The sequence below is a fragment of the Saccopteryx bilineata genome, chromosome 11 (genome assembly GCF_036850765.1).
Source record: "Saccopteryx bilineata isolate mSacBil1 chromosome 11, mSacBil1_pri_phased_curated, whole genome shotgun sequence".
Lineage (NCBI taxonomy): Eukaryota > Metazoa > Chordata > Mammalia > Chiroptera > Emballonuridae > Saccopteryx > Saccopteryx bilineata.
Genome location: NC_089500.1, coordinates 9590448 through 9661704, shown reverse-complemented (window position 1 = coordinate 9661704; position 71257 = coordinate 9590448). Strand labels below are relative to the sequence as shown.

The 71257-nt window shown below is 41.8% G+C and overlaps 3 protein-coding genes across 4 annotated transcripts; all 3 read left to right on the top strand.

Annotated features, from left to right (window-relative positions):
* The first annotated feature begins 11617 nt into the window (after positions 1–11617).
* Positions 11618–25521, top strand: SERPINB2 (serpin family B member 2). Its single transcript, XM_066247110.1, has 8 exons — positions 11618–11799; positions 15744–15920; positions 17807–17926; positions 19239–19367; positions 19883–20000; positions 22591–22733; positions 24069–24233; positions 24570–25521. The coding sequence occupies exons 2-8, from the start codon at positions 15753–15755 to the stop codon at positions 24972–24974; spliced, it is 1248 nt and encodes a 415-aa protein (XP_066103207.1). The 5' UTR covers positions 11618–11799; positions 15744–15752; the 3' UTR covers positions 24975–25521.
* Positions 25522–29224: 3703 nt separating this feature from the next.
* SERPINB10 (serpin family B member 10) lies at positions 29225–42595 on the top strand. Its single transcript, XM_066247111.1, has 8 exons — positions 29225–29303; positions 32657–32833; positions 34482–34547; positions 35006–35143; positions 36174–36291; positions 38392–38534; positions 39741–39896; positions 41596–42595. Exons 2-8 carry the CDS (start codon positions 32666–32668, stop codon positions 41998–42000), a joined length of 1194 nt encoding a protein of 397 aa, XP_066103208.1. The 5' UTR covers positions 29225–29303; positions 32657–32665; the 3' UTR covers positions 42001–42595.
* Positions 42596–44243: 1648 nt separating this feature from the next.
* Positions 44244–57545, top strand: SERPINB8 (serpin family B member 8). 2 transcript variants are annotated; one of them, XM_066246783.1, is made up of 7 exons: positions 44244–44507; positions 46512–46689; positions 47952–48089; positions 49568–49685; positions 51632–51774; positions 53501–53653; positions 56166–57545. In XM_066246783.1, the coding sequence occupies exons 2-7, from the start codon at positions 46522–46524 to the stop codon at positions 56568–56570; spliced, it is 1125 nt and encodes a 374-aa protein (XP_066102880.1). In that variant the 5' UTR covers positions 44244–44507; positions 46512–46521; the 3' UTR covers positions 56571–57545. The 2 variants fall into 2 exon arrangements, with proteins under 2 accessions (XP_066102880.1, XP_066102882.1); XM_066246785.1 differs by lacking the exon at positions 44244–44507 and adding an exon at positions 44905–45002.
* The last annotated feature ends 13712 nt before the right edge of the window (positions 57546–71257 follow it).

Below are 71257 nucleotides of genomic sequence, written 5' to 3'. Positions count from 1 at the left end.
ACACAAATGGCAACAGTTTGACATTCAGCTTCTCCCCCACACTCCATGCATTCAGCTACTGTCCCTCCCACACCCGGAAGGCAGGCAGGTGACCGGAGATTGGTTCTGTAGAGAGAGGAAAACAGAGGGTTACCTTTAGATAACATCCGCCCAGAGTTAGATTATGATCAAGTTTGCCATGATGAAAAAGGATGATAAGTGACATTTGAATTCTAAACTGTACCCGCCTCCCTGGGTTCCAGGGATCTGGCTGCCACTATCTTGCAGGAAGAAGGTGGGAACTGTCTTCTCTGGGCACCTGAGGATAACACGGAGGGGTGTCCTACAGAGACAGCTCACCTAGAGCATTCTCCACTCAACACTTTTCTCCCCTCCCCCCAGACTCTCTTCTGAGCAGTTAGCTTCTTGGTGCCCCATGCTAAAGCAGGAGCAATAGGCTGGCAAGTATTTTGGAACATTTCAGGAAAACAGGTGAAACGAAAGAATGACATCAAGGCGTTCTCCATGTTAGATGCTTCTCCCAGCAGCTGTGCAGAGCGGCTGGGAAATACAGCCCAGACACTGGGACAGTTAAGATTCTATAGAACAGGCTTGAATCAGGGAGACGGGAGCCTAGAATCAGCCTATGGATACATGCCTCTCGTTTTCATTTTGAAGAACTGTTCCAAGCTGTGCAATTTCCTACAGCTCCTCTGAGATGCCCTGTGCAAATGAGCATCTGGCTGGGTTTTTAAGCTGTGGCCCCTTAGGTAATAGTTTCCCTTCCTTCTGTTTCACTTCCCTTCTCTCCCTTCCCTCTCCATGCCCTGGAATTACATCCTATAATAACCATGAGCTGATGGAAGGTTGGCCCAAGGCTCTTTTGTAAAATAACAAGGAATCTTAATCTGGGTCTGGGAATGGGCCTAACGCAGACCATTCATACTCCACCCACTGCTCCACATGGGACCATGGAGTAATTGACCAAAGTCTTTTGTTGTATCAGGGGATTGAATCTTATTCTATTTTTTAATATGGAAATACATATGAAAGTAGAGACAAGTTTTTTTTTTTTTTTTTTTTTTTTTTTGCATTTTTCTGAAGCTGGAAACAGGGAGAGACAGTCAGACAGAATCCCGCATGCGCCCGACCGGGATCCACCCGGCACGCCCACCAGGGGCGACGCTCTGCCCACCAGGGGGCGATGCTCTGCCCATCCTGGGCGTCGCCATGTTGCGACCCTCCTGGGTGTCGCCATGTTGCGACCAGAGCCACTCTAGGGCCTGGGGCAGAGGCCACAGAGCCATCCCCAGCGCCCGGGCCATCTTTGCTCCAATGGAGCCTTGGCTGCGGGAGGGGAAGAGAGAGACAGAGAGGAAGGCGCGGCGGAGGGGTGGAGAAGCAAATGGGCGCTTCTCCCATGTGCCCTGGCCGGGAATCGAACCCGGGTCCTCCGCACGCTAGGCCGACGCTCTACCGCTGAGCCAACCGGCCAGGGCGAAAGTAGAGACAAGTTTAATGACTCTCAATATGCTCATCAACCAGGTTCGACTCTCATCTCCCCACGACCTCTCTTGTTTCACCTCTAGCTCCACCCTCTTTCCTCCTCAGTGGTGATGACTTTGAAGCAAATTCCGGGTGTCATTTCATTTTATCCACAAATATTTCAGTACATCTCAGGAAAGGCAAGGACTCTTTAGAAATGATAACACAGTATCTTTGATCATAACGAGAGAAATATTTTCTGCACAGCATCCAGTGGTGCTGAGGAACCTGACCAGGCAGCGTGGCCAGGGGAGGCTCCACCCTGCGCAGGGAGTGGGGACTTACCATGTGCTAATTACAGTGCCGGGGACTGGGAAGTCAGGAGTGAGCACGGCATTGGCTCTGGCCTTGAGGCCCTAACAGCTCCTTAAGCATTCACAGAAACGTAGAACCACACATTTCAAAACTGGAAAGAGCCATGAATAGTAGTGTCAGTGGAAAGAGCATTGACCTAAAACATTTGGGTTTAATTTAATTCTTACCGTTTATGAATGGTGAGGCTACTGTTATTGATGACTCTACTGTTCTGTTTCCTCAGCTGTAAAACAAGGTTATCCTCCTTAAACAGTCATTGAACACATTGAATAGATAACATGCATTGAAATGGTCTATAAACTGTATGAGACTATTACAATGTAAGGAAAGGGAAATCCAAAGAAGTTAAGGGACCTACCCAAGATCACACAGCTATCATCAGATACTGGTATAACACTCAAGTGGAGATAATTACTGATAATACTTAATAATAATAATGAGTGCTTACTATGATTAGTCATTCTGCCTAAAGCTTCACCTAAATTATTTCATTTGTAACAATAGTTTTGTATAGAGAATGTGTGACTCTTTTAAAGTCTCTTATAAAAAATGGAGTTAGAACTCTTCAAACCTTTTAAAATTTACTTTATAATTTTATTCTGAGTTGTTGGAACACCTGAGCATTATTATATTTTAAATGACTCTATGAGAAAGTTTGAATATGCAGGATATGGGCTTAATTTTCCACATTAGTACAATAAAAAAAGAGGATCTTATTGCAAGATTATGAAAATTATGCAACATTTTTTTTTCCATGTGAGTCACAGATACAGGCTAAGGGGTCATGGTTTTTTTAATTAGAAAAAATGTGATGACAAAAAGTTCTCTCTTGATGAAGTTTTCCAAAATATCTTTTTTTGAAACAGGCTTCCGGTCTTCAGGTCCAGGCAAACAGGAATTTGTGATGGAGTAAGAGTTGTTAGTATTTGAAACTTTAAAAGATGGACACGAAAGTATGCCTCCTTAAGTGCCAGGGGAAGTCTAGAACTTTCCTTGAGTAAATGGTGTGGATGTATTCTCTACCCCTTCACGTATTTGGATTTCTAGCAGCACTTGATGAGACTGGAGATTGATACAATACAGAGCTGATGCTGAGAGCCATTGATCACTGAGAAATTGTGACTGTAGAGAAGTTAAATTATTGTGCTCAATATTGTGCTCTGCCAGCATGTGGAAAGAGGAGCCACACTTTCATATAAAGGCGACAAGTATACCGGTACAAATACTGAAACCACCAAAAAGCATGGTTAAAATAGTGTTGGAAGGGTGATAAGAATGGAAAACACTGAGAAATAACCTACTTTGGGGGAATTTTCTTCCCTTAGTAGAAAAGATCTCAGGTAAGCGAGAGTTTCAAATGGATAGATTAAGTATCCAGAACTGAAAAACAAGCCATCTCAAGTCCAGACCTGATGAAAATCTGAGATGTTCTAATCTGTGTGTTCACATTAGCCTGTTCACTTCAATGTCTAATACATAAATTATTCAAAGTGTTTCTTTCCCTGAAGCCAATATTCTTGCCAATTTTATGTAATTTATTACCTGGTACAGGGTGTTTAAGCACAGCATCTTCAAAGTTTCTGCATGTTCCCCCAATTAAAAGTTGTATTCATTTCTGTTTGTAGTCAAGTATCCAAAACAAAACTTGGAAAATCGAGGACAACGAAATAACTTTCTTCCCTCGTGAACCCTGGTCCTGTGGCCCCAACCCTTACCATCTTCTCTTAGCTGTCTGCTTCCTTCCTTCGTGCTTGATACATGCTCACTTCTCAGAAATCCTGGGCTGTCAGTTCTGTGATGCTGTCACCCACGTCCTGGCGGAGAGGAGATGTTTCCCCTCCCCCGGGCCAGATCCCCTGTCTGCCTGTTGCAGCTAGCCAAGACCACAGTTTCTGTTCCTTTGCCTGTGGAGTCCTCTCCTGGCACTGCCCTGCAGCTCCCTCAGCTCCAAGACCGAGAAACCCAATGTCCACTGCAGAGCTAGTTCATGGGATGCAACCTTGACTTCTCCCTGTCCTGGAAGATAGTCTCCTATCCTCATGGAGAAGGGGAAGGGGGAGAGAAGGCAGGCCTGGATTTCATGTTATCTCAGGAGGGTTAGGGAGCATCAGAATCGGGATAGAAGAGTTGGTGTTCAGTTTAGTTTAAAAAACACCAAGTAGGCATTCCCAATGAGCACATATGATACTAAGTATAAAAAACGAGATACCCACTTTCTACTCATCAGAGCCTTAATAGGGAAAAATAAGTAAAAATAGAAATTCAATACAATTTTTGAAGTACCGTCATAGAGATAAAAGTTACAGTGATCATTACTGCCAACAATTTTGAGTACCTGCTATGTGCCGGATATTATGATAAAGGCTTATCTAGAGTCTTGAGTTTGACATAAGTGGAGGGAAAGGCTGGGGTCAGATTACAGAGGGTCTTGGTCTCACGTGAACCCAATTAGCTCTCCATCTTGTATTTAATGGGGACTCACTGAAGAATTTTAAGAAGAGTCATGACTCGATTAGATTCACATTGTAAATAGACCAAGCTTATGGCTTAAGGGGCAAGACATTAGAGACAGGGAGATCAGACCAGGGACGAGGAAGACCAGAGCCAAGCAGTCATTTCAGAGAGAAAGAACGCAAAACTAAAATCAGTGGAACTTGTCAAATGAGATGTAAACGTGGATAAAAGGAAGGATCCGGGAGGTTGTTCCAATTTTCGGCTTGGATGACCAGTAGACAGATTGGAAGTGGATGAGGGGAAACAGGTCTGGGAGAATGATGGGAGATGATTTGTCCAGTAGTGGACATGTTGCAACTGGAGTGACCATGGGCAATCAAGAGGGATGTCCACTAGGAGGCTAGACTTGGCAGTCTCAAGGTCAGGGGAGAGGTCAAGGTGGGAGATAGATTGGTAGGAGCCTATTGACTCCTTTTCTGTCCCCTCCACAGTCACCTTCACACCACATTCCATTCCATATTCCTGTCTATGTACTTCACAGATTATGACTAATCAATAGGGAAGAACTGAGCAATAATTGTCCCTCCTTCCTCCTCATTTCTACACAAGTCTAACGAAGATTATCATGACTCGAAGACAATGCAAATTCTCTGGTCCAATCCTGTGATAAAACGCATCCCTGTACTTTTTCTTTGACATTTGCTTCCTAGAAATCAAGAGTTTCCTCCCAGTTATTGTATATGAGACCACTTCTGAAGTCTGTGTTCTGTGTGTGAATCGTGTGTATTTTAGTAGTAAGTGTGGGTTGGTCTCTGGTCTCTTATCTACTCTTAATGACCAAAACAAACAAACCACAAAACAAGACAAAACAAAAAAACAAACCCAGAAATCTTTAAAAGGGTGAAAGAAGTAACTGACACCTGGATTTGTAATGTATGTGGTTTTATGTTTGCCTTTTAAGTATGTTTTATGAAAGTTAACATTGAAATGTGTTACTTTTATTAGGCATACAGCTTTGGCTGAGATAAGCCAAAGAAGAGAGGCTAAATTAAGGTTTGGTAAGTATTACAATAATCCATTTATCCACTCATAATCCAGATAACAGAGAGTTGAGTGATGCATCCGTTGTGGTTACAAGCCCAATGTTATGTCATCAGGTCCACGACGGAAACGCATCACTGTAAGCAGTCTCACTGGGTGCGTATGATGAGTGAATCCGTGATTCACCATGCATTCCGGAGCCGTTCTGAAAGTGTCATTTCTCTTGGCGTGCTTCTGCCATGCCAAGTGTTGGGAAGGTGATTGGCTCTTTCAAGTGCTGACTCACAGACCACTGGCTATTTGTTCCCACAGTCTATCGACTATGGCATCTATGTTGGAGCTATCACTTGGCAACAAGATAAATAACTCTGACTGAGGCATTCCACTCCCTAGCAAGGCTTGTTTCATGTGCAAACTTTCTCACACTTGGGGCTGGCCCAGGGCTTTATCTTAGGATAGGCGAGGTTTGCTCTCTGTTGCTCTGGATTCTGGGGCTGTCCCTCTCTGGGGCCCAGGCCTGCTCTCATTCAAAGACTTCTCATTCTTTTGCTTGTATCCTCTTCACACACCCCGAAACTGCTTCCTGGACCACTCTCCCTCCACCCCATCTGAACCCTCTCTGCAGGAACTTAGAGACATGTACTATTTCTCCCAGAGCCATTAATTAACATAGTACTAAGTTTTATTGCTAATCATCAAAGGAGATGTTTGTACTCCGACAAAGATATTTCGAGAAACATATATTGGAGGCTGTTTTAGTCAAGGGGACCCCAGATTCACACGCTGAGGCAACCACCTTCACATACATTGGGTCATGCTCACAGCAACAGCTCCTTAAATTTTGAGAGCAAACCATACTATCTAAATACTGAGGCTAATGAGTGTTAGTGATCTTTGTTATAAAAACAAAGTTTTAATATACTTAACTGGAAATCAGCAATAAAAATTATTATATGGCATTTTATGCCAAAACAAGACTTCTTTTTCTTTGACCTACAATGATCACATGTGGGATAATTTCAGCAGTGACGTTACTGCTGACGTAGAGATGATACATTTTTCTAATTTGTATATTTCCCATCTGCCAGTAAATCACAGGTAAAGGGTAATCATGGAAGTGCCTGTGATTGCTCATTCGAAGTGAAGAGAACAGAAATACATTGCAATGTGCTGAGCATAAGTAAGTCATTCAGCATACATTTAGTGAGCACCCGATAGGAGCCAAGGCCTGTCTCTGTCGTCGGGAAGACTGTTGTGGTGTGGAAGTCATGGGCTCACTACCCAGCAACGAGGTAGACACCGTCTACCTAACTGTCCAAGACATTCAGTCCCCGTGGGACAGGCACTTCCGAGAAATGGCACAGCATATGCCATCTCTAAATTAGACTATTAGAACTTTGTTCATAAAGTTCCCTTTTTAATTTGGGGCATTCTGTCTCCTTTGTACATGATTCGTTGTACTGCTTCTGGGAAGAAAAGGAATACCTTCATATCCTGGCATAACGTGTTTCTAATTCTACAAGGAATGCACATCTATTGTGGAAAATGTGGGAAATTTTTTGAAGTACAGAGAAAAAAATTGGCAAAAATGTATAGTTATCACCCAGAGATAACTCCCGTTTACATTTTGATACATATATTTCCTTCAAGTCGTATTTCTGTATATATTTTATTTATATAGTTGAGTCATATTGCATATACAGTTTTCTATCCTTTTCCCCACTTATGATGACCTCATATATATTTTTCTAGAAGATGAAATGAGAAGGTGAAAGGCCTTCTGTTTCACTGGTCTCAGCTTCCACAGAGGTGGTCTGCCCTTCGACTGGAGCATGTGCTACATCAGGTCATTCAAGAGACCTTAATCTTACTTTATAATGGTAAGGGACACTTTGCAGTGGCTGGGCTCCTTCTTCTAGTTGACTGAACACTGATGGGGTTACTGCAGCGATCTCCCAAGAGGTGTCTTATCCTTTGGTTTCTTCCAGACTTTCCAGATTTTTCTTCTCAAAACACCACTTTTTTACAAGTCACTTCCCTTCTCCAGAGTTTGCAGGAGGCGGCCTTAGACTAGATCTCAGCTCAGCCTGGAGTCAGAGGCCCCTGTCTCTGGAAGGCACTGTCTGTCCCCTTGTCTCTCTCTCCCTCCCTGATAGCATTGACTCTGTGCCGGACCGACCCCAGACAGCCACTCAATGACCTTTCCTTCCCACTTCTATCATTTCAGCACCTTTCTCTTTCAACATTCAATTTTTATTCACTTACCTTGACCCCCCCCTTTTTTTGGAAGGCCTAACACACATTTCTTAATATGTTCTTCTTCTTATGGCTTACATCATTGGTGCCCCTCAATTTAGCTCTTAATCATATATTGTCTTTTACAACCTTCTTTAATTGTTTGATGTGCAAACATCTTTTCCTCTTGTGCTGAGCTCATAAAATTGCTCTGATCTAAGCAAGAAGGCAACTCCTACATCTGATCACCAACCATCATTCTGCTATACCAGCTAACACAATGGAATATTTACTATATGAAAAATAATATGCTTCTCTGACTGGTGGCTAGTGGATAGAGTGTTGGCCTGGTGTATGGACATTCGGGTTTGATTCGCAGTCAGATCATATAGGAGAAGTGACCATTTGCTTCTTCCCCCTTTCCTCTTTTCCTTCTCTTTCTTTTTTCCTCGGGCAGCCAGTGGCTCAATCATGGCCCCGGGCATTGAGAATAGCTCAGCCTGTCCAAGTGCATCAGCCTCAGGTGCTAAAAATAGCTTAGTACTGGAGCATCAGCCCCAGACAAGGTTGCTGGGTCGATCCCATTTAGGGCATGTGGGAGTCTGCCTCACTATCTCCCTTCCTCTTACCTAAAAAAAAAAGTAGAAGAAAGAAAGAAAGAAAAATAATATGCTAAGCACTTAACAGACAGTATCTCATCTATTCTTCACAAAAGTCTGCATCATTTAGGGATACTTTTGGCTAGAATGACATAGGACCCAAGGTGTCTAACATTGCCTAAACAATACAGGCTGATCATTTCTTATCTCATGTATGGAGAAACAAAACATGGGGGTGGGTGGTTTCCACTTTGGCTTAGGAGTTCTCTGATGTCAGGGCTCTGGTTTGGCCTCTCTTCAAACCTCCTGGCCTTCTGCTATTGTTGCAATATGGCAGTAGCATCTCCCGGGATCACGGTCCCAGGCAGCTAGTTCAAAGTCAGGTAGGAAGAGATGATGTGGGATAGGGAGGTTCTCTTGGCATGTCTTTCTTATTGGGAAGGAAAAATTTCCAGCAGACTTTTCCCACATCTCCTTAACCAGATGTGGTTAGACAGCTGCTCCCTAGGCCAGGCCCTCCTTTCTCAGGACCAAGCAATCTCTGAATACCTATACAAAATCAGGAAGAAGGACAGCAAAAGTGGATCACTTTCGTGTAGGCAGTGAGTGGTACCTGCCATATAATATTATTAGAAAATTAAAGCTCAGAGTGGTTGAGAAATTTGTACAGTATTCTACAACTAAAAAATAGCAAAAAAAAAAAAAAATGACCTTATTGGTCACAGTAGACACAGCTTCAGCCTAGGATACTGAAGACCAGATTCGAAACCCCAAGGTCACCAGCTTGAGTATGGGATCATAGACATGACCCCATGGTCGCTGGCTTGAACCCAAAGGTCACTGGCTTGAAGCCCAAGGTTGCTGGCTTGAGCAAGAGGTCACTGGCTCGGCTGCAGCCCCCGGTCAAAGCACATATGAGAAAACACTCTGGTCAAGGGCACATATGAGAAAACAATCAATGAACAACTAAGGTGCTGCAACTATGAGTTCATACTTCTCATATGTCTCTCATCCTGTCTGTCTGTCCCTCTATCTCTCTAAAAAACAATTAAATCAAACTTTCTGAGTCTTTCAGAGTCCACATCTTTGCTCTTTGCTTGCCACACTTTAGGGCCTTCCTAAAGAGTTTTAATGTCTTAATTCATCAAAAAGTATTTAGTTGGGACCCACTGATGCTCATCACAGTTCTTGCTGCTGAGGGGAAAATCAGAACAGAAAATAGTTAGAGATAGAGGCCACACTCAGATCAAACAACTAGAATCTACAAGATTAATTAATTAATTACTTGACAATACATTGTTATACGGCAAGCTCAGCCCTAAGGGGTGCAGACAGTCACAAGGCATGGGATTCAGATGGGTGGGGAGAAGGAAGGATGACGTTCCCTTTGAGAAGAGGAGTGTGAGTGAAAAGCAAGGAGGTGGGGAAAGCAGAGCCTGAAGAATGAGCGGCACAAAGTTCTAGGCACATTCGCTGTGGGCTCCGCAGACTGTTGCTGCCAAGGTGTGGGCAAGGAACCACTGAACAGATGGGTCACACAGACTTGGCCAGCGGGGGCCCTCCAGGGGACTGAGGTTGGCAGGAGAGATGAACCTAGACCACCGACCAATAGCATCTACTGAGCACTCACTGAAGCAGAGACCCGGCCAAGGACCGAGGGATACTGAAGCTTGTAAAATGGTAACGGCTGCGTACATGGTTTTTTTGGTCCAATGAAGGAACTTTGTTGAAAGATCATTGTTGGAAGTGAAATCTCAGCTTTTTTTCTTTGTGTGGCCTGAGACCTTCCAGCAATGAAACACTCAAATACAGTCATGCACCTCGTCACGACGTTTAGGTCAATGATGGGCGGCATATACAACCGTGGTCCCGTAAGATTATAAATGGAGCTGACAGACTCCTATTGCCTAGTGACATTGTAGTCATTATAAAGTCATGGTGGTGTGGTACATCTCTTGCACATTTGTATTGATGTTGATGTAAACAAACCTACTGTGTTCCCAGTCATTTTAAAGTATAGCACACACAATTATGTACAGTACAGGATACTTGATAGTGATAATAAATGACTGTATTACTGGCTCATATGCTTATTATACTATACTTTTTATTGTTATTTTAAAGTGTATGGTTTATATTTAAAAGAATAAGTTTGTTGTAAAACAGTATGTTGTGTTATATCACAACAGCCCAGACACCCGGGTTTCTTGGTTTCATCTCTAATCCCATGTTGTTTTATATGGGTTGGTAGGGTAGGAGCAGTGGGTTATCCCATACAGCCGAGGTACGTAGTGGGCTATGCTATCTAGGTTTGCGTAGGGCGCTCTATGATGTTTACACAATGATGAAGCCACCTAGTGATGCATTTCTCTGAACTTCTTCCCATCATTAAGAAGCACATGACTGTCATTTGGCTTTTGACTGCCTGACAAAGTGTCTGAAGAACACACCTATGCCGTTGTCCTTCTAATAATAAGAAGGGGTATTGGTTCAGTAACCCTACTCATTTTTGACCAGAAATTCACACCAGGAATATGAGGTAAGGGAAAATCGGGCTCTGTGGACCATGGCCCAGCTGAGAAGAAGCTCACACAGGACTCAAGGGCACAGCCTTGGACTCCCTGACACCTCCCATTGTCATCCCAGCTCTCCATGCACAGACATGGAGCTTCCGTCATCCTAACCCTTAGGGATTTCCTCAACATAAATATAAAGGGAGGAGAAGTGAAGCCATTTTTACAATATGTTGCAAACACTTTTCAATGAGCTCTAACCATAGGAACATTTTCAGACCCATGTTATATTTTCATGCATATCTTTCATTTATTTCTGTTCCTCAGTCTCCTCTGGTTGGAACTAAAAATCAAACGATTTTCTCAATCAAGTCTTCAACATCACAATTCCTACTCCACCCCTGTGATTTACCCAGAGTTAAAAATTCAACTTCAAGTACACCGTGGATTGTCACTGTTCAGTATGTTGAGATCAATGTTCTAAACAAGGTCCAGTGAAGAAGAGTGCTTTGGGAGTAGCTGGTGATGAGAGATTAGGGTGGAACCCAGAAATATTTAGAAAATCACAGCTTGAGAAAAATGTAAGATTTAAAAACAGAGAACTTCTAAGAAAGAAAAAATAATGTTTGTTTCCTCCTCATGACCAAAAGGTCTCTTAGGGGCTCCTAGAATCAAAAGAGAGAAAGGAGTCCATTGCTTTTACACGTTGCAAAAAGTGCACAGGCCACGCCTTGTCAAAGGACAGAGGAAAATGGTGTGATTTAGAATACCCTTGAGTGCAGGTACAGAGGAGGACCTTTGAAACTGGGGCTGACAGGCTTCAGCTAATTTTAACAGGCATGTGTAGATCTTGCCAAATCTATAAGTTTCTGAGTGATGTCATCCTCCCAACACATTTCTGAAATGGTGCCTTAGCAAACAGGCATTGCTATTTGAGTAAAGCCTTTCTGAGTAAAATGTTGAATCACTCAAAGGTTTCCGATTAGAAAGAGGGAGACCAAAAAAAAAAAGCTTTGTGGGAGGAGTTGAGCTTTATAAAACCAGTCATCACCATGTCTGAACTCTAGCAACTCTCGGAGGACCGGTTCCTGCCAGACAGCACCTCAGAGAACAGCAAGGTATTTCAGTGATTTCAGTGGCCACCTCTGTGAAACATGGTTTCATTGTATCTCTCCCTTCATCCTGGTATCATTAATATAATGAAATTGAGAATGTGCGGTGTTTCTAGAGGATAAGTGAAAATTTAATGGTGTTTTCTTTTTTCGTTGTTTAACTGAAAATATTTTAGTTCAAGGTTTGAATTAAATTTATAGTAAGGCTTAATCTTGAATCTCAGAAGCCAGCAAATATCTATGTAACATTAACCAAACCAAAATGTACATTAAAGTTGCGATGCCAATATTCTTGACCAGGTTAGAATATGTATATTCTACTAGCTGGTGTTTTGACACTGAATGTAAGGGAAATAGTCAAGTTAATGAAACTGTATTAATTTAAAGTCGTTGAAAAGTAATCTATCAGTTGTACGTAAACGCGAAAAAAATTAAGAGTTGACTAAGTGTTCATCTATAATAATCAGAAGTTAAGCAGCTTCCTGGGTTGGTTCAATTCAATACCAGAAAATATATAGAGAATTTAGTTAAATAATTGGAAGGGGGATTCGGTTGTTTGGGACCAAAAGTTTCCTTGAAATTATTGTTTTCTCTTTGTTCTCATTGATTTTTGTGGTCAGTTTCAAACTATTGGCACTGTGTAGTCACAAAAAAGTTTTATTTTACATACCACAGTAAGTTAAGATCTGACATCCAGCGCCCTTGAGGAAGGAAGGGGACTGTGGTGGTGTACCTGGTGGCACCGCCCCAGTTTTTTGTTACCTGAGCCAAGTTTCAGGGTCACGTTTGTGACCTTCTGCTGCAGACACCACGGAGCCTGGCTCCACACGTGCCTCTCATCCACCTTCTCAAGGGCAGCAGTAAATATGAATTACCAGCACATGACTTAGGAGTTAATCAAGTTGTACAACTCACCCTTGTTAAGAAATTCACAACAGGCATTCCCTGTTCTGGGAGATCATGCCATTTAATGTCACTCTGTGATGATAATTTTACATTATCTTCTGTGGATCTCCCACTCGAATGTAAGCCATAGACCTGTCTGAAGGACAGGAGACATGGTAGATATATATATATATCTATATCTATATATATATATATATCTATATCTATATATATATAGATATATATATATATATAGGCCTTCAGAGATTTCTGAAACTATAAACTTCTCAATCCCATTTGGAGGGTGTGTAGGGAAAGCCGTAGAGTTACAGTCAGAAGGCTGAGATTCAGTGGAGGCTTCGAAACTGACTATCTGCAATCTATAGCTTCATATTTTCATCTGACGAGATTGGGTGCGTTCAGGGTGGTATGGCCGTAGACCATATTTTCATCTGTATAACAGGAATTACTAGGCTTTTGTGGGTAAGTAATTATGCAAATTGAACAAAACAACTCAGCTGAAGATATTTGGTAACTGCAATATAGACATAAGATATTATTTTTATGTTCAATGCAGTTATTATTATTTTTATAAATTCCACCTTATTTTAAAAATAAAATTGAGCCTATTTTTAAAAGAAGTAAATGCATTTGGGACAATGTATTTTTGTCCTTATCTTTTTTTCCTGTGTAAAGTCTCCTGAAATTCTAACTTGACATTAAAAGCCCTCTCTAATAGTTTGTCTTGACAATTAAATTTTACTAGTGTCTAGGTGACTGACTATACAGGTTATTATAAAGAATTAGCTACAAAAGCCTGACCAGGCAGTGGCACAGTGGATAGAGCGTCGAACTAGGATGCAGATGACCCAGGTTCAACACCTCGAGGTCGCTGGCTTGGGCATGGGCTCATCTGCCTTGTGCTCAGGCTCACCAGCTTGGGTGCAGGGTTGCTGGCTTGAGCGTGGGATAATAGACATGACCCCATGGTCGCTGACTTGAGCCCAAGGTTGCTGGCTTGAGCAAGGGGTCACTTGGTCTGCTATGGCCCCCTGGTCAAGACCCATATGAGAAAGCAATCAATGAACAACTAAGGTGCCGCAATGGAGAATTGATGCTTCTCATCTCTCATCCTTCCTGTCTCTCTCTCTTTGTCTCTGTCACAAAAACAAATATTAGCTGCAAGATAAATGTACATTTACTTGTTTGGTTCTTATCTCTCGTTCATTTTTCCCCCCATGGAAATAAAGAAATATTTTATTTATTAATTCCCAGTTTGTTTCTAAAACATTGAGATAATTTACAAAAACACATCTACCCAATAAGACTAATTAATTATAAAGACATTAAAAAAATCCATAGAAGGAAGAGGAAACAAACTGAGTTACTCAAGTTCATCTTATCTCAGTAATGAACCAAAAGAAAAAACCTGGTAATTTTTTTTTTAACTTAAAAAGCCTTCTAGGAGCATTATAGACTTGTGACCTTCCCCTTTTTTCATTTCCTCTTGTTAGCCATTCTTAAACTAGAAACCTGCCTAAATTCTTATACATCAGAGTAAAGTTGAACACCAACAGGTGAGACAATGTGGGACATTGGACAGAGTAGGTTTCCGAAGCTGGCCTAGGCTTGACTCCCTGAACCCTTATGGAGAAACTGTGTGACCTTCTACGAGTTCCTTCACCTCTCTGAGGTCAGGATGGAACCTAGACTTTTAATGAAGATAACAGTATGGATCTCATAGATATCCTGAAGATTCAATAAGAAGATGTGGGAGAGTTTCAGGGATAAGTATTACTTAGTTTACTGTTTTGTCTCTATAAAATAAAAGTGGGGGTATTTCAAATGAGAAACTTTGATACAAATTGCAGTCACTTTCTTAAAAAGAAAGGTCCATGAGCAGAGTGTTCACACCAGACACCCACAGCCCAGGTAGAGAAGGGGCTGCTGGCACTGGCTGGGAGCCCCACCGAGGGACCTGGACAAGGGCTGTGTGCATGCCTCAGCCCCCCGCCTTCCCGACTCCCTCCCGGCTCTGGGAAACCACTTTCCCAAGGTTTCTTGCGGAATGGCGGGTGTCAGCATCTTTTGGTATATTTATGTATGTTGGTAATTGTAAGGTGTGTTATAAGCCATTACAAAAGCCTAACGTACAGCCAAAAAGACGACCATTGGCCAGAACCAACAGGTACTCCCGTCCACACACACTTGGGCGTGTACAAATATTTGGCTTCATGGAAAGCCTTTGGCTCTGGAAGGGTATGCCTATCATTTCTTCAGAGGGTTGATCTGGTGTGTGTGTGTGTGTGTGTGTGTGTGTGTGTAGGGGGGCAGATATGGAAGTAGGACTATGAAAATCCCAACTGTCACACACTTCCAGAAGCAGAAATTTGAAATATTTACCATCTCAGAAGGGGCCAACACAACACGAATATGTATGCACGTGGCACATATGAGTATGTGCAGGTTGTGTGTGTGTCATGTGTGGCATAAGGTTGAGACATGACCCTAAAGGCCACCCACCTAGCTTCATTTCCTAGCCCTGCCCCTAGTCGAGTGACCCGGGTCACTTTTCTTATCGTCTCTGTGAAGCAGCTTCTTCCTTGTAAAAGAGGGTTTGGGTTAAGAACAGAATGGTGAATACAGGTAAAGTGTTTAAAACAGCTTCTCGTAGAGTAGGAATTAAATAAATGCTTTTTTATTGTTATTTTAGTTATTGTTATTATGATATAGTGTCACTGCTCATCCTACAACTGTTCACTGTACCTCAGAGTCGGCTACATAATTTGCAGAATCCGATGCAACAGGGAAATGTAGAACCCTTAGTTTAAAATTATTGAGATTTTCAAGATGGTGGCAGTTTACACCGAGTGGGGGGCCCTTTTGGCCTCACAGGTCACGTGGCTCTCATGCTGTCCCTGCTCTACTTTGTGTTGTTCTGGGAAGGAAGGACAGAGAGGGAATCCCTGCTCTCTGCAAGGCATGGCCTGTCCCCACTGCTGACATCACTCACCCAACACACCTCATATTCCAGAGCTATGTTTTCTTCCTCACTTTCCTTCTAGCCTGAAACAATGGAAGACCTTTATGTGGCAAACACAATTTTTGCCCTCAATTTCTTCAAGCATCTGGCGAATACAAACACCACCCAGAATCTCTTCTTCTCCCCGTGGGGCATCTCATCCACCATGGTCATGGTCTACCTGGGTGCCAAAGGCAACACCGCAGAACAGATGGCCAAGGTAAGTTTCTACTGAGACGCCAGATTAGGACACACTGGTGCCTGAACCGGATTGTAGGATGGCTCTGTTTGTTTTCTAGAGATGGTCTATCAAAAGGTCGGCAATCGCCACCTGCCATTACAACATGGTTTCTTGAGATTCAAATCTATAAAACAGCCCAAACCATGAACCACCCACTGTAGATATCAGAAGGCACATCAAAGTTTCTTATACTGTAAGGCTAGAAATGATGAATAGTGATGTCCTTCCTTTTAATAATATACTGTTTATATTTTAAAGTGTTTTGCATGCTTTATGGCTCTTGTTTTTAAAACAAGTGCCATTCTGCAGGCGGGAAGACTAGCCTTGTGAAGGAAACTCCTTCCCCAGGTCTCCTAAACTTTCCTCACTTCTAGCTCAGGCTCCTTCCCTTGCTCAGCCACTCTGCTGGCTTTGTTTCCCATTCTCGGAAATAATTCCCCCTAATAGCTTTAAGAGAGTGGCACAAAGAGAAAAGAATGTCCCAGAGCTGTGGCCGTCACGCTCTTGGAGATGCACGGTGGTCAATATAGACTCAGGCATGTAACCAAACCGTGAGATAATGCCGACAAGATGAGACCTGGCCTGGTGGTTGGTCTTCAAAGTAAAAATGGACAGAGTATGGGGCAGCTGGCTTCCTTCCTAGGTGGGCAGTCACAGGCTGAGCCAGGGGACCCTTCCTCTGAATTCAGGGCCTTGAAAATACATTGGACTACTTAAACTGCAAAGTTCCTAGGGATGAGTTCAACACATTGAAAAGTCACATGACCCTGTTATGTCCTAGGTCAGCGACTCAGACGAGGTCAGCCTATAATTAAAATTCTTCCATATACACAGGTACACAAACATGACAATTGAATGTTCTGGTTTCTCACAGGCACGTATTGTGCTTTCGGTCACACCAAAGTGCCGCTGGTTATGTTCAGGTTTCTCATGAGAATTGCACCTGAATGTGTCTACATCCTTCCCAGGTACATGGTGACCCATTTAGGATGAACCTTGTTTGAAGAACGAGAGAGTTGGTCAATGTCCTTGCGGGAGGAAAGGGAGAGCTGCATTACTCCTTGTGATTTTGGCAGTTTAAATATCAAGACTTACAACAAAACCTAGTTGCTCAATTCTGATACCAGCAACATTTTGCAACCCTCCTTCCCCTTTATTTCCTTTGCCTTGAAAAAAAACAAAGACGGGAAATGCCCTGAAGACTTTGGAGAGCACCAGCGTCTTAACCTTCCAAATGTAAGGACATCACTAGCAGAAGCAATATGTGCTGAGGGCAAATGCTAAAGGAAGTACTCTAGCTTGTTAAAACGCAATGGATTTTGATATCAAAAGAAAACTAGCTTATGGGTCTCTCTGGGCACAGTACAGCTATTCTGCATCTGGAACGTGTTTGAGCACGTGGGACTATGCAAAGATTTTTGTATTGTTTACTTATAACTCTGCTGTATGCACAGATTTTAAAACTCAAAGGCAAATTTGGTTAATTCCCTACTAAGAAGCAAGAGAAGAAGCCCTTCGGCTTGGAGAAAGAAGCACAGACTTTGGTGGCAAGACCTGTATTTGTCTGAATGGTGGCTCTGCCACTTTTTACGAGGTGTGTGAGTGAAGGCATTGATGCTCTTGGAGTCTAGAGGCTAATGACTAGCTTATAGATTAACATAAAATGCCCCCTACTGATTCCAGTGAGGGAAATTTCAGTTGGCTGACATTTACACATCATGTGTAAAAACGATCTATGCTTGTACCCCATGCACATTGACAGGGAAATAGACATAAGACCATTAAAAGGTACCTGTTGGCAATGGTTTAAAAAGGTAAGTAATTTAGCAGGAAAATGTAGCCATTCCTTCTAATTCCAATTGCAGGTGCTTCAGTTTAACAACATTGGAGTCCGAGAAGTCGCCCTAGCGACCCCAGAGAATGTCTCCGGTTGTGAACTCAGGCAGCAGATCCAGCAGGCCACTTATCCTGATGCTATTTTGAAGGTATCTGACCCATTCATTCATATTTCTTTTGTATTTTATTTTAGAATCTTCTTGTCTTAAAGTCACAACATTAGACTAAAAAGGGGCCTGTTACCACTTCCCCCATTCCCAGAAAAAAAAACACCCCAGAAAACAAAGACTTAAATCCTTAAGTAAATATTCTCTGGTCCCACCACTAAGAAAGGACAAAGGTAGAGCAGAAGACGACTTGCGGACTGGTTGGCCAAGACTCTTTCTAAATTGTTACACCACCCTACTGCTAGTTAGGAATGGACAAAGTCAGGTTCGATAACTTCATAAGAGGCCAATGATCTTTACATATCCCTCCCATATTTCTCTTTCTATCTATATATTATCTATCTATCTATCTATCTATCTATCTATCTATTTATCATCTATCTCTTATCTATCTATCTATCAATCATCTATCTATTATCTATCTATCATCTATCTATCTATCTATCTATCTATCTATCTATCTATCTATCTATCTATCTATCATCTATCTATCCATCTATCTATCTCAGGTAGTATTATTTTTTTCTCAATACTCCTTTCCTTAAATACCAGCTATCCAGCTAAATTATATGAACTGGACATAGATGTGTGCCATCTGGTAACCAACTTCCATGGTTACACTCCTGAGTAAGTTCATGGGGAGACATCTCCCCTAGCTTCCTACTCGAGGACACTAATGCTCCATCTGGCTGTTCCCCAGGGAATTATGGGCTAGCGGAGGTGGAGAGGGCCTGGTGTGGAGAGTCAGCCAGGTGTCCTGAGACAGCGGGCAGTCATCTGCACGAATTTGCCTTCTGCTGTGACAGAGGCCCATGACCTTCTTCATGTTGACAAACTTTAGGTTGTAGACTGGAGTTCTCTCTCACTTTTCCAGTTTCCTAAAGCTCGTATTTCCATGGTATCGATGATCTCTTCTTTGGTAGGGACTTTGAGAAGTTATATGAACTTTGAAAGAATGGTTGTGAAGTAACATTTTAATGCCAGAAAAATTCCTTAGAGACCTCAGAGTTTAGGAAATGATAGAAGGAACCTCGCTTTCACCTAGGATGTTGGTTACTTCACAGTTCAGTCCAAACCATAGGCAAATATGAAACAAGCGACACCTTATTTTGTTAGTTTTGCACTGCATTCATTTCAAAAGTATTTCCTTGGAGATTCCTTTAAAGCACCAGAAAAAGAATATATTAATACAGCATTTTATTGTTGTACAGGAAAAAGAAAAACCCATTGCTTAAGAACTATCTTGCTGAGTAGTCCAGCGATATTGAAAGGGGATCCTGGCTTTCTGTTCCAGGTACAAGCTGAAGACACAATCAATTCAGGCTTCCGCGCCCTCATCTCTGCCATCAACGCACCCACAGAGGATTACGTATTGGAAAGTGCCAATAAGCTGTTTGGGGAGAAGTCTGCAAGATTCAGGAAAGTAAGTAAAACCGGTCACTGAAATGGCAGGACCGTAAACCTGCAGTGAGGTCACTTTAAGAGCTGTTCTCTACGATTCATGCACTGAGAGAGAGAGTCAGAAATGCACACAGCTCTTGAAGGCTCCCGAAGACTGTTGGTCATGGCAGCTATCCTTGTGCACCCCCTGTTGGTGCTTCCTCTCCCTGCTGTAAAAGTCCCACTTGCAAGGTAGTAAGTGAGGAGGAGGAGCACAGCTATCTTCCAGAGCCTCTATCTGCAAGCCTTGCCTTCCTCTTATTCAGTGGCTGCAATGTGAAGAATGTGGGAGGGCAGATAGAGTTGGGGCTGGAGTGTGGAGTCAGTTCACTGACTGCTTGTCATCTGCACCATTTTCTTTCAGCACCCCCATAGCCAGCCTTCGCTACCCCAACCTCAGACCCCCTAGTCTTGACAGGAAACCCATAATTCACAATTATACCAAGGCTTGTTCAGTTTATATCCTATGTAACCTCCTGCATTTTTCTTGCTTTAAAGGAATACATACAACTCTCTAAGAAATATTACTCTACAGAACCCCAGGAAGTTGACTTCCTACAATGTGCAGAAGGAGCCAGAAAAAAGATTAATTTCTGGGTTGAAACTCAAACCAAAGGTAAAACCAAGGAAATGTTTTCTGTTCTTTCTACTTAGAAAATTTATCTATTTTTAAAAACCATCCTTGAATAAAAAAAAAAATTATTGATTGATTTTAGCAAGAGAGGAAGGGAGAGAAAGACAGGAACATCAATCTATTCCTATATGTGCCCTGATCGGGGATTGAACCGGTAACCTTTGAGCTTTGGGACAACGCTCTAATTAACCGAGCTATCCAGCCAGAGCACCATCCTTGAACTTAGTCCTTAATCCCTTCAAGTTCATTCAACCTTAGTCATTTCAGTTAATGCAAATATATTCTTGTTTAGTGCAGTGGTGTTTTAATTGAGGTCTATTAATAGAAAACATCTGTCCAGTATTCAAATAATTGGATGTTGTACATTATTACATTTAGAATAGAATATGAACAATGGCAGATGTTTTCAAACATAGGAAATATCAGTATTGAAATAATTGTGACACTCCATCCACTGTGGACAAAGGAAAAAAAGGATTTTCTTAATTTCTGGATTTAAGACGTCATTTTAAGGAATATTTTTGTGTCTTGGTTTCTCAGCTAACATCATGGACAAAAAGCACATGAGCTAAATCCTGTAGAATTTTAGATCTTTGCTTCTCTGAAAGCAGTTGATCTATTTATATGACTTCCTCATTTTCACAGTAGATTTCTAAACCACCAACAAATAACTGCCACCAAGGAGGCAGGAAAAGTGAGATGAACAGAAGTGAAAGTAAAAATGAAGTGCAAAGTTAGACACAGGAGTGTTTTGCTTTTTTGGGAGCAGCACAGATGTTCTCTCTAAGCATTGTATCACACGGCTGGGCGTAAGTGTATTGACAAAATGTCAAGGAGTCAAAAGAGCTGATTGGTTTGCCAGATTTTATGATAATTTGAGAGAACTTTCTATTTTATTTGTTATGATCATATACTAGTTCTGTCACATGCATCACAAAATTAAATAAAACAGTAGTAGATTTCAATAGTAACCAAGAATTGTGATTGCCTATGGGATACATCGAGTAGGGATATGGAATAGTTGTGTTGGAGCTGGTCAGACTACAGTGACCTTTTTCTTGGTCCTTCTTCTGTCAGTAGGACTGGAGGGTGGAGGATGGTGGAGACAGAATCCTGATTACCTTACTAAGATTGTAGCCTTGAGAATATTGCTAAGCTCTGTCACCATGGTGACCTTTCGTGTCAAATGGCACTAATACTCATGTAATAGAGTAGTCATGAGGATTAAATAAAATAATGTACCTAGTGACTAAATATTATAGTGCAAGTATTCACTACAAATGGGCTGTGTCTTAAACCAAGTTAAAAAAAATGGCCTTGGCCAGTTGGCTCAGTGGTAGAACATCAGGCTGGTGTGTGGACGTCCCGGGGTCAACTCCTGGTTAGGACACACAGGAGAAGCAGCCATCTGCTTCTTCATCCCCCCTCTTTCTATCTCTCACCCCCACCCCTCTCTCTTCCCTTCCTGCAGCCATGGCTCGATTGGTTTGAGCACATTGGTCCTGGGCACTGGGAGGGCTCCATAGAGCCTCCACTTCAGGCACTAAAAATAGCTCAGTTGGGAACATGGCCCAAGAAGGGCAGAGCATTCATCCCAGACGGGGGTTGCTGGGTGGATCCCAGTTGAGGTGCATGCGGGAGTCTCTCTCTCTGTTTCCCCTCTTCTCACTTGGAAAAGGGGGGAAAAAAAGAAGAAAAAACCCAAACTATCACACTCAGATATTTTCATTTCTGAGAACCTTCTCTGGCTTGCTCATCTACTCCCTTCTTTGTATTGTCATAGTACTTTGCATTATTTAGCTCTGTTATAGAACTTACCACACATTTCTCACAACTGATTTTGAGTGTTTATTCCAATAATATTCAGCCCCACAAGGACAATTCTTCTTTGTTGAGCTCATGAACGTGCATTATTCCTAGTATAGGTCTAGCCTAAACTTCCAAAATAATTGTTTTGAAGGATCAGTGGGTCAGACCCATCGACTCTCTACACCAGATCTATCAGGGGCACTGTGTGACATGCTGTGGAAAGGTACTGTTACCTTCCTCAAGAGACTCTCACTCCCATCTGAATTAAATAGCTTTATACAGCTATAAAACTAAGAAATATAAAAGGAAGTGAAAATCTCCACTTCAAATTTGATAGTAATTCTAAATTTTATATGCATTACTTCTTCATTTTCTTTTTTTAATTTATTGACTTTAAAGAGAGGAAGAGAGAGAGACACATTAATTTGTTGTCCCACATATGCATTTATTGGTTGATTATTATATGTGCCTTGGCCAGAATTAAAAAGGCAACCTTGGCATATCAGGATAACGCTCTAACCAATGGGCTTCCCAGCCAGGGCCTCTTCATTTTCTGTTGAATTTTTAAAATCTTCTGAGGAATTTGGTCTGATTTTTACTTATGCTTTAAATAAATCAAGAGAAAAATGTGAGCTGGAAGATCAGCATCTTCGTAGAGTTTGACAAAAGTGTCTGCTGGTTTGATGGCAACTCAAAAGATTCAAGAAAAGAAATTCCCCATTCTTGATCATGAAACCTAAACATACATAATTTATTTTTGTAGGTAAAGTTTCAAACTTGTTACCTGAAGGTTCTGTAGATTCAGAGACCAGGATGGTCCTGGTGAATGCTGTCTACTTCAAAGGAAAATGGAAAACTCCATTTGAGAAGAAATTAAGTGGACTTTATCCTTTCCGGGTGAACTTGGTATGAGACAAGACAGATTTTTAGCCTGACCAGGTGGTGGTACAGTGGACAGAGCATCGGACTGGGATGTGGAGGACCCAGGTTCAAGACCCTGAGGTCACCAGCTTGAGCGTGGGCTCATCTGCCAGTTTGAGCAAAGCCTACTAGCTTGAGCCCAAGGTCACTGGCTTGAGCAAGGGGTCACTCGGTCTGCTGTAGCCCCCCTGGTCAAGGCACGTATGAGAAATTAATAAATGAACAACTAAGGAAGCACAACAAAGTATTGATGTTTCTCATCTCTCTCCTTTCCTGTTTGTCTCTCTCTCTCTCTCTCTCTCTCACACACACACACACACACACAGATTTTTAAAACAATGTATTGTAGGGTCTTAGACAAGACAGAAAAAGGAAAAATAGAGACCATTCATTGGTCATTACGTGATGTGCTACTTATAAGTCATAGATATTAAACAATTGACTGACTCAAGCTACTAAATATCACTCAGTAATTTTATGAAGTCATATGAATAACGGTGAACAACCATGGGCTCTCTACTTAAATCCTGGACTCAAATGTAAGCTTTACAACTTATCAACTATAATCCTACATATGTTTCATGAATTCCATTTTTATCTGTAAAACTTGGATAATAGGCCCTGGCCGGTTGGCTCAGCGGTAGAGCGTCGGCCTGGCGTGTGGGGGACCCGGGTTCGATTCCCGGCCAGGGCACACAGGAGAAGCGCCCATTTGCTTCTCCACCCCCCCCTCCTTCCTCTCTGTCTCTCTCTTCCCCTCCTGCAGCCAAGGCTCCATTGGAGCAAAGATGGCCCGGGCGCTGGGGTTGGCTCCTTGGCCTCTGCCCCAGGCGCTAGAGTGGCTCTGGTCGCGGCAGAGCGATGCCCCGGAGGGGCAGAGCATCGCCCCCTGGTGGGCAGAGCGTCGCCCCTGATGGGCGGGCCGGGTGGATCCCGGTCAGGCGCATGCGGGAGTCTGTCTGACTGTCTCACCCGTTTCCAGCTTCAGAAACAAAACAAAACAAAACAAAACAAACTTGGATAATAATAATATCCAACTCAAAAGGTTACTGTAAGGATTCAATGAGATTTAGCACAGTTCTTGGCCCATGGTAGGTACTTAACAAATGTTTTGGTATTATTATTATTGTCCATATGGGTATAATCTTCAAAAGAGTTAGTAAGATCAGAGTACAGTATACAAATAATTTATTTTGTTGATATTTAAAAACATACTTCTTAAACATGAAAGCAGAACCCATTCTCTTTTATGTCAAATTGTAAATCTCTTGACAACATAGTATATATTAACTTCTATATTTTACTCTTGAATCACTTTAGACTCAGCGTAAATCTGTACAGATGATGTACTTGCGTGAGAAGCTGAACATTGGATACCTAGAAAACCTAAAGGCTCAGATTCTAGAACTTCCATATGCCGGGGATGCCAGCATGTTCCTGTTGCTTCCAGATGAAATCTCTAATGTGTCTACTGGCTTGGAGTTGGTAAGCCATTCCAACTTGAATTGTTTTAAACTTCTGAGACTGAACTTATCTTTCATGACGAATATGTCTACACCTTAGGAAATGGAGTGTAGTTTCTTTATATAGAAATATGTGAATTGGTTGATAGGAAGTATGGCATGTCTCAAACTTTCATTCAGAGCCTTAAACTTATGTCGCCCATGTTTTCTTGCAAAAACTTTACCAATCTTAAATTTTTGCATCACTCACAATGTAGTGGCGTTCAAGTCATTGATTTTTAACATGACACTTAGAAGTTGCTTTCTTCTTTTCTAAGCACTCACTGATAAATTTTTTTTTTAATTTTTGGATCTGCAGCTGGAACGTGAAATAACGTATGATAGTCTCAATAAGTGGATCAGCAAAGACACGCTGGCTGAAGATGACGTTGAGGCGTACATCCCCCGGTTCAAACTGGAGGAGCACTATGAACTCAAACCCATTCTGAGAAGCATGGGCATGAACGACGCCTTCGTCAAGGGCCAGGCCAACTTCTTAGGAATGTCAGAAGAGGATGACCTGTTTCTGTCCGAAGTGTTTCATCAAGCCACTGTGGATGTCAACGAGGAGGGGACCGAAGCGACGGCTGGCACTGGGGCTGTCATGACAGGGAGAACGGGCCACGGAGGGCCACAGTTTGTGGCGGATCACCCTTTCCTCTTCTTTATAATGCACAAAACTGCCAAGACCGTCCTCTTTTTTGGCAGATTCGTCTCACCCTAAAATGGCAAGTTTCTCTTTCTCTACGGCATCCTGAGCTATAAGCCTCAGAATTGCTATGCGTATCAAAAACCTAGGGGCTTTCTCTCTGTATTTCTGTTTTCTTGAACAACTTCTGCTACACAACTAAATATAAATACAGAAATACCAGACAACCATCCATTATAACATTACAGCCCGATTAATTGTCTGGTCTCCTGAAATGTGATGGTGTCACATTTAGTTCTTCCTTACTCTTAGTGTATTTTATAGCCTTAACTTTTATTGTATTATTTATTATTTTATATAATTTTTTATTATGGTTAATGATTTCACATGCTGATACAGTTACAAAAAACAGGTGATCAGTTATGTTTCTTTGCAAAGAAGTGCGTTTATTTGTTTTTATGAGGAAGGATGAATAGGTGCCCTTCCGTCGCTTTCTATGATAAAATTCTTGATGAAAGCATTGAGCAGCAGGCAAATATATATGTGTACATTAATAACACTATGTGTCACATAGAGGTGTCTGCCACTGATGTAACATTGCAAATGTATATAAATAAACATGTTTCCATACAACCGTCTGTTTGTTGCTACTCTATTTGGTCTTTGGATCACGAGGCCCATTATAGTTTCATTCCCAGGAATCAGGCATCAGGCTCCTTTGTGGGAACCAAGAAAAAAACAACCAGATTAAGGAGCCACGGGGATGGCCGTCCCTCTCAGAAGGATCCCCACTGTTGGGGTGGAATGGGGTTGTGTGATAAGTGGGTTAGAGCTACCTCTTACAGAGGCAAAAGGTGTGGGAATTCAGAAGAACAGCCTGAGTTAGAGCCCTTTGGACACTGGTGTTTAAGCCTCAAGAACATCAGGAATAAATGCTAAATCCAGTGATTTGGACATAGACTCAAGGTCACTGAGAGTTCGGAGGAGTGAAGGTGGGCTGGTGACAGAGTGGGAGGGGGACACAAGATGGCTTCTTTGAAGGGCGTATGCTCCGAATAGCATTCCATGCATTGGAGTGGATCGGGGGTAGACTAGAACATAATGTAAGATCTAAGAGCTAAAACATCTAAAGTTTGGAGGGTCTGAACTGGCTTGAGAGTCTGGTTGAAGAAATGTGGCTGGGTCCTGGAAATGTACCCCAGTGACCACCCTCCCTACGATGGAGGGGAGGCAGGGATGGATGACCCATGGAGCCTGGTGGTGGCTGAACAAGTGACCTCAGGACAGTCCCAGTTATGAGTCCTCTAACCGTGAGCGAGGAATTGTGCTTCTTTCTGCTTCTTTTCTTTCAGTGTAAATTAGAGAAAATAACGCTTTTCCCATAATGTTAAATGAATTCATGCATAACAAGCATAAAATACAGGCATATATAGTATTTAAAAATAGTGATTATAATTCTTATCTTTGTAAGTAATAAACTGTCTCTGGTTTTATTTATTTATTGTCAGCTGGTCACACATAAAATCCTAGAAAATTATTCATTTAAATTTTTTTAAGGCTTGAATTGTGGTTTATGTCCTCTAAGACATTCTTGAAGATGAGAGGTTCTTGCTTGGTGCATTTTCCTGCTTACTTTTAGATTCATTTGTCCATGTACGTTCATAATTTACTCAGCAAGGCAATAACAAGGAGCTTTCTGAACTTTTGTGAGTCTTAAGCTATCCATATTTTACCTTCATTATTAAGTTAGAGTATGAATGTAGAATTCTAGGTTCACAGTACTTTTCAGCACTTTAAGGGTTTGATTTTATTATCTTCTGGCACCAGGGTTGATGATGGGAATGTTGATGTCAAGCTCAGTCTTGTTCCTTGTAGTTAGCATAGTTTTAATTTCGTTCTTGATAGTGTTCTTGAAATTTCTTGCATTGAGTACTTTTAAAAATGGTTTTTAAAAACTGATCTTGTTCATCAGCAGCTCCCCCTCCCCCCACAGTCTTGTGTATCTTGTTTTGATTGTGGGAAATTTTCAACCATTGCTATGGACCAAATGTTTGTGTCCCTCTCCCACTCCAGAACATGTGTTGAATCTCGAATCCTCAGTGTAGCGGTACTGGGAAGTGGGACAATTGCGAGTTAGAGTTGGGGTTAGGTCATGAGCATAGTCCCTACGATGCAACTAGTGCCCTTATAAGGAGATGAAGGGGTCATAGAGACATAGAAAGGAGGCAGCCATCTGTGAACCGAGTAGAGAGCCCTCACCAAGTACCCAAACCGCCCAGCACCCTGATCTCAGCCGTCTAGGCTCCAGAGCTGTCAGCAATACATGGTTGTTGTTTAAGCCTCCCTGTCAATGGCTTCTGTCACAGGAAATGAAACCGAACAAGGCAGCTGTCATCTACGCAATTTTCTCTGCCCCACATCTCCTACTTTTTTTCTGGACTCCTATTAGAATGATACTCGTTCACTTGGAGTGTTTCCCATTCTACTTGTATGGCTAATAAATTCATGTTGTCTAAACATCAAATATCATAAAAGACTGGAACAAAAACTCCCACACCCACCCGTCTTCCCCATTCATTTAGTTCCTCTCCTTCAAGCCCCCTACTAATATCTGCACACATTGCTAAATACACATAGGTCATGCCATAAATAACAACAACAAACAAACAAAATTATGCTAATCATATTATAATGTTAACTTAGGATACTATTACTCTCCCCCCAACAGGCATCAAAATAATGCACAACCGTGTTTCTCTTGATGTCTATCTATTTGTAAGGTTTTTATCAAGAGCTGAGTGGTAAAGGAGTCTGGAAAAGGTTTTTGGAGGAAACAAAACAGTCTATAATATTAATGAAGACAAAACAATTTCTTGGCTGGTTCAGCAGCATCTGCATTGATGCATTTCAATGTATGATAACCAGAGGGTCTTCATGCCATGCAGAGATGCAGCCCAAGCCACTCTCTGATGGATGACTGTCACGATGAGTCCCTCCATTTAGAGCAGTGGTAGTCAACCTGGTCCCTACCAACCACTAGTGGGCGTTTCAGCTTTCATGGTGGGCGGTAGCAGAACAACCAAAGTATAAATAAAAAGATAGATTTAACTATAGTAAGTTGCTTTATAAAGATTTATTCTGCCAAACTTAGCAAAAATCTGACATAAAGTACTTGGTAAGTAATTATTATTATATGCTTTAACTTGCTGTAACTCTGCTTTATAAATTTTATAAAGTAAAGTTACTTCCCTACTTTATAAATCACCATTACTGTGGAACCGGTGGGCAGTGAGAAAATTTTACTACTAACAGAGATACAAAAGTGGGTGGTAGGTATAAAAGGTTGACTACCCCTGATTTAGAGCCTCTATGTGTTCCTTCCAGCTAATAATAGCCTGAGGCAACCATGAATAATGCTGTCTGTTCAGCACACGTCAGGCAGCATTCCAGAGTTTCCTACCACAAGTCATATTTTCTCATGACATCCAGAGGAACATTCTGATGTAAGTTCCACATCAACATTCAAATATTAAACTCTGAGCCAGTTTACCAGTACCTGTGCGTGCCCCTATGCGGAGAACAAGAACTGTATGAAGGAAAACATGCCAACTACATTAATAACAAAGGGGCTCCTCCTTATCCTTCGTCCCTTCTGGATTGTTCCCTAGTCCCTTCCCTCCCTTCTCCATTCCTCCATGCAGTGCATTCTGTGATGGAAAATGAAGCTATGACCTATGATAATAAATATGGAGGAATCAGATGAACATTTATAGAGAGAAACAAGAGAGAACCAGAAAATGATGAGAAAGCATTGGATTCAGTCACTGTGTCTAAAACATTGAGAACTAGACCCTCCATCTCTGTGGCAGGGGGATAGACATCTCCCTCATTGGAGTCTTGCTCGGGGTCCTAGACCAACACAAGTGCGAAGAGGAACTTTCACAGTAAATGCTTCACCAACAATATTTCCATTCCATTGCTCATTCTTATCCCACTATTTGAAGCTTCCTATTAATTTTTATTTTTTTGGAAGGACAAGCACTCTAGCCGCTGCCAGTTGGCAGACTATAGAAAGAAGAAATTAAGCATGCATGGAAACTGTGAGTTACAGTTTGTCAGAATTCAGGTCTCCACATGTAGACAGACGTGGAAAATGTGGGTGATCAAAGAATTCAGGCAAAATCTTAATCACCTGTCTCTTGGTCTTTTGATTTGAGCTTCTGGCCAAGATCAACCTGAAAGGAAGAGTGTATGGGCTTGTGGAAGTGAATCAAAGGGGTGGGGTAGGAAGAGGGAGGCGCTATGATTTTTTTTAAGTTTCTACAGTTAAAAGTTACTTAACTCAGCTACAGTTGCTTACTTCACTAACGAATTTCCAATTCTGCTCCAGGGGAAGAAAATAAGGTATTGTAAATATTTCTTTGCTTTAAAATGTTTACTTATGGGTTCCTTCTCTGTTGAGGTGTTTACCTAAATTACAAATGATCAAGACACCCCTTCAAAAATACCCTCAAAACCCAGAAATAATAGCTAGAGCTCTACCCCCCAAGAATTCTGTGCAAGGCAGAGAGATTTAACTTTGAGATGGTTCAAAGTTTCTACTGGAAAGAGGGCTTAAGGGGAAGAGACCATTCATTTCCAAAGAAGTTAAAGAAGTAGTTTTACCAGGATTGCAAAACCGTGAGTGGAGTGTTCTCCAATCACATATCTGAATTTGTTACTTTTGTATGAAGAGAAATAGGATGCTCTCAGAATAATTGGGCCCACACCTTTCTCTTGGCAACATAGATTTGATCCTAGTCATTAATGTGTGGAACTAATGGCTTGACTCTTTACCCCCTGTCCCCACCCAACACCCTGTCCTGGCTGCCATTCCACAAAGGCATTAACTTTCTTCTCTTTCACGGAGTAATCTAAGCCCCTACCAACCACCCTGTCCCCCACAACCTCACACTAGGTGCTCATCATAAAACACCCCAAACTATTATTTCTCTCGGAAAATGGCATTACGTGAATATAAACATGATGGGGGGGGGGTTGGGGAGAGAGGTCGCCTTCTGATCTGCACAACTCTGTGAAGGGGGTGACACCATCAATATCACCAGGAAGTTCAGGGACTTCGGATATCCTGTTACAGAAAAGGGCATAGATCCCTCCCCATGCATGCCTCCTCATCTTCCTTCCTCTTTTCTCCCTCCTCCTGTCCTTTCCTAGCCCACTTCCTGCCTTTTACCTTGAAAATCTTAGCAGCAACTGTGTATTCCGAGTCCAGAGAACAGTGCAGTGATAACTTTGTTGCTAGGGAGCTGGGCATGCTACTCGGGACATTCAACCTCCCTGGGTCTCGGGTTCCCAGCTGATAAAATGAGGCCAGGGGAGCAGAGGGACTCGGAGGTTCTTTTGGATTCAGATACGCGAAAGTACGTGTGTCTGCGATGAGATGTTCTGATGGAAGACACAATCTCTTTCCTATTTGGATAGTTGTAGCTCCTCCCCTAATCCCTCTTACAGATTGAGCAAAAGAGCTTTTCATTCTAAAAATGGAACAGTTGGCTTCTGACTTAGAGATTTATAATCTTCTCTGAAAAAATTTACTGTTCAGCCCTTATATGGACAAATTATTTCCTGTAAAATCTCACCCTAAAATTTTGTATCCTTCAGAAAACACGTTCCACTGTTGGGTTCAATTTTTACTGATGGCTGGCTTAATGTTTCTGTAAATTTATTTTTTTTAAAAAAAGAATTTTTCTGCTTGTATCTGGGCTACATTTGATATATTAATGATGATATTAATGAAAAATTCATGACAAAGAAGGTAATTGGATATTAATTTTTCACAAGAAATTAGCTCTTTTATTAGAGGGAATTATTGTTCTTAGGAATTTGCTACAAGTAACTAAATTTTAGAATAACCACAGGAAGAAAGATAAAAATCCCCAACTCTAAGATAATATTTTCTCCTCTCCTCCCTTCATGGTAGGTATGGTTTGGTCAATGAGCTGAGCATTTTCCATATGAATATAATTCATGAGTTCTAAAAAGATAAAATATACAGGTAACCAAGAAAGGACTATTTGAGTGAATATTGCCCTAAAGGAAATAGGGAAGGTATTTCCAAGATGGCATTGAATCTAATAAGAAAAAAAATGCTCACAGGTAAGTTTCAAACATTTTATAAGAGTGTAGAGATACTACAAAACTAGACTTGATTCTTTTTTTTTCCTTTAATTAAACAATGCCAGCCCAGGATTAGTGTCGGTGCTGGAATAGGCAGAGGCTGTAACCAGGGAATGATTTAGAGGATGGGAAGCTACTTTGTTACGTGCAAGCCTGTGGCCAGGAAGGGTTTCAATAGTATCACTTAATCCCTGTCATGATGAAACCAAAACTTATCGACACACGCCTCTCCCTCCATTCAACTATTTGATGAGAGAGAACTCCTGGCTTTTCTCAAGTTCTCATTCTAGTTTTTCTTGTTTTCTCAACCAGACAGGTGATATCAGTGGAAGACCCAGTTCTAGCCAACACTGGCACTGATAGGAGGTGCTCGGCCCAGGAATTTGATTTATTTTTAGTCACCTAACCAGGTGGAGGAGTTGTTTGGCTACTAAATGACAGTAAATTGAGCTCATTTTAAAAATAGAGACCTAGTCTTAAGTAAAACTTAAGTTAAAATATCAGGGTAACTAAAAATAACATTAGGAAGTTAAATATAATAGCATGAGAGAGAGAGAGAGAGAGAGAGAGAGAGAGAGAATATGAGTTCATTTGTTCAAGAAGACCAGCTTCAGAGGATCTCAAGTGGTGAGAAAAAAGGCAAAAGAATGTTGGCTTCTCTACTTCTTTACAAGCATTTCCCACTAAATTGTGCGTAATTTCAAGTTTAAGTAGATTTAAAAAAATGGTCGCAAAGAGCCCAAACAATGAACAGGATAAACAAGGATTCACAGGTATTGATTTTGTGCAAACTGCTGAGCTAGGTACTAGGGGTTGTTTGAAGTCGTGTAAGAGAATTTTGCTCTGGAGGAACTTACCCTGGAGTTGGAAAGATAGAAACTTATGAAAACAGTACTAACAGTGTGATAAATGTCAAGTATGTGGCAGAAACCATGTTGGGGGACTTGGGTGTACCCTAAGGTCAGGAAAAGCTTTCAGAGAAAGAGAGGAACCTGGGCAGAGTTGGATTTTTATAGAATAAAAAAAGATAAAGGCATTCCAGAAACCAGGAATATGGCATATAAAGGTGGAAAATAATAAATAAGATTAACAATATAAAAATATGTAAGAAAAGTGAGGGAGGAAAGGTACAAAGTTGAAAAGGTAAGCACTTAGTTCTCACTTTCCGTGTCAAGTCAGCAGGTTTGTAGTGTATTAAATAGGGAGGGGATCTGGAGAGGGGACCTGGTCTCACCGCCATGTTTATCGTGACGTTCTCCTCAAGGAGCTGCGGACTGACTGGAACCCAATTGTTCTCTGGTGTGTATTAGCTCTAACATTTGGGGCAATTCTCCAAAACTCTCTGGACTTCAGTTTTTCAATAGGTAAAAATAAAATGTTGGATTAAAAAAATGTCAAAGCCCAGCAGTCCATTCAGGTCTCAGGAATATAAGTTGAATAATACATATTTTTGTTATTTCACTGAAATATACTTTAAAAGTAATATATAAGCTAACAAATTCTTTTACAAAAGTAAAATAAATGGAAAGAATTATTGACATGTGTTTTTTTTCTCTCTCTCTCTGAATTATTTTTCTTAGGTTTTCCCAATGGATTCCTTAGCAAAATCAATCAACCAATTTGCCTTGGAATTTAGCAAAAAGATAGCTGACTCTTCTGAGGGTAAAAATATTTTCTTCTCCCCCTGGGGCATCGCGACCTCCTTGGCCATGGTGTATTTGGGCACCGGAGGGAACACTGCAGCCCAAGTAGCCCAGGTGAGTGGGATGCCTCGTCACCCTCTGTTGCCTTAAAAAAAAAAAAGCTTTCTTTACCTTTTATCTTCATTTTTCTCCTGACTTTTAAATAGCTCGCATTTTACAACCCTATCCTCCAAAATAAAAGATGCACTTAAAAAAATTTTCTAGACCATAAAAAAAGAAGTCTGAGAAAAGAAGTTAATTTGCTAAGGAAAGCATCTAAGGACCTCTGTTCTCTAGCAAAGTCAACAAAGATGATGCGGTTATAAAGTTGGGTTCGAAACCAGAAATAGCTTTATTTTGATTACCAAAACATTTCAAGAAGTAATGGCTTAAATTTGAAGTAGTAGAATTAGTATGTTTTTCATTTCAGAAGAATTTTCTTGGAAACACAAATAGAAAAATCATGTGAATTCTCTTACTTGTACTTTGATTGTTTCTTTTTTCAATTCCTATTTAGATGGATCTAAAAAGCCCACTAAGAGCATGAAAATGCAAAACAATATTATCGTATAGGCATTATTGATTTGCTATAAGCATCCTCAGAACATAGTGTGTACGCGCGTGTGTGTGTAGCCATAAATAAAGTACATAGTAAAATGGCCACACATGTATGTGTATGTATGCATGTGTAAACATATACATATATATTTTTGCATTTATATCAAAATAAATACACACAAAAAGAGTAAATCCAGCCTTAAGTTATACAACAACAAAAAATCCAAATGACAGAATTTCCATCCAAGAAGATGTCTTTTGTGCCAAGTATGGAAATGGATACAGCCAGTATTCTGAGTGAGACAAGCAGAATATATACTTTGTGAGTTTAAGTTTAAGGTATCACCCTTATTCTTATAGCTCATAAGGTACTATATGGTTTAAAACTGCAACAACAGACTCTTGGTCAATAATTATTAAAAGTCTTGACCATTCATGTGATAAATTTAATCTTAGGTCAATTCCAGTTTTAATCTATTTTATATAAATATATTGTTGGAGTGTTGTTTTATTTAATATCCATTTAAACACTAAGGGCTTCAGTTTGTAACTGAGTTTAGTGTGTTGCCTGTGCCCCCTTCTCCCGATGGTCTTCCTACCACGGTGCCAACAAAGCTTTGCTCAAGCAGACGTTGTTCCTCACTGTGAGCTGGGTTTGGGACGTGGAGGATGAACGCATTTCCTTGTTTTTCACTGCCGAACGGTTCAGGGGGAAACGAGGACATCCCCAGCCTTTCTGTTTACTGACTAATGAAATTCTGGGATGAAAATAAAGAATACATTGATATATCAAGTGGTGACAGACTATGGGAATGAAAGCACTGACTAGAAAAAACAATAATTAAACCTCCTGCATTTCCCAGATAATCAGGGTAGTGGTGGTTTTCGCTTAAATTGCTAAATGATGTCGCAACTGAACACCTAGCCTTGTTTTCAAAGAAACCATAGTTAAAAATGAAGCGTGGAAAACAGGAGAATTTTACCTCTAAGGGCATTCCCAACATCACTCTAAGCATCCTAGAAAAGTATTTTTAAAAAGAGCAACTTAAATTAGACTTCTAAAAAATTTATTTAGGAATGATCGATTTGTATTTACTGGGGTGTGTTTCTATGATTGTCTTTGTGCAAACTGTGCTCACATATGCTCTTTTTATTGAAATCACAGGTGCTTCAGTTTAACAGAGATCAAGATAGCAAATCTTGTCCTCAAAGTGAAAAGAAAAGGAAAATGGTATGTTTCACATGTTAATGTCCTTTTGATGATTAAGGGGAAACCACTTTTAGCACCTGTCTATTAGTGGCTAATTTAAGCAACCTTTACTGGGTAGATATTCTTAGAAATATGTATTAAAATTATAGAAATACTTTTCATCATACCAAATGTCTATACTTTTTGGGCAAATATATATATTTGCCCTTACTTCTTCTACTTCTTGGCTTCCCTTTTAAAACTGCTCTACTTTCAAAATTGTCACTGCTTTTGGAAACTAAATGTGAAGAAAATGATGTCCTCAAAAACAATGTTTTTTGCAATGATGACATTAGAGAAAATATTTTTAACTACAATTTAGAATTGATTTCAACTTTTTTTCACAGTACACCAAATTATTTCATTTAGTTATAGGGTGTTCTTATCTATGCAGCTCATGTTCAATGTTTTTATTTGACTAATTCCTTTTTCTTTGAAAGCACTTCAACCTGGGGAAGGCTGAAGAAATACAGTCTGATTTCCGGGCACTCATCTCCGAAATCAACAATCCTAGTAATGCTTATGTCCTTAAAACAGCCAACGGGATATATGGAGAGAAAACTTACCCGTTTCTCATTGTAAGTGCAAACGTGCCATTTAAAGCTGATGGGAAAGAAAGCGCCATGTGAGACCAATCAGTTGCCCCTCTGTACATTTTTCTAAGGACCCCAGGGACCACCTTAATGTAGTCAGTGTTTCTGGTAAACAACCATTTAGACCAACTAATAAGTGTCTAGTTGTAAAGAAAACTGATAATTGGTCTCAAACCAGGTCTTTACAAAGATAAAGGTTTTTATCCTTTATCCAAATCAGGTTTTTATCCAAAGTAATCAGGTTTTTATCCAAAGTAATAATATATAAATGTGTTTTATATATAATGCCTGTGCCAACATTTGTTTCATGGGAAATGGAACAAAAACAGATAGAGTAGGGACATGAGGTCAATCTGAAGGAGCAGAGGGTGGTATTGGTCACAGGAGTGTGCCTGGAGACTGTACTTGCAAGCAAAGTTGACATTGGAATCAGACAAGTCACTTCCCATCAGGACTTCAGGGACTTTGCAAAGACTTTTAACATGGAATAATATCAACTTCGTACCTTCTTGGATGATCAGAACCGCATAGTGCAGACCACGACTGTATCCTGAGTTCAGACCCAAGGGCTCCTCAGAGGGGTCCACCTAGAGTCAGGACAAGCACGTATTTCTCTCACATTTGTCCATCCTATCTTTTGGTGCATCTCAAAAAGGTGCAGGAGGACACAGGTGTCCAGTGGGCAAAAAGCAAGGACATTGGATAGAGTGGAGAGACAGCCGTAAACAATAGAGCTATCTTGAGATTTCAAGCAGTGATGTCAGAGCTGTGGGTGGCAGGCCTTCCTTCCATAAGTGGAGTTCTGCATGGCTAGTCAGTGCTCAGCAAAGTTTAAAGAGGGTGTGTGTGTAGTCTTTGACCAAAACAGGACTGGGAAAGAGAGAAGAGAGCATGGGATGTGTGTGTGTCTGTGGGCAATTGCTTCCCTACTTAGCTTTTTGATAATCAAAATAGAACTTGATTTCTCAGTTTTGGAAAAACTCTGCAAAAAGAGATTTTTACCTTTATCTTTCAGAAATATTTAGAAGACATGAAAACATACTTTGGTATAGAGCCACAGTCTGTTAACTTTTTGGAACATTCTGACCAAATCAGAAAGGAGATAAACTCTTGGGTTGAAAGCCAGACGGAAGGTAAGCTTCCATCGTGAGCCAGGCATGCTCTCCCCAAGCCTCGCTTTACTGCTGCCCCTGTCCACAGTGTTATGAAATTAATGCTGATCCTTCATTTCATCTGCCTCTGCTGCTAGACTCAAGGACTCCTATGTATAGTAGCTGTCATATTCGAGTCTCAGTTTCGAATTTCTAACAGGCTCACTCATAGTTGTTATTCGGAACATTAATGTTCATTAGAATGAATTGAGGAAGTTGGCAGCCCTGAATTCTCAGTTCCTTATTCATCGAACTAGCAACTCCAAAACTGGGGTGAGTCAAGAGCGACCATTATACTTATTCCTGATTTGGATTTGTCCAAAAGTAAGTCCCTCCCCCCTCCTCCTTTTTCTTTAATTTTAGAAAGAGAATTAGAACTAGCCAGCTATTACTACCTAGTTGGACTGTTCCAGTTTGCATGAGGAGCAAATGGGATTATATAGGAAAAAGCACGTTGTCACACACGGGTCCAATTCCATATGGTAAAGGTGAGCATGAGAAGAGTAAGGAACTGAACTAAACCTCTTGTCGCAGATTTTTAGCCCAGCACTGAGTCTGTTGTCTGGAAGACAGATGGGAACCCTACAGACAGGAAGGCTGGGAGCAAGCAGCTAATCTGCTCTTTTTACACCCAGCAAAGCCATTCAGAGCTGAGAGGAGACCCGTTGTGTGACGCTGCATAGCTTGGTCCTTGCCACACTACCCCAGTGTAGACTCACATGTTCAGGGAGCATGACAACTGTCCAGATTACAGGGCTGTCCAGAAAAACCGAAGTCAGCTGGATCTCAACCTACTTGAGATCAATCTGTGTAAAATCTCAATCCTCTATATGGTTTCTATTTGCATCTACTAGGACTCTATCAAATGATAGCATAATTAATTTAGCATGACACAGAGCTTTAAAATATAAAACTTATGTGCAAAAAGGTATTTAAAAATGACACAGAAGGACTTTCCATGTTAAATTATAAAAAGAATTTGAAACTAAGTTTAATGTTCTGCCTTTAATCAGATAGAAAAAGAAATACAAAAGTGTTTCAGGAAGTTTTCACAGCAGCACAGAAAACCACATTTAAATTCAATTTCTAAAACCAAGAAATCTGTTTCATGGGGGAGGGGAGTTTATTTTATTTTGTTTTGAGTAGACCTGTCCAAGACACACCTCATATCCACTGGGGTCTCTAGAAGTACTGTCCTCAGAATTTTAAACAAAGGTGCACAGTGATGGGGAGATGCCTCTGCGAAGACTGGACCAGCTAAGCGGTATTCAGAGCCCATAGTGATGGGGAGATGCCTCTGCGAAGACTGGACCAGCTAAGCTGTATTCGGAGCCCATAGCAGAGGCTGACAGGAGCTGGTTCACCTCTCTCTAGGGGTTATGACTTGCCATACGTTTTTTGGAGGACATAATTCAACAGTAGTATTCTCACAAAAATGCATAACCTACATATTATCTTGAGGAAACACCAGACAAATCTGAGCTGAGATTGATGGACATTCTTATGAAACTTTTTCTTCTTTTTAATTTTTATCTTATTTATTTTTTTAAAGTTCAGAAACCTCAGTTCTTTTTTTTAGATTTTATTTATTTTTATTAGAGATAGGAGAGAGAGAGAGAGAAGAAGAGATAGAGAGAACAGGGGGAGGAGCAAGAAGCATCAACTCCCATTGTGCCTTGACCAGGCAAGCCCGGGGTTTCGAACCAGCAACCTCAGCATTCCAGGTTGATGCTTTATCCACTGCGCCACCTCAGGTCAGGCCCTTAGGAAACTTTTTCAAAAGTTTCAAGGTCATAGAAGACAAAACTTGACTGAGGAACTCTCCCAGATGAAAGAGGACTAAGAGGAAATGACAACTAAATGCAACTTGAAATCTCAGATTGATTTCCGGTCCAGGGGAGGAAGTTTATTGTAACAGCTGATAAAATTTGAAGATCTGTTAATAATATTCTATCAAGGCTAACTTCCTGGTTTGGATTATTGGTGGATATATCATTTAACAATATTTCACAATCATCCCTTTTGTAAGGGTAGCATGTCATCGGGATATAACTATATTGGTTGAAACTTTTGCTCTTGTAGGAAAAATCATGGACCTCCTCCCAGCTGATGCTGTAGATTCTACAACCAGAATGGTGCTGGTGAACGCCCTTTACTTTAAAGGAACATGGGAACATCAATTCTTAGTCCAAGACACCACAGAAAAGCCTTTTCGAATAAACAAGGTGGGAACCTTTTAATAATCAGTGTGGATTTTCACGTGGCATTGTAAAGGAAATTCTATTTTAAACTCACTCTTCTTTCTAAATATATGTTCTTGTAAAGTATGGCTCATACTAGGGCATGGATGGCTAAAGTGGGAGACCCCAGTTTCATCCCACCTTGAAGTCCTCTTTTCTGAAAATAGACTATTCACATATTTTATCACTCAGTCCTTGCTACCACTAAGTGAGAGTAGTTACTGCATCTATTTCTTAGGTGAGAAATACAATAGGGTGAAGTGACTAAGTTAGAAGTCTACCAGAACCATAACCCAAAGTATTCACTATTAATTCTGCTTTTGTTCTATTAAACCTATACTATCTTCTACCAAATAAATAAATAAATAAGTAAGTAAGTAAGCACAAATTGAAAATCTCACCTCTTTCGTTGGGGTGTCTTTCTGTGTTTGGACACAACACACTGGTTTTGGTAATAGGAATTCACTACGAGGAATATAGAGACTAACGTAAGATGACAAATACATCTCATAGAATCCAAGGGCTGGAAGGTGGCTGGGTCTTGGGACTCGTGTGAAAACAAGGATTCAAATGTTGTCAGGACTCATACTCTATCTTTTTAAGTGTTTCTCCCATCATCCTTCTCTCAGGCTGAGGTCTAACTTTCTCTTCTTCCCAGTTCACAATGGCTTATTTATAAGAACAGGTTGTTTGTTTTATTACCACTGAGTTTTTATGAGTTCTTTATAGATTTTGCCTACCAGTCCTTTATCAGATGTCTTTTGCAAATATTTTCTCCTAGTCTATTGCTTATCTCTTCATTCTCTTAGTGAATTTCCATTTTTATGATACTGAAATATTTTCTCAAAATGTTTCCATTTGTAATACACCTTATTCAGTTTCAGAATCATTGGTACTTACATAGTTTGCATAAGATTATCTATTCTTTTAAGTGTTTGATAGAATCAGCTTGCTATGATACGTATATGTTGCCACAATAATGCTAGAAATGAAGTTTCTATATCACCTATTAATGATGCTATCAAGTAAAATACATATTTCCAGAAAGCAAGGTCTGAATAACTGTATTCAGCATTTAGCAGAGGACTGTCAATTCTACCCACATCCCAGACTCCTGGGGACCAATGACGATAGAGAATTAAGAATGTGGTGGAAAAACTCCTTAATGACTTTGCTACTTATTTTCTATAGACTACAAGCAAACCCGTGCAAATGATGTCGATGAAAAAAAAACTTCCTGTTTTTTACGTAGAAAATCCACAAACCATTGGCCTTCAACTCCACTATGAGAGCCGTGACCTCAGCCTGTTCATATTGCTACCGGAAGACATAAGTGGGCTGGATCAGGTAAAGACATTGTCTGTCTGACATGAAGATGGTTCTGGTTTTTACTGCCCATGTAGCATGGCTGCCCTGTTCTCTAATTTCTGTAGAGAAAGGCAACAAACCTACCTTGAGCTCTGGGCCCTTCACCTTCACAATATTATTTCAGCTTTACAAAACTCTGTAAGGATGATATTACCATTCCTTAGAAAATTGACATACTTGATTGACACCTGCAGCATGGGTAGCCACACCAACAGGCACCTGAACAACAGATACGAATATTTTTCGCCAGTCACAAAACTGTGGGCTGATCATAACCATCTTTCATTGGGTCTAGGTCTTTTTTATTTTCCTGGAAGGAACTATGTAAGGGGAGATTCATTTTTTTTAATCACTTGCATTAATGTTGCAGTAGATACACATTTTTTAAATGCTTAACTTCCAAAAATTTTAAGAACAGTCTTCAGGAGAAATGGTTTATATATAAGTATCATCTTCAAATATACTGCTCACAAAATTTAGGGCATATTTCAAAATAAATATGAAGTGATAAAATATCTCTTAATATTTGTGAGCAGTGTATCATTTAAGTTGTTTGTCATCCAAATTTCTAGGAAGCCTGCCACAACTTTGGTCAGATGACATTCCTGAGCAGTTTGTATGTCTAAATAGAACACTGGCTTCTCCGCCACAGGTGGCCTCTCTTTCTTTGTCAAGCACCTAATTTTCATGTGTGCGAGAATTTGCAGACTTGTAGGTTCCCACAGCCCTACTGGTGTGTAGAAAAGATTTCCAATTGTACTGTAAAATTTGTGACACTGAAGAGGATGGTAAAAATAAGGCCAAGTGTGGACACTAACTAAACCATCAGTCACACCCTTACAAGATAAGCCTTTTTTCCTAAGAGTGCAGGTTCCCAAGCTGATGGAGTTGTCACATTATTAATATACATCATTTACAAGTATGTCATTGATGGCAATACTTGGGTCTAGGAAACTCTCGAAGTAGCAAAAGCATGTACTTTGAAACAAATAGGTTATTCAAAAACTCAAACATCTTTTTTCCCCTCACATACACAAAGGCGTATGTATACTTACACACATATATTTTTATTATTTAAAAAACTTAAATATAAAGAGGAGAATAAGCACCTTCAAAACCACTCTAAAAAGTCATTATTACTCTTAAGGTTTGGATATTTTCCTTTCTTTTTTGCTTTTTTTTTTTTTTTTTGCAGAGTTTATGGTTACTAAATTCATATTGTTGTGATTATAGACATTTTATCTCAGATTTTGTTTTCAAAGAACTGTCTCCCATGTTAATAAAACTAATGGTTTTTGCAGGAAGACATAAGTGGGCTGGACACACTTTGTCCTATATAGTACATGCTTTTGTGTGGACAACATGTAGATGCTATTTATTTTGACTTGAGGGTATAGTTGACATTTTCCATATTATCATAGAAGTACTTTCCTTTTGAATCAACATCAAATTCTCTTATATCTTGAGAACTATCAATCTGCAAAACAAAGATTCTGTAGGTCAACCAAGTGAAGGATGACACGACACAAAGAATTTTCATATGTGTGAGTTTTGTGACCTTGAGTAATAGGAATAATCTCAATTCATCTGGGTAATTACACTGAGATCTCACTGAACCAATACTTCCCAATCCACTTTGGAATCACTGACTCTTTCTTCCTTGGTCCCACACCTGCAGCTGGAAAAGGCCGCCACCTATGAGAAGTTGAGCGAGTGGACCAGCGCAGACATGATGGAGATGTATGATGTGACACTGCACCTTCCCAGGTTCAAGCTGGAAGAGACGTATGATCTCAAGTCAGCCCTGAGCAGCATGGGGATGAGTGACGCCTTTAACCCCAGCAAGGCTGACTTCTCCGGAATGTCGACAGAGAGAAACTTATTCCTCTCCAATGTTTTCCACAAGTCTTTTGTGGAAATAAATGAACAAGGTACAGAGGCCGCAGCTGGCACTGGGAGCGAGGTGGGTTTTCGACTTCGACTCCCGTCCATTGAATTCAAAGCAGACCACCCATTCCTCTTCTTCATCAGGCACAACAAAACCAATAGCATTCTCTTTTATGGGCGAGTCTCCTTCCCCTAAGCCTGCATCTCTGTCATCAAACAAGACCATCTTACGGTGTGAAAAATACGCTGTAAGATGGAAAAACAACTATACGGAAAAACTAGTTTGTAGTCTGGATAGTCTTCACAGTTGAATATTAGCAAATAAATCTTGAAATAATTCATTCTAGTGATACTGTCCTATCTTTATAGCTAGAGAGAATGGCGAATTTTATTTTTACCACTGAACGTTTTGTCTTAATGTGACTTCTGTTTACATTGCAGAAATACTATGTTACTCAACTGAATGCCTTATAATTCTTAAGCTGTCTGGTCACTATTATCAATTATATTTCACATGCACTGTTTAGTGAAGAAAAATCTTTATAAAGGTGATATATGGATATACAAAAATATTTTCAGGAATATAATTTTGACAATTCATAAATTACCATTGGACAATTGAGTCCCCCTTTCTGTCACCTGCTTAAAAAAGTTACATTGACATTAATGGAAAAACTAGTGAAAATCATTTGGGGAAACTGTGTTAGGAGAATGCAGAATTCCCTGTATTACCTTTACAATTTTTCTGTGAATTTAAAAATATTCCAAAATAAAGATTTTACTTAAAATAATTATTGTGTATAAAAGTTTAGTCATACTAATATCTCTGCTTTTAAAAATCTTATGAAGTCAAAGAATGAATTTCTAATTTATATAAATATGTATTGTTAGTTCTAAGAAGAGGTTTTTAGCGATGTTAGTTCTCCATAAAATTTTCTGTTTTTCTAATTTATTACAAAAATGTTCACACACAAACGTTTATTGGTAATCTCATCAGCTGTTATTCTAATTTTATAGGTCGATTGTATCACTCTAGGTTCCTTTTTGACATTCATTTAACCAAATGGAAGAGTGGATCTGACCTGAACACTGTATAAATTAGTATAAAAAAATGTTTTTTGTAGCAAATCTTTGTTCAGATTCTAGAATAAAAAATGACTCCGTGCCTTCGCTCCAAAGATGGCAAATTATTCTATATATGACACTTTATCACATCTTTATGAAATATTTACCTCTATCTACCCCAACACCTCACATTAAGTCACAAAGAAAGAAATCCCTTGCAGGGTCTGGGCCGCCTGGCATTCTGGTGCCACAGGCTAGTTCCACCTCGCCCACACCCTCCTGCTATAACCAGCTGCTTCTCCCAACTAGTTTTATCCTCAGGCACATTTCTCTGCCACCCAGCTCCTTCCTGTGTCAGCCATACCTTTAAAGAACTCTGACGCTCAGCCCCAAGGCATTAGGTTGCCTGCAGGAAAAGGTACATCTTATCTGTGAATGAGAAATCAACTACTTGCTGGAAGAGTGTAGCGGGATCATTTTGAGAACATCTACTGGTATGTATTTCCATCATTAGATGATTTTTATTACTTACAACGTAATAAAACTCTCATCTATTTGCACTTGAACTTGGGAATACAATTTTTAAACTTCTTAAGAAATCTTTCAAGCAGAAAAACATTTTGTGGGCTTCAAAGTGTTAAAATAGCAAGCATACAGCATTTAAAAACCGGCTTGTAGAAAGAAGGATTTTCAAGAGGATGAATGGCTTTTTATAAGTGAGATTTCTACCAGAAATCTTTACAGATTAGCATATGAATTGAAAAAAAAAATCAAATGCCAAGGTTTAGTAAGTACACCAAAGACACCTATATTCCATTCAAATGAGCCCAATGTCCGAAAAGTCTTTCCTCCTGCCAGCCAGCAATTGCAAGTTTAGAAATAAACTGCACTTAAAACCATGTCCTCAAATTAATTCTATTTCAAAGCCTTAAACTAAGATGAAAACAGACAGACACCCATTCAATTACACTGGTCTCATTAAATTTTAAAGTAATTTTTGTAAGCACCAAATTGTGGATTTCTAATACAATTCTTTTCTTATTTTTAATTCTAATTTTGTGTTTTACAGTGGTCATCATTATTACCATTTAACATATTAGCATGCAAAAGTCCACATAGGTACTGAGGAAGGGTGCTCAAAAATTGTTTTGATGGGTGTACCGCCTAAACAGTTTGGAAGCAAGAGGCTTTTAGGGACCATTTTGAACTTCTGGTTTTGCCTGTAGTTAATTTTCAAAGCCAAGTCCCAATTTCGAAACTGCTCTTGCATGGAGACACTGAACAGTTAGTTATTTCGTGTCTGTTAACCCAAGAAAATGAACCAATCCCCCATCGGCGGAAGCCTTCCCCAAGCGCCCACAGAAGGACGGGGCACACTGGCTCTCTGCGCTGAGGCCTGGGCGGGAGGGTGCCACCGGGCGAGACTCAGGCCCCTCGGGGCTCCAGCCTAGGAATGCCAGGCAGAGATTGCACTGGCCGGCGCAATCTCGTGCCGCTGTGAGTCATCAGCCGGAAGCCTTGCCCCAAATCAAAGCGGGTGGGAAGCATCCACCAAGCCGGACACGCAGCCGCGGCGGCCGAACAGGAGCAGGAGCAGCGGCCGAAGCAGGAGCAGCAGCCGCTGCCGGAATCTCCCAGGTACCGGGCTGGGAGGCGCTCGGTGCTCGGGTTCCCACGCGGCCCCTCCGGCCGGGAGCTCCAGCGGAGCGCGGGAGAGAGGCAGGGAGGGGGCAAGGCAAACGTCATTCGCTAGGCGAAGGAAGAGGAGGAGAGGACTAGGCGGGGGTGGGGGGACCGGACTGATGCTGGGCTGGGGTCGCCGTGGACCAGCCGCGCGATCCGGAGTGTGTCCGCCCAGGCTGGGGGCGTGGGACCCGAGCGCCGGAGCGCGGCGACCCGCCCTGGGTCACAGGTGGCCCCGCGGTGGGAGGGACACCGCGGCCTGCTGGCGCCACTGGAGTGCCCTTTGCCTGCAGGCGGGAGTGGCAGCAACCGGGTGGGGCGGTGTCGCGGGAGCTGGGCGGGCGGAAACTTCGGGGAGCTGAGTGGGAGGGACCGCAGGGAGCGCGGGCAGCCTGGCGCGCTGATTGCCGCCCGGCCTGGAGTTTCCGCGGAGCCCCGGGCAAGTTCCAGGTGTGCTGGGGGCTGCCACCTCCCGCGCAAATGCCTATCGCTCTGCGATCCAGCTCATTGCCCCCCACCCCCCGCATTACCTTCTACTCTCCCCCCTTCCCTTCCTCTCTCCCGCTCTGACTCCTTTCTTTCTTCCTCCTACCGTCTGTCCCTTCCTTCCTTCTTTTTTCGATTTTTCTCCCATTCTTTGACTTCTCCCCCTTTTTTTCATATGGTCTTCTTCATTGGTTGCTCTCCCTCAACTTGAAGAAGTGCCTCCCCACCTACCTCCTCGCGCGCAGCGCAGGCGCAGAAGTTAATGGATGTGACTGAGTCTCACTTCCCAGCTACTCTGCCCTGCGGCTGAAGGCCCTGCTCCCTCTCCCTGCTGAGGCTGGTTCAGGCCCAAACTGCCTAGCAAGTTCATTACCACCGTCCTGCCCTCCTCCCGCCTCCCAGCTCCTCTGGGCCCCTCACCCCCCCCCCCCCCAGGTGTTCTTCCTCTTACTACCTGCACATATTGGACATTTTCCAGAACGAGGCGACTTTCTTGTCTTCTGCCTCCACTGTACTTTCTGAGTAACGTCATTCCATTTGCCTCGAATGCCCTGGAATCAGGACGCTGTGGCTCCCAATCTCTTCCTCCAGGACTCCTGCTCATCTTGAGTAACCTGCTGACCAACTTCCCCTGGCTGTCTCTGTTCCCGGCACCAGTGCAGTGTGTGTTCCACACAGCTCACAGGGAATGTCCACTGTCCCCATTCCGTGCTGGCTCCTCATAAAACTTTTTGTGGTTCGAGGCCCCTCCTCAGCATTATTAGCTAGCTGTCTATTAGGAGATAAACGGTAGCATATGAAAACATTTAACAGTTTATTTGAACAAAAAATCCGTTTGAATCCAACAGCTTCCAATCTAGCAGACAGGAAGGTGCCCGGAGGGGTTGTGCTAACTGAGCGGCTTTTATAGGCAGAAGGGAACAGGCCAAGGGAGTTAAACGTGAAAAAAAAAAGGAGCCGGTTGGTTATTCAAGTTACTTTCCTTTGATGCCTGAAAACAACCAAAATTTATTATCTGACAGTTCTGGAAATCAGAAGTCTAAAACAGGTCCCAAGAGTTCCTTTTATTTATTCTCCCTTGGAGGCTGTAGGACAGATCAGTATCCTGGAGGCGGCCTGCATACCTTGGCTCCTGGCCCCGCCTCATTCTGACCTTTGCTTCCATCGTCACATCTCCTTCTGTGACTTGGACCCTCCTACCTTCCTCTTAGAAGGATGCTATGATTCCATCGAGCCCACCTGGACCATTCAGGAGAATCTCCCCCATCTCACGATCCCTACCTCACGCACATCTGCAAACTCCCTAATGCCACCTAAGATAATGTAGTCACGGGTTGGGGAATCAGACATGGATGTGGGTATCTTTGGGGGGTGTAGTTATTCTGCCAACCACACCCAGCATCCATGGACAGGGGACTAGGTGATGTAACAGAGGTTGGCCAATAAGCTTTCTGCCTTATGCTTTTGATACAGACCTCCCCTGATGGATGATCTCAAGGAAGCAAATGGCACTTTTGCCATCAACCTATTAAAAATGTTGGGTGAGGAGGACCACTCACGGAATGTGTTCCTCTCCCCCCTGAGCATTTCCTCTGCCCTGGCCATGGTCTTCATGGGGGCCAAAGGAGACACGGCTGCCCAGATGTCCCAGGTAAGTGTGCCTGTCACTGAGGAACGGCAGCATGCTTCTGTTTCTGCTTCCACAGAGCTGGTCTTTTTGGATCTTTACACCAGCTGATGTAGGCCAGTGTGGTTGGTGGGTGGGAGGGGGGACATGGTGGTGATGGACAAAGGGCAGATGTAAGTAAAAAAGGTAAATTGTACAAGACGAGGATTTTCCTCTTAGTGTTTATGGAAGAAATCAAGTCATTGCATCATTTTCTCTGGATAAAAGCATCAGTACATTACAGCAAAATTGTATCTTTGATAAGTAAGGAGAATTATAATTCTGTCCCACAAAAAGCCACTGATTTAAACTATATTTTAATTTTTTGCTAACACATTTCAGTCGAAATGTAGCTACATCAAGCGAGTTGATTTTAGTATATGATTGTGTGTAAGTGGATGGAGTCACTGAAGAGAGTATCTATTCTGATTGCTCTGAAGTGGCTTATTTGTGACCTCACGTGTGACATGGAATAGTGGAAGAACCTGAGGGAAGAGGTCCTTAATCTCTTGGTGTCTTAGTTTCTCTGACTGTCTTGTGAAAGCGTCCTAGAAACTTGGATATGCTTGTCACTTTGCCACGCATGTCAGAAGTGCACAGAAGCGTCCCCAGTCTGCAGTTGAACCCACTGTGGATGTTTCTTCCAGCTCACAGAGCCAGGTTGGGGTTGAGGAGACTGAGGCTTTGGGCAGGGGTTGTTGGGTGATATAGGGACAACCTGAGTTCTCACTCTGCTTTGACATTTAAATCCCGGGCTGTGCGGAGGACTTCTGTAAATCTGCTGATGAGACATTTTCATGTTTATTTCTGTTCATTCTTGTAATTCCCTGGTCAGGTTAGATCCATCCCTGCTACCTTCTGTTCTGTTCTGTCTCCCACCTGAGTTTTCATCCCCTGCCTTCCTGGCCAGGGTAAATCTGGGAGGGCAGTGGATTATACGTGGGGGGGGGGGGGATTTGGCCACCCTGGGGGCATTTGGCAATGGCAGACTGGTTGTCCTAATGGAGACCTGCTGCTGACATCTACTGGGTAAAGGCCAGAAGTGCTGCAAAGTATCCTGCAGTGCACAGGACAGCCCCCACAATGAAGTAACTCTCCCAAAATGTCAGTAGTCCCAAGAGTAGAAACTTGTGCTAGCCAGTAAGAGCAAACTCCATTTCAGGTAGGCTCCTCTGTAGTTTCTCAGCGCAGGGATTTGTTTGGAGGAGCAAAGTGGCATTGTTAAAGTCCACACGTTCTGTCCCCAGGCCCTGAGCCTGAACAACGCCGGAGACGTCCACCAAGGCTTCCAGTCACTTCTTATGGACATTAACGGATCTGACGACCAGTGCTTGCTCAGAACGGCCAACAGGCTCTTCGGAGAAAAGACGTGTGATTTCCTTCCGGTAAGTAGCACTCACACATTGATTGAAAAGAACGTGAACATAAAATAGAAACTATTGAGGAACAGAGAGAAGGTGTAACTCTGATGCCTTAAAAATTGGCCTAGAGTTATATAGTCTGTCAAGATTATTTTGAATTTTATGATGGCTTCTGAATTATGTCCTTTTTAAGTTGTTTCTGGTACATTCCTCCTGAACATCAGTCTCATATGTCTATCCATCCTCCAGCACCCACCCCTGCCTCTCCCCCTTGATCTGAGTAGTTCTTATTGATTGCAGCGTATAATTCCAGGGCTCCCTAGTCCAGGGAAAGAAAGCCGGCCACAGTTCAGTAAGTGAGGTCCAGAAATGATGCTATGTAATTATACAGTGATGCTATCTTGAGATGAATGAAAAGACTAGGGCGAGCCTGGCCATCTTACTGGCCAGCGGCTCCCTGAATTCTTCTGCGAGTTCAGATTTATCCTGTGCTGCCTGCTGTGGGGAGCTACCCCGTGGAGGTTGCCTGCTCTGAGCATAAAAACCACTGGGGATGATTGTGGCTCTTTCAGCACCTTGCACCTGGTGAGGTCTTAGGTAAGCATGAGGACTCTCCTAGTTAACCGATGTTCGTTTTGAACATCAGTGTGGTCTTTGTTGTAATTAGGACGTACTGAGGACACAGGGAGCCACCCTTTGTTCTTTTCTTGGTTGCGTGGCTCTTCTCTCGACATCTTCTTTCTTCTGTAGAAGCTAAACTGGGTGAGAACAGGAGACGGGGGAGGTGTCCATGGCCGGGCACAGTACATCCGCAGCCAAGCTTTTGGGAGGCGAGTTAGGTTTGGGTTTATGTACTGCACACTGGCCCTTCCTGATTGGACCCCACCTTGAATCTCGGGGCTCACCTCCTGCCACTGTGTCTTTTCCTCCTACTCCCTTACACACTCACACACACCCATCTAAGCTGGTCACATTCCACTCCTGGAGGACTCTTGATAATCCAGTTCTACCGTGGAGCCTCCCAGTCATTCTGCAGATGGGTTTCAGACACGGAGGCTCGTGCTGGTGATGCAAAGATGAGTAACAGAAAGTCAGAAGGCGTAGTGGGGGGGGGGGGGGAAGGGGGCGCAACGACCAAACAGAAAGTCCCCATGGAGTTGAAGTGTTTGCTGGGCGCTCATCCTGGGCTCCCGGGTGCATGCCTGCTGCTGGCCACGCTCTCAAATGTCTTGTGACCGTCTGTGTGCTTATGTCACTTCTATCAGCAGACTGAGAGCCACTTCAGGTCTCATGTCACGTCTTTACCGTGGCATCCGGCACCGAGCTCAGGGCCAGGTGCATGGTGGGCGGTCTGCGCATTCCTGTTAATTGCATGGATGGGTCTTAAAGTGAGGGGTGAGCTGTGCTCCCAGTGAGGCGAGACGCATGTCCAGGAGAAAGCAAATGTCTTCACACTGAGGGTACCTGGCTGCCAGGGCCCATCAGGTCTCTTGCATCTGTAGGCCTTTAAGGAGTCCTGCCGTAAGTTCTATCAGGCCGAGCTGGAGGAGCTGCCCTTCGCTGAGGACACCGAGGAGTCCCGGAAGCACATCAATGACTGGGTGACGGAAAAGACGGAAGGTGAGAGCTTTCTTTTCAGGGGATGTGGCAAGTTGTGAGGGAGAGGGCAGGAAGGCGGCCTGGGGTGTGCCCTCTGCAGTGTGGCTGCTGTGACCCCAGAACCGCGGGCTGTGTGTGTGTGTGTGCTCACTGCGTTTGCAGGCCGGCCACGCAGTTCTGTGATCTTTCTTGGGCACATCAGAACCCAAAGTGGTGATTTCAGATAAATACGTACACTGAGTGTAAGGATCGCAGATGCCCTCTGTGGATTGTGTTAGAAAATCCCGCAATGCTTCCTCTTGGGGGCCCGTTTATCTTCCAGCTGGGAGGCCCCTTGCCCTGCTCTAAGGGCAGAAGGACATTTGACTAGAGACAGATGGGATGGGGTCACCGCTCACGTTATCGCACCATGGGAAAGGGAGCCTGTCTGGTTTCATCCCTGGCTGTCCCCTTCTTCATCACGGGCTGTGACCTCTCCTGAGCTTTCTCCAGATCCAGGAGCTGCAGCTGGTGCGCAGTCCCCTGCCCAGACCACAGTCCGTCCCAGGGGCAATGGCTCCGCCTGCTCCTGACTGGAGTACAGAGCAAAGGGGAGTGCTCTTAAGCACTCTAAATAGCTGACATGTGATTTAGAGACCTCCAGGGAGTGGGGAGTTGAGTCTCGCATCTCTGCACGCGCCCGCCCAGCACTTGTCTTTCCGTTGGTCAGTCTCCGTGGCGCACCCGCTGTGGCCGGGCAGCAGCGGGATCCACGATTGTGCTGACAGCCAGTAAAATAATGACCATTGGAAGGGCGACCGCGTTTCCACAGGTGACAGGTGCAGTGGTCTCTCGCTTTCCAGGTGATGGAGCAATCTTGTCACGGGGAGCTGGAAGCTTCTTCACAACCTCACCGTCCTACGCCTGTCACTTCCCTTCCACCCACCAGGCTGACCACCCACATGTTTTCCTGGACTGTTAGAGCTGGGGGGACTTTGGGATCACTTGTCCTCGCTCTCACTGGACAACTCAAGTTGGGCCCCTTCATTGCATCCTCCTCATTCCTTCACCCCATTCATTCCGTTCAGGATGCCGGCCTTCTCCCGTGGACAGGGCTGGACTGCCCATGCTTTGGAAGGCTCTCCCCAGCTAGATGACATTGGGAGGTTGACATAGAGCAGCGATTCTCAGCCGGCACCAACTGCCAGGAGGCATTTGGCAATGGCCGAGGACATTTTTGGTTGTCACTGCTAGGCCACCGTCCTCCAATGCACAAGACAGTCCCCGCAACAAAGAATTATCCAGCCTAAACTGTCGGCAGCGGCATGGCTGAGAAACTGTGGTGCCAAGGTTGAGAGGCGTACAGTTAAAAAATCAAAACTCTTGTATTATTTTCTCAGCTCAGTCACTTGCCCCCTGGAGGCGAGCTTAGCAGAAAAGTCAGGCAAAGTCTCTGAACCTGAATCCCTACCTCTGTAAATTGAGGGCAAAACCACGGTTGACCTGCCTGCTTCAGGATTGCTGTTTAACCCTTTGAGTAGTGAGTTTTTTTCATGCTCACTGACCCCTGGGAGTGAGTTTTTTTTTTTTTTCTTCAAAAGATGAAGTTAGTTCTACTTACAGTTTTATTAACTTAAAATCATGTTTGTTTGATAACCAATTTATGGAACCAAAAAGAGCATACATTTGCCTTTTTTGAATGTTGCCTTACACATTTTTAAAATAATTTTTTTTTACTCTGTAGGGTCAGGAGGTACGAGGTACGAGGACGTACATGAATGTTCATACCACTCAAAGGGTTAAGGACCCACAATACCCCATGGGGATGCACAGCTCAAAACATCATCCCCCTGATCCACCAGGGGCCGAGAAGCCATAATTCCATTCTAGCTGTCAACTAAGCTTCGATGTTCTGTGTTGTGGGGATTTTTGTTAAAGAATGTTTATACTCCCTCAAGTAGCAATAAACTTCTCTCATGTTCTTACAGGTAAGATTTCAGAGATTCTGGGTGTAGGCACTGTTGGCCCACTGACGAAGCTGGTTCTGGTGAATGCGATCTATTTCAAAGGCAAGTGGAAGGAGCAGTTCGACAGAAAGCACACCAGGGGGATGCCCTTCAAAGTCAAGCAGGTAGGGACAGAGCATTCAGAGACCCTGCTGCTGTCTTAAAGTGACACTCTGGGAAAGGATATGAATGGGACAGATCAGTAAATTATTTCACGCTATCTTGATTGTTAATCCATTTCTGAATGTATTTCATGCTCACTGTATCTCTGCTATTGGAAAAAGGACGAGAGAAGTGAAAATAATTTTTCTATTGATAATTTCCAATTTTTCATCCTCAATCAAGTTGACCTTCTATCCCTGGTCATATTATTGCAATTGAAAGGAAATTTCTTCTAAGCCCTGGAATGATTCTTGTGCTATCACTGTCTACATCTACACAGACACCCTCTTATGATGTCAGTGATGATTGTGCCTGTTTATTGCCTTAGAATCTGTGGCTATACAATTCTAATCACAAGGGAAAAGTGTTAAGAGATGTTGAGGCTATTTATTTAAAAAAAATTTTTTTTTTGTATTTTTCTGAAGTTGAAAATGGGGAGGCAGTCAAACAGATTCCCGCATGTGCCCGACTGGGATCCACCTGGCATGCCCACCAGGAGGTGATGCTCTGCCCATCTGGGGCGTTGCTCTGTTGCAACCAGAGCCATTCTAGCACCTGAGGCAGAGGCCATAGAGCCATCCTCAGCGCCCGGGCTAACTTTGCTCCAATGGAGCCTTGGCTGTGGGAGGGGAAGAGAGAGGCAGAGAGGAAGGAGAGGGAGAGGGGTGGAGAAGCAGATGGGTGCTTCTCCTGTGTGCCCGGGCCAGGAATCAAACCTGGGATTCCTGAATGCCAGGCCTATGCTCTACCACTGAGCCAACCGGCCAGGGCCAAACTTTCTTTTTGATCTTTTAAAAATAAAAATGGTACATATTCATGGCGTACAAGATGCTGATTTGACACACATAGCAGACTCATTACTATGGCAAACCTAACTAAATAGCTCCTCTCTGTTACCGTCTTGTGTATGATGAGAACCCTTGAAATCTACCCTGTCAGCAAATTTCCAGTATTTGATACAGAGCTGTTAATTATAGCCGCCCTTCTATATATCAGATATCCAGATGTACAAGCCTAGCACTGAAAATTCTTTTCTCCATTCCCTTTTGAATATGATAATGATGGGGTCAGCAGCTATTAGCTTGGAATTTGACCTCCATCAACTTGATAAAAAAAATATTGCACCAAGATTTAAACCTCTAGAATACATCTGATACACACTTTAAAAATGGTGGGCCCTTCATATCTGGTTAAGGTTTTGCCTCCAGGAAAACCAAAGCTGTAAAACCAATGTTATAACTGAGCAACTTTTCAGAATAACAGTGCAACTCCCTCTGGCCTGCACCTCTTCTCAACCTGACCCTCCAGCCTGAAGGCCTGATATTAGTTACTTCTCCTCACAGCTTGGAAAAATAATTTTTAATTTTAAGGTTTCTGGAAGTGATTCTTTATGCATTTTCTCAAAAGAGAAAAAAAGCCCCCACAACTTCCAAAAATAATGCGAGAGTTTTATGTCTGTCTGTCTTCGTCAGTTTAGTCTTTCTCACCTGGTTATAATTGATCTGCTGGGGCACGAGCATGTTGTACTCAATACTAATATGTAATCATGAGGACTTTACATCTATCTGCATAAATGCACAGAAGTAATAATTCTTTTATATGGAGCTCGGAGTTCTGTGAATTAGACACATTTTTAGCGAACTGTGCTTATTTTCCAGTCATCTGATTTTAATTTCATGTGTTTTGTAGGAGAAGAAGACAGTGCAGATGATGTTCAAGCAAGCTAAATTTAAAATGGGCTTTGTCGAGGAGGCGCAGAGCCAGGTCCTGGAGCTGCCCTACGCCGGGGAGGAGCTCAGCATGGTCATCCTGCTGCCGAGCGGGGACACGGAGCTCTCGGAGGTGAGCCCTGGGCAGGAGTCCCAGTGTTCGGCCTGAGCTCCTTTCTTTAAGTCCGTCCACCTGATGGCCGTGGAGGAGTTTTCAGTGTCAGGTTTATTATAAAGAGTGCTGGATGAGCACCACGGTGTGTCTTTGGTGAGGATGTCTATGCATCTCTCTTGAGTCTATATCTAGGAATGGAGTTGTGGTTAAGGACAAGTGGTGATGAAGCTTAGAAGAGAAAGTCCCGAGAATATAAGAGCATTGCTCTTTATTCTGAAGGGAGGGGTTCATTGAGGGCCCAGTAATGATTGAATGGAAGTACTGGAGAGGATAGGATTGATCTGGGCAGTGTTCCTCAAACATTCATGTACATTTGAATCTTCTGGGGACCTTATTCCAATGCAGGTTTTGAATCGGGGCTATGGCCTGAGACAGTTGCATTTCTAATAAGATTCCAGGTGATGCAGGTGCTCGTGGTTGGTCATGGACTACAGTCTGAGTAGCAAGAGTCTGAAGTGCAGGTGAGGCATTTACCTTAGACAGAAGGGAGACTCCCCTTCCCATGACAGAAGAGGGACTGAGTTCAAGAAGAAGGTGAACTTGTAAGGTGGGTCGTGCAGGACCAGCAGCGTGCTGGTTGTGTGGGTCCCTGGGGAATGGAAGAAGCTCCCCTGTGTAATGCTTGCTGATTTCATGGTGTAAGTACCCCCACATGGCTAAGTTAGGGTACCCAGGGTTTAACAAGGGACTCGTGCCAGATGTACGACCAGCTCCCGCACACAGATGCACAGGATGTTGAGGGTGGGGCCTGCCTGCTTTCTCTGTGGAGTCAGGAAGCTGTTGGCACAAGTCAAGGACGAGATCTGACCTGGCTACTTCAGGAGATGTCGGAAGCCGATCAACGGCTGCTGGTTGACAAAGTCACAGCAGAGAAAAGGTGCAACAATACTTCCCCCTTTGACCTTTTGAAATAATTTGGCCTTTTATTCCCCCTTTTCTGGGTGTGTGTGCTATCATTGATGGCACAGGGATAATAGCACCGTGCTTTCCCTGTAGATTCATAGTAATTTCTTTGAAAATGAGACAGAGGTGTGAGTTCCACAGAAAAGCCTGTTAGCGCCTTTGCCCGGGCTCATAGACATAAGAGGCTGGCTATGATATCCCTCATAAAGGGTTAAGTTTGTAGGAGAATTCCTTCTTATTAATCATGTTAGAGAAAATAGATTGTGACTTATGAATAGGTAGGAAACAGTAACTATACACAGAAGCACCTTTCAGCCTTCACTTAATTCATTACTTTACCTCCCTAGCCTTTTCATGTGGTAGAGTAGAGAAGCTTTCCTTTCTTCTTGCATACCTGACCTGCAGGTGGTGGAACACTCTGAGAAAAATAAGTTAGAACTTAACTAGTGTATAATTAGTAGATAAATAAAATTTGACTAGACAATAGGACATTAGGTAAGGTAGAATTATTAATCAGTACTGACGACCTTTTAGAAGTTTGTGCCAATATTATTATTGCTGTTCAAGCTATTGTATAACTGTATTTAGAATGACTTACCACCTGATTTATAGCCTATGGAAATGAATTAACTGTTACCTAGAAATATGTAACCAAAGTGAAACAAAAACAATTATTAATCAATGTATTCTGAATACCATGTGATTGTAACTTAGTGTGTGTGTATAAAAATAAAGCTAGACCAGCATTTGGTAGAGATGCCTGGCAGTAAATGCTCAAGAGAAAAAAGAATTCGGCTCTCTCACTCGATTCACGCCAACGCTGTCTCTTCCTGTGGGACCCCTGGATTTCCCCTGGGGCTGGACCCCTGCAAGGAGAAAATCAGGGGAGCCCTGGAGTAGAGCTAACATCCAAATAGCTGTCACTGGGGAGGGACACTCACCTGGCCTCCAGGTGGCAAAGGGAAGGGGAAGATGCAAGCCCCTTCTCCCTCCTTTATTTTTCCTTGTAGATAAATAGAAAGGGTGACGGGTCTTGGAGGCTTAGGAGCTATCTCCAGGGCAGGCACAGAGCGAACAAGGATGCTGGAGGAGCAGTCCTGCTGAGTCGCCCATTTCTGCTCTGCTTTCCCCGGAAGCCACGTCTGGTCTCCCTTGCCCTTCAGACGACCTCTGATGTCCTCCTTTCACAGCTCAGAGTTCTGAGCCTTCCTCTGTCTCTTGTCCACAGTGCCTCCAACTCACAGCAATGTGTATTGCATAGAATATAATCAGTTGGTTAGGAGAAGGTTCTAAACTAAAACATTTGAAATGAATTTGGTACAGGTGGTTTAAAAAACTCCTCTCCTTGTCTCGGGTGTTTTCTTGCTGTTTTACTCTGGTTTCCATAAAACAGGGAAAAGGTGAAAATTTGAGGGGACATCTGGTGTGTTTATGGGAGGGACGATCTCAGTAGATTGTCTTGAACCAGAACTCACCATCTAGTTGCATGTCATGGGAGAACGGGGGAGGGGGTGCACACCAGGCTGTTGCCATCTGGATCTTCGTGTTTGACTTTTGGTTATTTCAGGTGGAAAAAGCACTGACCTATGAGAAGTTCAGAGCGTGGACGGATCCAGAAAAGATGACCGAGGATAAAGTGCAAGTGTTCCTTCCCCGATTAAAGCTGGAGGAGAGCTACGACTTGGAGTCTTTTCTTCGAAGTTTAGGGATGACTGATGCTTTTGAGGAAGCCAAGGCAGACTTCTCGGGAATGTCAACCAAGAAGAACGTGCCAGTGTCCAAGGTCGCCCACAAGTGCTTTGTGGAGGTCAACGAGGAGGGCACGGAGGCGGCCGCGGCTACGGCTGTGGTCAGAAATTGCCGGTGCGCCAGGATGGAGCCGAGGTTTTGTGCCGACCACCCGTTCCTTTTCTTCATCAGGCACCACAAAACCAAGAGCATCCTGTTCTGCGGCAGGTACTCTTCGCCCTAGAGAGGCGCCCCTTTTCCTGCTGCCGCCCCCGCCTGGATTCTGATGCCCTGTGACCCAACTGGTGCAGTGTGTGAGGGCCACAATCAAGTGTGGGCGCCTGCAGCGTCCCCGCGCGTCTTTACCAGGTGTTCCACAGCCCCGAGGGTACAGGAGAAGGCGGTGCTCCTTCTCGAATGTTTGGGAAGCTCCTCCCCCTTCATAGACTCCGCTCTCACCGACCTGTCGTAGATGGCCAGCTGTCCTCAAAGTCTGTGCCCACTGTTTGTGTCTCTAGAGCATGGCAAGGGTTGACAGATAAGTGCTCTCTCTCTGTGCCCTTCTGTCCTGCCGTGAGCTCACAGATCACTGCGGTGCCCACCGCCGCTGCCAGGCACACCTGGATACGTCAGTGTCCAGGTCCCTGCACGCAAAGCCGGAGTGGGCACTGCACAGGGAGCACGACGGCCACCAGTGTCTCGGGACAGCCGAGACAGGTGCTCCCTGGTCAGTGTCCCACAGACAGCCCTGCACGCCCCTAATGACAGTCACTTCTTCAGCTCTTTTGGCCATAAACCTGATACGAGTTCAGAGGCTCTGCAATGAGCTCCAGGACTGAGGTTGGAGCCAAATCTCTGAAACCTGCCCCGTCCCCTCCATTCCCTTTGCTTCTGAAACACACACACAGCCGGGAAGGAACCCTCCCCCAGTGCTGATTGGAAGCAGTGACCCTCTGGTGAATTGGATGTGGTCAGACATGGCTCAAGCACCACGCCCCCTGCTTAGAAACAGACCTCCCTACGTCATTTTCTTTTTCTGATTAAAATAAATTCGTGTTCTGGCAGCAGTTTGGAAACTATAGAAAAGTATACAAAGAAAAATTGTCATCCAAAGTTCCACTACCCAGCAACCACTACTGTAAATAATGATACATATCTTTTGCTGTTCTATGTATACAAAAAGAAATATATAAACATATCAATAAAAGTTAATCATGTTCTTCTGTATCTTATTTCTGTCCTTACATACTATAATCTATCTGCTCTCGTCCTTTTGATTTACAGTAACATACTTATAGTCTTGTCTGTTCCCATATATATTGTTCTCTTTATGCCCTTAAATGCATTTCCATTTATTTGTTTTTGACCAAGTTGTATTTTTGTTTGTTTGTTTGTAGGTCCTTGTAGTATGTCTTAGTCATTTTTCTCTAGAGTAGAGAAATACCGTCACTTTTTATAGTTCGATCTTAGATATCTTTGGCTTCCCTACAAACTTCACTATTATGGTTCACATCTATTTTTATTTTAATCAACATATTTTCTTATATGATATTTTAAATTGTTTATTTTTCATCACTATTATCTTATTTTCTTATTTAAAGTGTTTGCTGTAACAGTTCTGCTTCAAATGTTTAGGTTGGTCAATTTAGTATTTTTCTTACTCAAACATCTGGTTTTTGGCCTGTAAATTCAAGTTGATCTTGGGTTATTAGAGATAGTTTGCTGATAATGGTTTGAGCAAGGCTTCAAAGTCAGGTCATTTTTATTTTTTGTGACAATCCTACCCAGTTTGATGATTCACATTTTTTGTCAATCCATCAGGAAAACCTCATGGTCAAGGTTGAAACTGTCAAAGGCTACTCAATTCAAATCTGTTTATTTCAACTCCTCATCTCTGCCAGGCTTTTTAAATGTACTGATGTAACCTCCAGGATGCTAACCCAGGTGACAGGCTATTGATTTAGGGTTGTGTTCTGAGGGAACACGGCCACCAGGAGCGGAGGCAGGGAACCAGAAGACCTTCTCCAGCCTGCCTCCCACTGTGGGTGACAGGTGTCCCCTTTCCAGGTGGCAGCCGTGCCCTGCCTAACATGAGTTCAAGCAGCATCTGCTTCCTACAGACACCTTGGTTGTCTTGTTGCTTGGTGACTCTTATTTTTTTATTGTTTGTTTGACTAATTAGTTCCCAGAATCCTTGTTTCTCTCTTGACTAATTTCTCTAGAGCTAAGTTTTGGGAAAAGAGTCAAAACTCCTGCTTTGTGCTATCTTTGCAGGACATTGAATCATCTTTTTAATGTTTCTGCCAATATGTCAAAGCAAAAAAAGTAAAAATAGATTAAAAGCTTATTATTTTTTTATATACTTTTTATTTTGGGGTGAGAGGAAGGGAGATAGTGAGGCAGATTCCTGCATGCACTTTGACTGGGATCTACCCAGCAACCCTTATCTGGGGCTGATGCTAGAGTACTGAGCTATTTTTAGTACCTAAGGCTGATGTGCTCAGTATTACTGAGCTATCCTTAGTGCCAGGAGTCATACTCAAACCCATTGAGCCACTGGCTATGGGAGGGAAAGAGGAGAGAAGGGGGAGAGATTGTATGGGAGAAGCAGATGGTCATTTTTCCTGTGTGTCCTGACCAGGAATCAAACCTGGGACATCCATACTCCAGGCCAACGCTCTATCCACTAAACCACCTGCTAAGGCCAATAAAAAGTTTATTTTACCATACACTTATAGGCCTGTAATAAATTTGAATTTATTCTTTAAAAAATAAAAATTATATTTTTTAATCTCCAGGTTAAAAAAATGTCCGTGAATACCAGATCTTGGCAAAGATCAATAGCAACTCTCATACAAGGCTGGAAGGAGCAGAAATTGGTAAGACCGCTTAAAAAACAATGTGGCATGACTCAATAATGTTAAGCATGTCCACATACCATGCCAAGATATTCCATTTCTGGAAACCTTAGAAAAACTATTTTCAAGAGGCATGTAGAATAATGCTCATAGCAACATTGCTCAACAACAACAACAACAACAACAACAAAAAAAAAATAGGACAAATGCTGAATTATTAAAATGAGTAAGTCATGTTGCATTCATGCAGTGGAATGAAGGCCATTGCCCTACTCAGCTCTGGGGTACCATCCACACGGTTGGCACATTTCATACAGCACATAGGTTGCTGGTGTCTTCGGGAGGTCATTCAAGTTTGTGCAGAATACCATATATTAGGCAAAATAAATTAATCACAGCTACCACTATAAAACATAATGCCAACCAAAAATAACAAGTGTAAGTTACATTTGCATAATTTTAAACAATAGGCAAACTGATTACTAGGCTGCATATGTGTGTGTGTGTATATATATATATATATATATATGGTAAAATTATAGAGAAAAAAGGAATTAATGCAAAATGTAGAATAGTATTAAATGCAGGGCAGGAAAAGAATATGATTAGCTAGGTCAGCAGGGAGCTTTAAAGTTATTCATGACAATCTGTTTTTTAAGCTGGGTAGTGGATATTAGATATTTATTCAATTTACTGTTAACCTTTAAATATACATGTATGTAAATCTGTCACATTATATGCATGATACCTTTAACAATGAAAAGAAATTTAACAAAAGAACAGATGAATCATGGTGTAATAGGATGTGGTGAGAACCACAACCAGCTAAGAGAGATAAGACTAAATATTGGAAATTTAACAAACTCAATATAACATTCCTATTAAAAGACAGAATCTTCTAGATCGGAAATGAAAAACAGTATTTTGCCAAATATAGATTTCAATTAACATTTCTCAAAGTGGCCCAAAATATAAACATGACCTAATAGGCAAAGATTTATCAGATAAATTTAAAAGGACATCAGTAGTCAAGTGATTAATAATATCAGAACAAATAGACTCTAAGGAAATGAATTACAATGGAGAAATGCTGTCATTTGATATAGAAAATGGTGTGATTCATAAGGAAGATAGAATTTATACTTCAAGATATCTCTTTCAATACTGGTCAGTGAACATAGAAAAAAATAAATCATAAAAGTTGGATAAGAAAGTTCAATATTAACACTGCACTTTACACAATGACCCATTTCTGTACCTCTTCACAGACTGGAAATGAATATGTCTTGATATAATTGTTACTGTCATATTTGCATGTAGTTCTGGAGGGCTACAATTTCTTTCATTTTATTATTGGTGCTATATGTGTTTATAGTTGTCACTTTTTAAAGATTTTATTATTACTTGTTATTGAAAAAACTATTGTGAATATCAACATTATTGAAGTGAAACGGTGATGTGGAATTTGATATTAGAGCAGCAAGTGAAATTTTCTTTGTTCTTGCAAAGCAATGACCGTGATTTTCAGGAGCTAAGAACAGACAAACAAAAAGCTGTGCTAAAAGATTACCTATCTCACGCTAACAGCAAAGTGTGCAGAAAGGGTGTTAGCAGCTTGGGAGAAAATCACAGAGACAATAGTGTTATGTTTGCTTCTATTTGGTGGCGTTTAGTAATAAAGCCCATAGAACAAAGCTCTTGAAAGCACAATGCACAATATTGTGATGCAAAGCAGGAGCATCCATGGTTCTAGGCCCCATCATGGCTTAAGAGACTCAGACTTTGAATACGTTTTAAGGTTATTTTGAAGTATATCTTGCAAGTATTTAATTTTACTTATGAACAAAAATGACTTATCCTAAACATATATATATATATACACATTCTATATATTTATAGAATAGAAATTTAAGTGAAAGTGTATTGTAATTTAATTGGCAGAGCTTTTATGTCCTCAGTGGTACTTGAAATCATAAGCGTTTTAGAGGTGAGGTCATTTTAGAATTGACGAAACATGGTGTAATTTATAGGGTTATTTCTTCCCTTCTGGCCTTCCTGTCTGGAAGGCACATGCATTGAGTGTTGGACCCTACAGTGCAACTCTTCTCTGTGTTGTTGATTTTCCATTCTTTTTTTTCTTTTTTTCTTTATTCATTTTAGAGAGGAGAGGGAGAGACAGAGAGAGACAGAGAGAGGAGAGACAGAGAGAGAGAAGGGGGGAGGAGCTGGAAGCATCAACTCCCATATGTGCCTTGACCAGGCAAGCCCAGGGTTTCGAACCGGCGACCTCAGCATTTCCAGGTCGACGCTTTATCCACTGCGCCACCACAGGTCGATTTTCCATTCTTAAATCCTGAAAGATTTCTTGAACTTTATCTCCTACTCTGTCTACTGATTTTGGGGGCAATATTGTTTTACATTTCATAAATATATATTTTTGCCTTTCAATTTTTCCTTTTTTTCATGTCAGTGTATCTATGTGTTGTATTTGTCGATGTGTGTATAAGCATGCATAACTTCTAGAATTAGCTGAAGATATTAAATGGAATTTTTAACATTCTTGTCTTAACTGTTTCTTCCAGATCAACTCTGCTGAGGGTCAATATTGGTCCTTCTATAGTAAACTGATGATTAAAGAGTTTTAAGTTTAGGAGGAATACAATTAAATTTGCAATTTCTAAAAACTATTTGGACTACTCTGTGGAGAATAAAATAGAGGGGGTGAAAGTTAAAACAAGAAGCCCAGTTGGAAGATGATTTATTTAATAGTCTTGACAAGCAATAGGGCTGTTCACATGAGATTAGTGGAGAAATATATATAGGAAAGGGACTGTGTTCGAACGATCTTTTAAAGAAGAAATCAGAGGTCCAGGCGTTGAACAGAATGTATCAGCAGACGTGTGGGGGTGATGAGAAGTCAAGTGATGAAAGAGTTGGATGAGCAAGGGAATGGAAGGAGATGTGTTTCCTGCAATGGGGAATAGCTGAAGGAGATCAGCCGTAGGAAGTCTTAGGTGAGATGGGCACTGAGGGTCCCATTTTAAACTTGCTAACATTGAGATTCCTGTGCCATGTTATTTCATGGAGTTAGTGCCCTAGCTGTGTTTGGAGCTCAGAAGATTGTTTCAGATGGATGAAAGGCCGTGAGAGTGGCTGGGACAGCAGGGGACCTGAGGAGAGAGGGTGTCGGTTGACTGTCCCTGGAACAATCCTTCCTTTTGCAGATGATCTCAGCCTTGTCATACCAGACACTTCTCTCCTTGATGCTGCGATCCCATTTCATAAATAATACATCTTGATTTCTGTTGCATATGCAGAATCTTTAGATCTGCCAGAGATCATTCCCAGATTGTCTTTCTCTGAGTATTTTTCATGCTGCTTTCCCCCCGTTTGATCTGAAGTTGTTAGTTCTGTTTTAATTTGCTTAAAAATTTTTTTTCTTTACATAGTCTTAAAAAATGTATAATCTGTTTATCTGAAAGCTACAGAGCTCCAAATTCCCTGCAAGTTTCTAAAGGTGAGTTGTCCAAATGTCTCACCTATTGAGTGACCCTCAGGACCTCTCATACTAAGCAGTGTTTAAATTTGGGGGTGAGGGGGCATTCTAGCTTTCCTCTGATCTATAATACTTAATTCTGAGGTCTTCCGTTTCTAGGCTGCACCATGCCTTCCCCAGCTCCCCATCCTTTTTGCCCAGGATTCTTCTGGAACTTACCGTCTTTCTCTTTATCTATCCTGTGTCAGACAGACCTAACTGCGAGTGAATCAGCAGTTGTGGGGGTGGTTGTCTATGGTAGTGAGGTGCCTTCCAGCAAGTCTGTGCAAGCACAACACAGACTGGATCAAAGACAGCAAGACAAACAGGGAGCCCCAGCATCTGATGACCTTGAACTTCAGCCCTCAATATCTGGGCAAAGGTGGATTTGCAGGTAGAGGACTTCAGAAATTCGCTCCATGGATGCAAAGAAAGCAGTTGCTAACAATTCAGAAGTTCACTAACCAGTGATATGACCTTGAACAAGTAACTTCAAGTCCTTTGGGTTCAATGTCTCCTCCTTTGTAACATGAAAGAATTTGTCCATATGATCCCTAAGTGGCTTCTAGCTCTAAGGTCCTCTGACAAATGTGCCGCAAAAGGCTATTTGAGGCCATTGGCTTGGCCTTCTGCATCGCAAGTTTCCATATCTTGACAAGCTTTTGTTATTTCAAAGATGACTTTTCATTGTTAGAAACCTAAGTAGGCTCTAGTGTAACTTGTTATATCACCACCTTTTTCATTTCAGCTAGTGGCTTTGATGATTGTTGCCAGGGAGAGAGTCGCCAAATAAAATCATGTTTTCTGTTCTAACATTTGTCTCATCTTTGTCTTTTGTCGGCGGAAATACCGCTACTTGTCACTTCAACATTTTTTCACTGACACTTTTTTTCTCACCCGGGGCCTTTGAAGATCTGTCATCAGAATTAAGGCCTTTGCTAACGGTTCTCAGGGCTGCTGCCTGTGCCCGAGCGAGGGCTTCGGCAACCTGCTCATGTTAACTGAGGTCCCCTGACATCTCCTTGTCTTCCCGATAGAGCCGGCGTTCAATTCCAGGACCATGATTTGGAGCAAAGAACCCCTGCAAGGCTCAGTGGCTGCTGCCGCCTTCCCGCTGCTGATTGGAAGTCGGTTTATTTATATTCTGGTCCTTATGTGCCTCTCTCTCCCAGGAGAGGACTCTAGGGGTCCTCGGTTTGGGGGCAGGTCGCAGCTCACCTGGTTACCCTCCCTGAGAAGCACCGCTGGTGACTGACATGCATCCTACCTTTGGCTGGGGGAGGCCTCGTGTACCCAGTGGATCAGAAAGTGTTTCCGAAGGCTTGTAAAGGAAGTGTTTGGCTGAATCCGGGCGCAGGGCACATGTGTTTTCTGAGAAACAGGTTTGAAACCAGGTGTTTTTGTTCCAGTTTGAAATCAAGATCATTCTGGTTGAAATCAGGTTTGCTCCGGTTTGAAGTGCAGGTTTGAAGACAGCAAGACAAACGGGGCTGCAGCATCTGATGACCTTGAACTTCAGCCCTCAATATGTGGGCATAGGTGCATTTGCAGGTAGAGGACTGCAGAAATTCGCTCCATGGATGCAAAGAAAGCAGTTACTAACAATTCAGAAGTTCGCTAACCAGTGATATGACCTCGAACAAGTAACTTCAAGTCCTTTGGGTTCAATGTCTCCTCTTTTGTAACATGAAAGAGTTTGTCCATATGATCCCTAAGGTCCTCTGACAAATGTGCCCAGGATCTCTGAAATCTCTGCTTTCAGGGGAGATTAAAGGACAATCTCCGTACGTTTAGGCAGACATCAGAGAGAAGTATCACAGGTGATGAGTGGAGGGATAAACACATTGTTATCTCTAAGAGTGACAGTGATGGAAGGGTGGTTTATTGGAAAGTCACAGAGATGTGGTATTTGAATAGGGAGGGATTTCAGGAATAATCTCAACATCACTCTTACTTTTATGAAATCTAAGACCCAGAGACCTAGTATGACTTGTTTAGCAGCACCCTGAACATCACCTTACACATTATAGAAGTTTATTAACTATTTTTGAACGAAGGCCCAGAAGCACAAACCCTATTGGTGGCAGTCCTGAACCACAGGCGTGGAAGAAGAACGGGAGGCATGAGACTCCACTGGTGTCACTGATGTCTCTTGTCCACAACCTGTTCTGCTCTAAGCTCTAAGACTTCCACCATCGCAAACAGTAACAGAGAGTGGTTTCGGCACTTCCTTCTACATTTGTGGGACGGCAGACACCCAGGCACAACAAGAGAGTCTAGGCAGCATCCTGATTGCTACCTTTCTGCTACCTCTCATTTGATTCTTTAAAACTCTACCATCCTCCAACCCTTCCCTAGGTCCTCTGGGCCAGACTCATCCACTCCCTCCTGAATCTCATCTTTATTAGGGTCCTAATTTTGAAAAAGTAAGTATATAATACACAGATGACGGATTAGAGAATCTCCCCTCATCGGGCTGAGTTTAGATCTTCCTATTTTGAAGATGGGAGGGGATGTATTAATGAGAGATTTTAAATAATGGGCTGCAAATCATATACCTAATAGAAAGCAAGAAAGGATTTGATTTTTTGGTTGAATCTTCCCTTTGGTTCCTCTAAATGATCAGCAGCTGTGTTGAATGCTGACGTCCTATGGCCCAACACCTGTCTCCCCTTATTTCCAAAAGGATAAGCAAATTACTTATGCTCATTTATTATACTAATCATGGTTGTTCATCCCGAAATTTTTATTGGACCCTGAGTCTGTGCTGGAGACAAAATTTTTATCACAGAAGCACTGGTTATCATTATAATTTTAGAAAGTCCACCCATTTAGAGTAGGATTACAGATAAACTGCTCACAGGAACGATTCTCCCAGGTTGTTAATTCTCTTCAGATGTTTAAAAAATAGACCAAAAACATTTCCAAAACTATACCACTTGGTGTCGCTATTAGTCTGTTGACCAAACAATGATTTCCTTTTCACATATTCCAGACAAATGACAATTTTAAAGAAATACTTTTGGGCTAAGCCAAAATTGATCTATCAGAATCCATCTAAATTTCTTGCTTTTTAATATTATTTTTCAAAACTTAACAATTTTGGGTTTGTTTCAGTAGACACATTTCTGAACAAATAAGTTCTCTCTAATTAAAAATAAAAAGGCTCAGTTATTGCATCCATGTCCTCTTGGTGTATTGACAGAAATAAAAGGACCAAAAGAAAACTCTTAAAATGTTGTCAAGGTCAAATCAATGCAAAGTGAGTTGAAATATTTAAAATTGATTTTTTTTTCAACTAGTAATCTGATTATTAGTACTACTCTCGTTTTTGTGGTGCTGAAGATATCGTTAGCATTTGGGTCCACTGAGGTGGGTAAAAAATACATATTGATTGAGTACTTATTATGTGAATACATTTTGTTAAGTGATTTACATGTATAAAGTCTAATCATCATTATTACCATTTTAATTTTTTAATGTTTTGCAGCTCACAAAGCACTCATCTTTAATGACTCCCATGAGGCAGAAGGAAAATGTCAAAAAATACTCAGCAAAACCATTAGAAACAGAGAAGAGACAGGGGAAACAATCATGAGTTACATTCCCTATTGTTATGGATTTACAAAAGTGCACCGAAGTTTATTCGACATTTCTTGATATTTGACAGCATATTGTTCCTAGTACTTGCTAAGTTCATCAGAAATTCTTCATGGTTTAAAAAAAACCACATTAATAATGAAGACAAAAAGAAAGTGAATAACTGTCTCTAGTTTTTCAGTTCTAAGGACTAGAGCTTTCATTTAAGGTCAAACAGCAGCTGGGTGAAGACTCAAGGCCAGCCAAGATGCATGAAGGTCAACTACATGAATATAAAATCTTTATCTTAGTACAGATTTTGCCTTGAAGTCGAGACCTGCGTAGCGAACTGTCTACTGGAAATTCTGTTGCAGATTGTCTGCAGGCATTTCAAACTTAACACAGTTCGAAGTAGAGACCATGCATCTGCTACACCTCGCCTGCGTCCTGTAACTCCAATGGCACCATCATCCATCCCATTCTCCAAGCCAGCAAGTCTGGAAGTCATTCTGGACGTCCCCTTCCTCCCGCCTCTTACGTCCTGTTTGTCCTGTGAACACTGGCATCTCTCACAATTCGTCTTTCTCTCTCCATATCCACGGCCAGTGACCTGGTTCAAGTTCTCATCATCTCTCTCTCAGAAAAGGGCTATTTCCTAACTCTTGCTCCAGTATTGCAGGAATCAAAGGAGGACAAAAATGCCCAGACAACTTGATGAAGGAAGTAGAATTTATTAAAGCCAGCGGAGCATGTGTGGATTGTAGCTCTAAAACATAGGCTCCCCGAAATGGATTTTTTATAGGTTATATACCTTTACAGTATCTAAGCAATGGGCATGTGATTTCTTTGTTTAAGTTTTCCCAGGACTCAGGGAGAGGGGAGGGAAAGCTTCCGTGGGGTCAGCAAGGGGGAAGGGGTTTCCAGATCACTGGCCATAGTTACATACAGATCCTGCTATTCTTGCTTTGTATTGTAACTGTGGGATATAGTTAATTTATTACTGGCTGGCTTGATTAGCCTTGCTGGCTCCTTTCCCTTGTATTCTTTTTGTTTTTTCCTTCTCAGGGAAGAGGGGGCCTGCCCCTCCTTCCACACCAGTTTCTCCTCCACTCTGTCCTCCAGTGTTGCCAGAACCAGCCAAGAAAATCTAGTTAAGTCCCATCTCTGCACAGAATTTCCCAGTAACTGACCAATAACTACAGGAGAAATTAAGGAAGCCCTGAGGGTCTGCCCCTACCTAATACTACTGTGCTCTGAGATTTGTGCTATGGACACACTGAACTACCCAGAATGTGACCAAGGAGATTTTGGTTAAATTAATAAAGAAATAACTGATGGAGAAGAGACTTGCATCTCCACCCTGCCAATCATCACATCACCATAAAAACTTTTTTTTTTTCGATCTTTAAGTTTTTGTTGGGTTCAAAACCCCTCAGAAATGATGAAATAAATGTGTGACTGCATGTGAAAAGATTCAGGAGTACTAAGATTTATGATTTTATACATACATTTTTAGTTGGCTAGCCAAGCAGCTTCTTTATGCACAGAGGAGTTCTTTGTTTAGAGTCTGGGGTGTGGCCAGAGGATGCTGCTGGTATTGGACTTTCTTCATAGTACCTGGGACTTCCTTCACAAGGTAGCTCAGGGCCATAGTGGGGAGGATCTCTGTGTAATTCTGGCGGCTGTAGATTGTTGGATAACCTTGGGAATGTTATTCTACTCCAGTTTTTTCCAAGCAAAGTTAAAACAGCAACATTAACTTACACCACCACCACCCAGAAGGCATGTTATTAAATACATTTTCCCCCAAAGCACAATGTATGAATTTTCATTAGTCATAGGGCTACGGTAACAGTTAATTGTCCCTTGTTCTCCTTGTTATTTACTGTTCACTCAAACAAAAGATGTTCCTGAAGGGACTGAGGGGAGGGCGGAAAGTTGCAAAAAATGCTGATGTGCCAACTAAGGTGCCAAGGTAATAAAATTGATTACATAATCAAGGCTGCGAGAGACCTTCTGATTTCCACCCCAACTAATCATTGGAGATTCTATGCAAACTAGTTTTCTTATCTCTTATCTCCAAGTCAGCTCCTCTGCCAAGGACTTAAGGACTCCATTTATCATCTCCCTAAACAGGTACCTTCACTGCCAGTGCACCCTGGCTCTGGACCCACCCAACTGATTTAGAGCAAAATTGAATCTGACTCACAGTATATGTGCTCTGGGTTTTAAATGCAAGTGCTGAAATGCTGAAATACTAGACAATGCAACACCTGCATGATGGATATGGATCTTTTGCTCTCCCAATCTCCTCTTCTGAATGGTTGTCTTTAGAATCAACCAAATATCTCAAGCCATCAAGGATCCTTTCTCCCTCTCTTCTCCTATCAGGACATGAGAAGAGAGACAAGACACAGGACACTTAGAGATTCTAGAACAGCAAAAATCAGAGCAGCTTACAGAGGTTCACATTTCAGTGGGCCTATCTTGGTCTTTTCAATATATCTATTGGGCAGTTGACAGGACGATCATACAATAAATACAGAGAAACAAGTCAGTAATTGTATTGAACTTCTCCATGAAGATGAATCATTACTGTTTGAACTTTTAGATGTCAGAGAGAATAGAAGTAATGGTTGTGCAAATGAGAAAACTGAGACTTGAAAGAGTTTGCTCAAGATACATAGTTAATGCCACTTTGAGATAGGAAGGGGGCCAGTTTAACTTTATTTGAAAGATAGTATGAAATCCAATTTTCCTTTAAAATAAAATACTACTATAGTTTATTACATTTAGGTGTTGAACCATACTCCCTGATATTTTTGTAAGTTCAGCATATTGCAATATTCATGTATATTCTAATCTAAACTGTGATCATTATTACTTTATAGCAATTGAGTATTTATAAAGGTAAGGTATCAGGTATAGTTTATCGCCTATTCATTCAATGCATATCAGACATCTTTGACTTGTCTTTCTTCTTATTCCAGATTCAACCAGTCACAAACTGTCAATACTAATGAACTCTTTGGTATTTTTGCAATGCCCTCTCCTTCTCTCCATTCTTACTATTTTTTTGCTTTGAGTCATGACTTGGTTACCCCTGCTGGCTCCTTTCCCTTGTATTCTTTTCATTTCTTTCTTCTCAGGAAAGAGGGCCCTGCCCTTCCTTCCTCACCAGTCTCTCCTCCGTATCAGACATCTTTGACTTGTCTTTCTTTCCACTCTGTCAGTGCCAGATAATAAGTTTGTTAGACTCTGGGGGCCAAACAATCTCTGTCATGAATACTTTGCTCTGCCCTTATAGCCCTGAAGCAGATGTAGGCAATATGCACATGTATTTGGCTGTGTTCCAACAAAACTTTATGAACAATGAAAGTTTGCAGGCCCCTGCCTTAGAACATTTTAGTACTGCATTTTATCTAGATTACTGAAGGTATCCTGCTCTATATCCTAAATTTAGTCCTTAATAATGCTAATCCGATCATGCCACAGTCTGCTTAAAGGTTGTATAAGGTCATCCGGATTTGGTTTCTATAAAGCTTTCCAGTCTTGTCACTCCTTACGTACAAGATGCTCTTATTCAATTTTTCTAAATTGGACTGTGTGCAGTTCCAAAAATCTGCAGTGAATGAATGTCTACTCCAGGTCTTCACATGTGTTGTTTATTCACTGTTCTAAATTTTTTACAACCTTTAGTTCTCATCTTCCTTGACCCAAGATTGGAATAAACATGTCTCCTATGTACACTTAGTTTTAAAAAATTCAGATCCGTTGTCACATTGTAAAGAACTTTACCATGTGATGTCTCATGTACTTCATCTTCACACTCACCTTGTTAAGCAGTTCTTTCAAAAACAAACCAAACAAAAACATCTCTATTTACAGCTGAAAAAAGAAAACAAAGACTCAATGAAATGAAAAAATTTGTCCAGGATTAGAGTATAAATTAGTGTCAATATGCTGTTTAAGCGTTTTTAGCTGTTGCTGTTGTTTTTGGTAGGTAGTCTTCTACTTTTAATTGTTTAGGGCTGGAAAGAAAGTTACTATCAGTGTTAAACCTGAAGACAATTGTAGAGGAATGAGATTTAATATTATGCAAGGTGACACTGTCCTTATCTTTACATGTCATCTGGGTCTAATTTTCTTCCCAAGAGTATGGACGCAAATTACTGTCTATTTCAACAACATGAAAGTAAGTCCTGCAAATCTTCCACAGTCTGACTCCCCTCAAGGCTGGGCTGGGTGTGCATGAAGTCAAATCTAGACACAGCCATTGACTTTGCCAGGAACTACAAAGTGAGGCGAGGACGCTCCCCCCAGGCCCTGGCATGGTTCTAGTGAATAATTCATCAGGATGGCCACTGGTTGGCTGGGGAACATCCTTCTTCCACTGATTACTTGCTTTTTATGCACCCATTTATCTTCATTAAAGACTTTGTTTCCTCTCAAATCTGAGTCTCCGATTTTTTCCACTTCAAGCTATTTTTCTCCCTTGGCTTTGAGGTTTTAAATATACTCTTTTTTTTTTTATACCCATACTAACTCTAACCACAAATTCCAAGTGCAATGAAAGTTTAAGTGTTAAGATTACTCTCACAATTGAAACATAACCCAATGTCGCAATGTTCAGTCTTGACATCATTAGTACAGGGTACAAACTAATGGAAATTAGTCTTCTGCTAACTATTCTGACCTTTCACTAGAGACTTCTTTCATTGTGAAGATAATTATCAGTCTTCTGCCAAGGGCAAGTTTCAACTTACACAGCTGAACTTCTAAACAAGTCCATTCAAAGTAATTTGGCAAGTTAATGTTTGATTTTTCACATTCCAAAATTTTATATATATATATATATATATATATATGAAATATATTCATCATGAACATGAATTTTATTTTCTTTCCCTCTGTATTCCAGTGGTATTGAGGGGAAAAAAAGTAAAGGTTGTTTCATTT

Excerpts from the sequence above, each read along its gene's own strand:
- SERPINB8 (XM_066246783.1), top strand. The coding sequence starts at position 46,522 with ATGGATGATCTCAAGGAAGCAAATGGCACTTTTGCCATCAACCTATTA. Across the intron at positions 46,690-47,951 it reads CGGCTGCCCAGATGTCCCAG|GCCCTGAGCCTGAACAACGC; the intron begins GTAAGTGTGCCT and ends TTCTGTCCCCAG. Across the intron at positions 51,775-53,500 it reads TGCCCTTCAAAGTCAAGCAG|GAGAAGAAGACAGTGCAGAT; the intron begins GTAGGGACAGAG and ends TGTGTTTTGTAG.
- SERPINB10 (XM_066247111.1), top strand. The coding sequence starts at position 32,666 with ATGGATTCCTTAGCAAAATCAATCAACCAATTTGCCTTGGAATTTAGC. Across the intron at positions 32,834-34,481 it reads CTGCAGCCCAAGTAGCCCAG|GTGCTTCAGTTTAACAGAGA; the intron begins GTGAGTGGGATG and ends TTGAAATCACAG. Across the intron at positions 38,535-39,740 it reads AGCCTTTTCGAATAAACAAG|ACTACAAGCAAACCCGTGCA; the intron begins GTGGGAACCTTT and ends TATTTTCTATAG.
- SERPINB2 (XM_066247110.1), top strand. The coding sequence starts at position 15,753 with ATGGAAGACCTTTATGTGGCAAACACAATTTTTGCCCTCAATTTCTTC. Across the intron at positions 15,921-17,806 it reads CCGCAGAACAGATGGCCAAG|GTGCTTCAGTTTAACAACAT; the intron begins GTAAGTTTCTAC and ends TTCCAATTGCAG. Across the intron at positions 20,001-22,590 it reads GGTTGAAACTCAAACCAAAG|GTAAAGTTTCAAACTTGTTA; the intron begins GTAAAACCAAGG and ends TTATTTTTGTAG.